The sequence below is a fragment of the Stegostoma tigrinum genome, chromosome 3, assembly GCF_030684315.1.
Source record: "Stegostoma tigrinum isolate sSteTig4 chromosome 3, sSteTig4.hap1, whole genome shotgun sequence".
NCBI lineage: Eukaryota > Metazoa > Chordata > Chondrichthyes > Orectolobiformes > Stegostomatidae > Stegostoma > Stegostoma tigrinum.
The window spans coordinates 134,802,888-134,874,601 of NC_081356.1; the positions used below are offsets into that span (position 1 = coordinate 134,802,888).

The following is a 71,714-nucleotide window of genomic DNA, read 5'->3' on the forward strand; positions in this document are numbered from 1 at the left end:
AAATTGTTCAAAACTACAGCATTCAGTGCTCAGCTTGATTTACAAAGGGAAGTCAGTTAGCTTTTTTGATCTGTAATTAAAGAGTTTGCATAAAATGCACCAACTATCCTGCATTTAAGATCTATTCCCTTCATTCTTCCTGCCAAAAGAGCCAGCAAAACAGTACAAGCCCAAATCAAGCCTTCAGTTTGAAGGTGTTCAGACCTGAAACCTTAATTGATTCTTCCTCTTTCAGATAGTCAGACCCAATGAGCTTTTCCAGCAACTAGTTTGAGAGATTTCACTTGCTCTAAAGGCAGCCTCAAAAACAGGCTGAGTTGGGCATCCACTGAATGCCAGTGCAGCCATGAGTAAGGTTCTAGTCAAGAGAAAAAGACACCAATCTGACAGGGTGGAAGCAGGCCATTTGGCCCATCAAGTCCACACCAACCTGCCAGAGAGCAGCACATGCTGATGCTGCCACCCTGTTCCTGTAGCCCTCCATTTCCCATGGAGGACCCAGTCTACAGGCAGTTTGTCAAGGCCAATCCAACTAACCTACACATCTTTGGGCTGTAGGAAGAAACCCAGGGAAGGAGACTGGGTCAACTCCAGAATTGCTGGAGGGTGGAGCTGAACTTGGGTCCCTGGTACTACAAACACAGCAGTGCTAACCAGCAAGCCACTGTGCTGCCCTGATTGACCTTGCATTCTCCAAACTGGCAAGTTTACTTCAGAAGTTGGGGTGAGATGGAGATTACCATCCCCTTTTGGAGGAGCAAAGGGCTGGTGCACTTCAACTGGGGAATTCCTAACACTCAGTGAAAGTGCTGGTCTAAGTATACCTAGATCTTGAAGGTTGGCATGATTGTTTGCCCTAAGTGGAGGCTGCATATGAGTGAATTTGTGACAGCCATCATGCCCCTCTGGTCATTTAGCACTGCCATCTTATATTTGCATCTTGGTGGGATGGAAGTTAGCTACCTAGCATCTTACTCAGCTGGCCACCACCTGGCAGCCTTGTAGGCTGGGCAAGGTCCCCTTTGTCCCCACATCTTAAAGTGTTTCCTCTAGGGGAACTGGCTGCCCACTACAGTCTAGGAGGTGGAGACACCAAGCAGCAGATTGGCCCTGGGAAGTTCAGGTGAGGGGTCAGATGCTCAGGAGGTAGTGTAGACATTGAGCTTCTGGGGTCGCAGACAAAAATTCAATCAGCTGTACCAACTACAACAGCTAGTGTTCAAGATATCATTCTAGCACCAACATTTCCTGAGGTACATGCATTATACAGGTGGATTTAGACAACAAATGCCAGGCTGAGTGATTGATCTGTGGGTGTTTGCCCAACTAATCCACTGGGACTTTATCCCAAAAAATTCTGGGACAATCACTACCCTTCAGAACATTAATCCAGTTGCGACTGATACAAGAAAGTGACTACAGAGCAGATGCCAAAGTGCCAGCTTCACTTGTTCCTTTGTGCAGAGTCTATTTACTCCAGATACTGATAGACAAGCCTGCCAGCTCTTCAAGCCTCCTCTGCCAGTGTTCAGTATAGAGCTTAGTGTTCAACCTCTCCCACAAAACACAGGCTCAAACTGAACAGATAATTACAACTGAATGACAAGTTGGAATGATGCATCAACTTGTTTATTAAAAGACCATGGTACAGACATTACATTCAAATAGTTACAACTTAGTTTCCAGTTGAGCTACTGCATTAGATATTTGAATGGACAGACTGGGGGTTAGAGAGATCAGGTTTAAACAGCCACCGTGGGTCTTTTAGTACTCCTTGCTGTGACCTATTGGACAAGGAGTTGTCCAATCAGGGAGGTGCTGGTCTTGAAGGACAGTATGCCTTAAAATGAGAACATTCTGTATTCAGGAACAAGGCAAACACTAAGTGCACTCACCAGCTCAGTGAGGTGTATGCTTCAGAGCAAACAGTCACAAGAACACTAGGAAACACTGCAGGAGCTGACTAAACCATGCAAGTGTCCTTGTTGTAACCCATAAAAATGTTTAAATATTTAGTGCAATATGCTACATTAGTGGCCAGTGGGGACAAGTGTCTTGAAAAAGGTTTAGTGGCACCATATTACTCCAGCTGGGTGTAGTGGATTTTTGGGAGCTGGAGTTCTAATCTCAGTTGAGGGTGATGATTGACAAGTCAAATATTAGACTGGTGCAAAAGACCTCAGTTAGAAACTGAGCTCATTACACCAAATCTATTTGAAAAAGAGACAACTTTAAAAAGACATGTGCAAAATTAGCATTTCTTGGTTTCAAAAGAGCTCAAAAAACAAAGTTTTCCCCAAGTACTGAAGTTCTAGGATGACATTTGAAAATACATCCAATGCATGTCAGATTGGACTAGCATTCAGTCACAAAGTCAGGACACAAACCAACTGGTGTCTGGCATTTAGAGTTGAGACTTCATCCCATGTTACAGTCATCCTTAACTAGAAAGGCAGACACCAAATCAAGGCACTGATGTATAAAGAGTGACCATCAGCAGGCACCTGCAAAAGAAACCAAGCAGGTCCTGGAGATGGAGGAATGCAACATCACCCTGTTAAAACAGCAAGATAGCTGAGAAAGTTAAACCCTACTCAAAAATCATAGTGGATTGGAGGATATGAGTCAAAAGGATTTACAGGCTTGAGGAAAAAGGGAAGACAGATCAGTAGAGCTGCCTTTCACATACAAGTCTGCTCCCTTGTCACAAGGGATGTACAAGCCAGAAAACCTTCAGGTAAGGGGGCACTAAGCAACAACTTGGAAACTTCTCATTCATTAACCGTTCTGTTCAAAAAGGCTGCTGGTAGTCAAAGCTGGAAGATCAAATTTGGGGTGCCTGTGGAGAGGAAAAATAAAATGTTAGCAACACAAGGTTTGACGTGTTAAAATAATCAATGACTGGTTGATCTCCTAGTCCCTGTTCATTGGCACAAAGCCCTCAAAGTGGGCAGGAACTTTAACTGCACTAGTTTCAAGGAAGTGATTCTTATTGATGAGTCATGCTAAGAAACAGGTTGGATCATGGTTAGTCAGTTTTAATGAAGTACAACATTGCTGATTCTGTAACAATGAAGTCAACACCAAGTCTGATGACTGAGGAGAGTCAGTGGATTTGTTTCTCAACCTTCCAGCCCAGCAGTATGTAAAGAGATCCAGCTTTTAATTGTGAACAGAAGCATTAGAATGAATCAGTCTTTAGATGAAAAATGGAATCACTTCCTACCCAGTTAGTTCAGCTAGCAGTGTCACCATGGAGGGCAGAATTGGGAGGGGGTGTTTCTGGCAGTGCTGAAACTGAGACATTAGGCAGCGTACAGCCAAATCAGACTAGCTATCCTGAGCAAGTATTCTGACTTAGTGAAATTCAAACATTAGTCAGTATCCAGAATGCATTTGAGAAACAGTTATTGGATTATTTCTGGTCTCATGGGCACTATGGATGGAGACCCCTGGTTTTTCTAGGCTGGGCAGGCCATTCAAGAGAGTGTGTAGCAAAATTGCACAGGCTCCAAGTGGTCAAGGACTAAACCAACATTTAAATACAGCACAGGAACAGGCCCTTCAGTCCACCAGGCCTGTGGTGGCATCATACTAGATAAATTCCCTCTGCCAATACACAAGCAGGCAAGGTATAGTCTTTATCTATAGATACCTAGAGTTAGACTGAAGGATAAAGAGGATGAAAGCAGCAAGACGAGACCGAGCTAGATGACCAGCAGTGGCATGGAATGGAGGAACAAGCTCAAAGGGCTAAAAAAGTGGCCTGCACCAACAACTCTTGATGTTTGAAAGTGATGAATGCATTTGGTTGAATTAGTCAATGGAAGAGTGACAGTGGCAATGTTGCAAGTCAATGAGATATACTTACAGACCATGTAGAGAATGTTATACAAATGGATTTCCAAACAGATCTCCAAATGGGAGAGATTGAGCAGGAACAGCCTAAAAAAGGTAGTTTATATAGTTATAGAAAAAACCAAATCCAACCAGCATGAGTGTTGATTGTTTAGAACAGTGAAGCTAGACTACCAGGCCCACAGTTTGTGTTTACATTGAAGTTAGGACCTGAAGTTATGGGTTAGCTGATTTTTTTTGGGGGTGTAGCATGTACTGGTGATTTTATAGTTAAAATAAAAAAGCGGCCAATTGCTCTTTAACACCAACACAGCTTAGATAGGCTGAATGGCCTCCTGTGCTGTACATTTCATGGTTGTAGTGAATCTGGTATGCCATGATGCTTTGGATAGTGTTGGGTTAGTTCACCTTAGCCCAGTCCTGGGAGTGATATACCAAGGCAGTTCCATTTAGTCTAATGAGTTAATGTTCTATGAAGGTGACCATAGACACTGATCAGGTAAGTGTTCTCAAAGAACAACAAGTTACTGCATTCATACAAGAACTGATAGTGAGTACTTCATACAATGTCCAAACAGCAGGAAAACATTGCTGTCTTTTGTCTGGGGGCTTCATCTCCATTCAGGAGAGGTGGACACAGGAGAAGCAGCAAGCTTGCAGTGGAAAGGCAGAGACATAGCTAACATGGACTCATCATGCATCTACGAGAGACTAGAATTGCAGGCCTTAAGAGCTGTGGGATGTGGATAAGGACTAGAAAAGCAGTAGAGAATAGGGAGAATTAAGATACTGCCAGACTGGGAGCCAGAAACTGGAGATGAAGTACAGCATGCAAGCAGGCTAGAAGCAGTGGGAGATCCTAGGGTTTAGCAGCAGGATGAAGTAGGCAGCATGATGAAGTAGGCAGCATTATGTGCCGACCTCAGGGCTGTTAGGAGTAGAGCTGGATAAACACAGCAGGCCAAGCAAGAGGGGCAGGAGAACTGACATTCTGGGCCCTAGACCCTTCAGAAACATCGACCTTCCTGCTCCTGCTGTGTTCTTCCAGCTCTATGCCTAGTTGTCTCAGGTTCTCCAGCACCTGCAGTTCCTACTGTGTAGAAGTATTCAGGTCAGTCATTAGAAAGTGGTTTACACTTTCATTAACCACATAGGCTAGAGTAGTCAGGGCTTGAATAGTCCATCTGAGATTGTGGCCATCCAACCATTCAAGGAATTGTTCAGTCTGACAGAGACTGCCTTTAGGCACATGTTACCATTTCTTATTCAAGCCAAGATGCTGAGTTTATACTCACCAGTGCTGGAGCAGCAAGCAGGTCACTACTTGTATCGAAGAGATTCTGTGTTGAACTCTGGCTGGGAGGTGCTGTTGGGGCTTCTAAAAGAAGTAGTTAGTCGCTTTAGAAGTTAGTCCAGATTTAGGTAGATTCACAAGGCACATGGAAACTCTTTCCTCACCAGGAGGGGGGAAATGTAGTTTCAAACTCAACTTCTAATCAATTCAATTCTACAGCCAGAAACTGCAATTGATTGTGAGCAACTTCAGGATTTGAAACCGTGCCACTGCCCCAGCCTACCTCCCAAACCTGGGAGAGCTCCAGCTACCACCCTAATCGGCACCATTTACCTCAGACTCCTTTCTTGCGGTCATCACCACAAGATAGAGTGCAGTCTTGTGTCCTGCTTCTAATCTATCATTCCATGAGATTGTAGTGGACTAGAATCTTCCCTTAACCCAAGAACTTCTGCTGGAAATCCTTACTACCCACCCCCCCCCCCCCCCCAACAGCTCATCCCTGCCCCTCATGGCATCTCCACTAGAAAGACTAGTTACTGGGACCGAAAAATCTCACCATTTCTGGGAGCTGCACACAGCAGTATAGAGGGAGAACTAGCCCACATCAGCTTGTAGATAAGGTGAGCAAAACTGGTAAATACATAGAACTACTGGAACACAGTTAAATGGACCAAGATATTCAAAGTTGTACACCCTAGATTTATCCACAATACACAAAAAAATTACCATTTGATGTTGAGGCAGGAGAGAGTTGATGGATGTCAAAGTCATCGTGGTCAGCCGTTTCTTGGGCAACACCTACTTTGCTGCTGAAATATTCAGCAAATGCTCCAGATGCCCCAGTAACAGCTGAAGGCTCACTTTTACGAGCAGGAATAGCTGGGGGCTTGGCCATCTGGAAGTCTTTAAACAGCTCTTTGACACTTTTCTTCTCCTTGTCTCCCAGGGGGTCCAAGGCAGTGAAGGCATTGCTCTGGGGCTTGGTGGCTTCCTGTGGGCTGGGTCTTGGAGGTGGGGGTGGTGGGGTCACCAAGGCCCCAGCAGAAGGGGTCAGGCCCACAATGGGAGGCACCATAGGAAGGTGGGAAGCTGCAAAAGGGTTAGAGCCAAAAGGGTTGGCCTGAGGAACAGGCTGACCCCAAACACTGGGTGGGGCTGGAGTATGTTGCCCCCAAGTGGCAGGTGAAGGTGCAGCTCCAAATGGAGCTGGCTGGCCCCAGACTGCACCAGGTTGGCCAAAGACATTGGGCTGTCCAAAGGGAGCTTGTGGGCCAAGAATGGGTCTTGAAGGTATGGAGCCTGGTTGAGAAAGTACTGGAGGTTGCTGTCCCCATGGTGTCACATGAGAAGGTCCAGATAAGCCTAGAAAGAAAAAGAGAGATACATGTTTTGTTTTGTTCATACTGAGATAGCTGCTCAAATTGGCACAGCAGGATAGCTGACATTTCAGGCCTAGACCCTTCAGCTGCCCAAAATTGGCAAGTAACTGGGCAATCTGGATCAAGAGGAAATGCTTAGCTCAACTACAGACAGTAATCATTTGTTGAACGTGGGTGTCACTGGCTGGGCCAGTATTTGCTGCATGTCCCTCAGTTGCTCTTACTGAGCTACCTTGAACTGCTGTATTCACTTGGTTGGGGTGGTTGACCCACAAAGTGCTGTACGGCTGCTTAATTCTCCCAAGGGGAATTCTAAATTGCCTACCCTGTATTCTTAATCAGCTTGGATGCCCAAAACCACTGGGGATGCCTTTCTGCATTTATTGTCTAACTTCATGTTTCTACATGATCACCTCATTCTTTTAAAGAAAGTGAGTATCAGAGATGACTTGGGACTTGCAGATGCTGGAGAATTCAACAAAGAGTGCATAGCTGGATGAACACTGATCAAAGATGGTGCTTGGCCTCAGTTCCAAAGAGTCACTGGGACTAAGTGTTTGCCCTGGCAGCATCTGGGGAACAGAAAGCAGAGTTGGGCTAGTAGAGATTTCTAGCTCCTGTCAAAAGACAGTCATCATGTCAGGACTCCATCTGGACAATTGGCATGGTATTCCTTCATAGGAGTCAAATGGAGACCAAAAATAAAATACTGCAATAAAGGGTGTCTGGGGAAGGTTTACCAGGATGGTGTGGGCTGGCAGGCTCAGTTGTGGAAAGTTAGATCAACTGCCAGCTTAAGTGATAGGATGTATACAAATAGTTGAGCATAGGTGGGAAGGGTTTTCCCCTCAAGGGGCATGGATTTGTGATCTGTACAAGGGGTGGGGAGAGAACTGGGAGGTGGTGGTATCTGGAACTGCTTGAAAGTGCAAGAGGCTGGGCTGTTTTAGTATGGAGGTAGCATATCAAGCACCACAGAATACAGGTCAATAGGGTGAGTGCTAGAAAGTGGGATTAGAATTGATGGGCTGAAGGGTCTACAGCACAACTGACATGCAAACAATAAGAAAACAGCAACTTATGAATGGGCAGTTGGAGTTGATGATCAGTATTTTACAAGTACACTGACTTTGAAACAAGCTCTAGTTGTGTTAACGTTATGGCTCAGTTTGAGAAAGGAGTTACCTGGGCTGACCCGTGATGAGGTGCTTGGTGCACTGAACAGATCTAGAGGGATCTGGGTTGGAGATGGAGCACTTGAAACAAGTGGGCTGGATCCAAAATTCTCACTTGCCAGCTAAGGAGAAAAAGCAAAAAGTTTATTCCAGACATTAAAACCACCTGATAAAGCAGACACAGCAATTACTGGCTTCTCAGCACAAGTGTTTGTGCCTGGTAGAGTTGGATGTGGCTTCAAATCTACATTCTCCATTAGCAGTTAAAGTGCCACCTCATGCAGGATTGCAGAGGATTCAAGAGTGGAAATTTGGGACAGAATATAGCATCAAGGGGTTAGTAGAGAACATGCCACTGTCTGGTGTTGTTAGTTTGGAAAAAGCTGAAGTGAGAAAGGATCCCCCAAACCTTAAACTGGGATCAGGATGTTCAGCATTAGAGGGTTAGCAAGTTTAAAAGCTTGTTAAAAGGAATTGTGCTGGTCACCTGATTGTTCCACCTGCCACGGGCTCCTTTTGTGCTTGGTGGAGGGGACAAAGTCACAAAGCTCTGCATCAGGAGAGAGTCCACTTGCTTGTTGTTTGCAGAAGCTAGGGGGTCTGGTTTTAACCCATTCTGTGCTGGAGGTGCAGCCCCCGGGATGTCAGCCAAGAGGTCAATGGTTGGCTTGCTACCCAATTCAACTTGGTCGTGCCCCACAGCTCCATTCAGTCCCCCAGGTGGAATATCAGCTTTCAGACTGGTGACAACCTGGCTAGAGAGCTGGTCAAAGTCACGGCCCAGGTGATCTCCACTCTGACTGGATAGGAAAGGAGGAACTCCATCTTCCTGATCAGAAGGCTTTACAGAATCAACTGATTGAGGTGGTGCTGATTGGTTAAGTTCAGAAAAAGGATCATTCCCAAAAGGATTGGGGTCGGGTGTGGGGAAGAATTGAAGTGAGGAAGCAGGAGTCACATCCTGGAGATTGTCTTTCATGCAGATGTTCAAAGGATCCATTTCAGGGGAAGCCAAGTCCAACAAAAAGCCATTTGATTCCTAATCATTGATAGAAAAGAGATTTATCATCCAACTAACATGAGTACAGAAAGCTAAAATCATTAAAGTCAAGGCAAGGTGGGGGAAGTTCCTTCTTAGTATAGTGTTCAAGGAAAACCCTTTCATTGTTTCTAATGGATACTAGCAGACAATGGTTTGCACTCACATCTCAATGGTGTCACTAGCATTTATTGCTTGCCATTAGGTCAGCTCACTACCTTGGCATTTCTGCCCTGTAGGTTGACCCACACTGGCCATAGAGGGAATTACAGGGTTTGTCAGCAAGGCTTGTAGATTTGGGGGACCTTGATGCAACATTTATAAACAGGTTGTGTCAGTTTAGATTGTGTGATGCAAACAGCAAGTACAGGCTGAACCCAGACAGGGAAATCATTCCTCCAGTTAATATTTAGCAATTCCCACAAGTAGGCTGGCTTTTACCCAACCCAAGTTTGGTGAGTGTCAATACAAAGCTTAAGTATCCCCACTTTAAACAGTCACTAACCTTGAGCAAGAGACCTCACAGAAGTACTGTTTGATGTAACCCAACAAATGCTTCAGGGTGAGAATGGTCTAAACCAAAGTGGCCAGTTGAGGGGGGTCAGAATGTAGAGCTGCTGGCCATTTACTTGCATAGGAAAGTTATGTTTAAAAGGATCTTCCCACTAGTTCTACTAGCATTTTCCATTTGAGAGGGTATTGGTGTGTAATGCTACCTCACCAGGGGGCATTGGAGAGGTCAGGGAGCCAAATCCACTCTTCCATCCTCCCCCACCCCCATGTCACTGAAAAGTTCAGTTAATGACTTTCAACTTTGCTTTGTGCATCTAACATTAACAGCTCAGTAAGAGGCATTTCAATTCTGGGACGAATCAGATTAAGCCACTGAAAACAGACTGTACTCTTACCACTGGGGAAGAGACATCAGGTGGTGTTGACATGTCTCCAAACAGCTGCATCTGGTCAATATCCTGTTTAAAAATAAGCAGAATTGTTGCAAAGATGTCAAAGTTAGAAAGTGTTTGAAAAGGGTAGATTTGAGCCAACTTCAGGAAGGACACTGTCACCCAACTTTAAATGCTAACATGGTAGTGGATGACTGTACTGGGTTAAGTTTGCAGGAGCATTTGACATTTTAACTTCAAGAGGCTACGGCTCAACTGAGCAAAACTCCAGTACAGAACTTCCTTCGAGGTGGGGGGGGGGGGGGGGGTTGGGGAAAGGGAGAGGTATCACCTGAAGAGAGGATGTGCCTTGGACAACACACCATCTTAAAGTGCTCAGCATTAGAACTTGTGCAGCAAGGTTGTTGCACTGGGACCTCAGGAGTTGAACATGCCAAAAGCAACAGGCTGTACCATATCCACCCAACTGCACTAATAGGGTAATGATCCCAGTTGGTGCCCACCTGGCTGATCGAACAGCCAAGATGGATTAATCCCAGCAGGCCCACAAAGACTAGTAGAGGCAGGTCTTCCAGCCCATGGGACAGAACACTGGGCTTGTCGTACAGGCTGATTCTATACCAGCTCAGCCTACCATAAAAAGATACCACCCTGACTTTGCCTCTTCAAAAAGCTGCACTGGCCTAAATGAGTCCAGTCCTGAGGCTACAGCAACTCAAATCTGAGATTGAGGATTGTCAGTCTTTTGGTTGGATCTTTTCCCTTACTCCAAGGAGCTCAGCTTTGAATATACTTAATTGTCTTCAGAAACACCAAGGTTAAGGCTATTCAGGTGGGTTTAAACTAATTCAGCAGGGGGATGGGCACCAAAATTGTAGTTCAGCTATAGAAAAGTCGAAGAGTAGGGTGGTCTGAAATAAAGTTTCAGGGAAGCAAGATGGCACTGGCAAGCAAGAAGTGGTTTGAAGTGTGTCTACTTCAATGCCAGGAGCATCTGGAATAAGGTGGGTGAACTTGCAACATGGGTTAATACCTGGGTCTTCGATGTTGTGGCCATTGAGACATGGCTAGAGCAGGGATAGGAATGGTTGTTGCAGGTTCCGGGATTTAGATGTTTCAATAAGAACAGAGAAGGTGGTAGAAGGGGCGGAGGTGTGGCATTGTTGGTCAAGGACAGTATTACAGTTGCAGAAAGGATGTTTGGGGACTCGTCAACTGAGGTAGTATGGGCTGAGGTTAGAAACAGGAAAGGAGAGGTCACCCTGTTGGGAGTTTTCTATAGGCCTCCGAATAGTTCGAGATGTAGAGGAAAGGATAGCAAAGATGATTCTCGATAGGAGTGAGAGAGACAGGGTAGTTGTCATGGGGGACTTCAACTTTCCAAATATTGACTGGGAACACTATAGTTCGAGTACTATAGATGGGTCAGTTTTTGTCCAGAGTGTGCAGGAGGGCTTCCTGACACAGTATGTAGATAGGCCAACAAGGGGCAAAGCCACATTAGATTTGGTACTGGGTAATGAGCCTGGCCAGGTGTTAGATTTGGAAGGAGGTGAGCACTTTGGTGATAGTGATCACAATTGTTATATTTACTTTAATGGTGGAAAGGGATAGGTGTATACCACTGGGCAAGAGTTATAGCTGGGGGAAGGCAATTACAATGAGATTAGGCAAGATTTAGGGAACATAGGATGGGGACATTAGAAATGTGGAGCTTAAAGGAAAAGCTCCTTTGTGTCCTAGATAAGTATGTAGCTGTCAGGCAGGGAGGAAGCTGTAGAGTGCAGCTTGGAGCCATGGTTTATGAAGGAGGTGGAATCTCTGATCAAGAGGAAGGTGGCAGCTTATGTTAAGATGAGATGTGAAGGCTCAGTTAGGGCACTTGAGGGTTATGAGGTAGCCAGGAAAGACCTAAAGAGAGCTCAGGAGGAGACATGAGAAGTTGTTGGCAGATGGGATCAGGGTAAACCCAAAGGCTTTCTAAAGGTATCGAAGGAATAAAAGAATGACGAAAGAAAGATTAGGCCCAATCAAGGATAGTAGTGGTAAGTTGTGTGGAGTCAGATGAGATAGGGGAAGCGCTAAAGTGAATATTTTTCAACAGTATTCACTCTAGAAAACGACAATGGTGTCGAGGAGAATACTGAGATACAGGCTACTAGACTAGGTGGGATTGAGGTTCACAAGGAAGAGTATTAGAAATCCTACAGAGGGTGAAGATAGACAAGTTCCCTGGGCCAGATGGGATTGATCCTCGGATCCTCTGGGAAGCCAGGGGGGAGATTGCTGAGCCTTTGGCATTGATCTTTAACTAGTCATTGTCCACAGGAATAGTGACAGATGACTGGAGGATAGCAAGTGTGGTTCCCCTGTTCAAGAAGGGGAGTAGAGACAACCCTGGTAATTATAGACCAGTGGGCCTTACCTCAGTTGTTGAGGAAGGTTATAAGGGATAGGATTTACCATCGAGAAAAGAATAAATTGATTAGGGATAGTCAGCACGGTTTTGAGAGAGGAAGGTCATGCCTCTCAAACCTTAGAGTTCTTTGAGAAGGTGACCAAAGAGGTAGATGAGAGTAAACTGGTTGATGTGGTGTATATGGATTTCAGCAAGGCGTTCAATAAGGTTCCCCACAATAGGCTAGTGTACAAAATGCGGAGGAATGGGACTTTGGGAGATATAGCAGTTTGGATTGGAAATTGGCTTGCTGAAAGAAGACAGAGGGTGGTAGTTGATAGGAAATGTTCATCCTGGGGACCAGTTACTAGTGGTGTACCGCAAGGGTCGGTGTTGGGTCCACTGCTGTTTGTCATTTTTATAAATGACCTGGATGAGGTCGTAGAAGGATGGGTTAGTAAATTTGCAGATGACACTAAGGTCGGTGGAGTTGTGGATAGTGACGAAGGATGCTGTAGGTTATAGAGACATGGATAAGCTGGAGAGCTGGGCTGAGAGGTGGCAAATCGAGTTTAATGTGGACAAGTGTGAGGTAATGCACTTTGGTAGGAGTAACCAGAAGGCAAAGTACAGGGCTAATGGTAAGATTCTTACCAATGTACATGTGCAGAGAGATCTCGGTGTCCATGTACATAGATCCTTGAAAGGCATACAGTGTCTTAGCTTTTATTAATGGAGGGATCAAGTTCCAGAAAGAAGAGGTTATGGTGAAGCTATACAAAAACTCTGGTGTGGCTGCACTTGGAGTATTGTGTACAGTTCTGGTCACTGCATTATAAGGATGTGGAAGCTTTGGAAAGAGTGCAGAGGAGATTTACTAGGATGTTGCCTGGTATGGAGGGAAGGTCTTATGAGGAAAGGCTGAGGGACTTGAGGCTGTTTTCATTAGAGAGAAGGTTGAGAGGTGACTTAATTGAAACATAAAATAATCAGAGGGTTAGATAGGGAGAGCCTTCTTCCTAGGATGGTGACGGCAAGCACGAGGGGGCATAGCTTTAAATTGTGGGGTGAAAGATATAGGACAGATGTCAGAGGTAGTTTCTTTACTCAGTAGTAAGGGAATGGAATGCTTTGCCTGCAACAGCAGTGGATTTGCCAACTTTAGGTACATTTAAGTCATTGTTAGATAAGCATATGGATGTACATGGAATAGTGTAGGTTAGATGGGCTTGAGATTGGTATGACAGGTCATCACAACATCAAGGGCCAAAGGGCCTGTACTGTGCTGTAATGTTCTATGAGAGGAAAAGTTGGCAGAGTATTGGGCATTTGGAGCTGTGAAATACAAAGCAATGAAGTGATGAGACATTACTTGGTTCCCTCCACAAGGGCTGCATCAAAAGGCCCTCTGGTAAAGATGCCCAGCTTAAGTTACTAGGTACTGAAGGGGCCCCCACCCTTTACCATCATGTAGTTTCCACCTGAACAAAGACCAGATCTGAATTACTTTGACTGCAAGTATGTTGGTTCTGGTCACTGACTTTGGCAACATCTATAGTTTTGCTGAAGCTTAACACTTACACTTTTAGGTTGAGAAACCTGGTCATCAAAGGTCAGTAGTGGGCTACCATTCTGGGTGAGACAAAGAACAGTTAGATCCAGGCTCCAAGTTATGTAGCCAGTTCAGAGAAAGGTAGCAATTCATGATTACATTCCCTACAGTGTGGAAACAGGCCCTTCGGCCCAACAAGTCCACACCAGCCCTTGAAGCATCCTACCCAGACCCATCCCCATATAACCCACACACCCCTGAACACTACAGGCAGTTTAGCATGTTCAATCCACCTAGCCTGCACATCTTTGGACTGTGGGAAAAAAATCCAGACACAGGAAGAACGTCTGCAGAGTTTACACAGTCACCCAAGGCTGGAATCTAACCTGGGTCCCCAGGTGCTGAGGCAGCAGTGCTAGCCACTGAGCTGCCCACAATCTGGAGAGATTACTGAACTCTCATTTAGAATCACATTACATCAACCTATCCCACAATACAGGATGAGCCTTCACTCAGGCTTCCAATTTAGGCTTGCAGCAGTGAGACCTGGCCTAAGAGAGACAAGCCTTGCTCAGTAGGCCAACACCACCCTTTCCCAGCTGCTCAGTCACTCTGGATCTGGTGACAGGTGTAAACAACTTACTTCCTTCAAATGGGAAGAGTGAAGATGATAGTTGTGTGGTCTTTAGACTTTGGCTTCACAAATCAGGAATTAAAATCCAACATGGGTCCCTAAACATTAGCTGAGTCTGGGTTAACACCATCACCTCCCTGTGATAGGGTGGAGCTGCTCTGTGGGAGTCACTAATCAGGTGATCTTACCTCAGTGGGTTGACCTTCATCCTGAAAGAGGAAAGAAAACAGATTAGTGGGAATGAAATTGGTGGAGCATTAATTCTGAATAATCAGGCCCCCTTCAGTGTTTGTGGGGGGGTAAGGTTGAAACTAAGACAGATGTCAAAATTGGTGCAGAAATGGTAGGAACAGTTGTGCTCATCCAGCTCTACACCTTACTGTAGATAGAAGTCAGACTTGTTTTAATACAAGGAGGACAAAAATTAACAGTTTGGTGAAAAACCGGCAGGGAGGTCAGAGTAAGAAGGGCATAACAGGGTTAAAGCAGCTGAATGGCTCAAGAGCTACTGAAGTGGATCAATTTATCTTACTGGGGGAAATAGGTAGCTGGAGTCAGTAAGATTTAGTATGAAAGGCACAGCTGTGGGGGTGACAATAGGAGCAAGCAGCCTGACATCTCACTTGATTAATACTCCCCATCAAGGGGAGAACCAGCAGGGTTTAAAGAAACCAAACTTCTGGTCTGCTGATAAAAACAGCTTCCTGGGGTACCACTCATGTCTAGGAAACTTTGCTGGTTAAGAGAGCAGAGGAGACCACCAGGTGATGAGTGCACTTTACTGACTCAGGGTGATGTAGTGCTTTTGGCTGTTCAAAGTTTAAAAGTTGCTCTGATCAAAGCAGCAACTGGTTCTGGAGTCTTGATGCCAGGGGAAGTGAGCAGAATGTGGTGCCATGGCTCCAACAGCCAGTTGCTGTGTTAATCTAGTCATTTGACTGGAGGGTGGGCTTCAAAAGAGGGAGGGTGCACAATAGCCCATTCCTCACCTTTGACTGATTCTCAGTTTCCTCCTTTTTCTTCAGATTGTAGACCAATTGAAAGAGATCCTTCAGATCCACAACAAGTGCCTCAGCCTAGAGGAAATTCCACAAATAACTGTAAAGTCTAGTACAGGAGGCCCATTGAGTATATTGCCAAAAAGTAGTCTCATCCCTTTCTGGCATTAGGTCCATTTCCTTGGATTTGACAGTGCTTATCCAAGCAGCAAGACAGCACTTCCAGCCTCAACTACCTTCCTTGGTTTTACATTCCACACACCACCCTCTAGCTTCACCTTAAAAGTGACCCCCTTTAAAAAGGCCAGCTGCAGTCAAGCACGTTTGAAAGCAGTGTCAGGTAGACAGGGTGAAGTAGGTATTTAGCATGCTGGCTTTGTTGGTCAAGGCATTGAGTACAAGTTGGGATGTTGCATTAGGTTGCACACATTGAGGCCACACTTGTTATTGTGTAGAGTTTTGGTCACCCTGTTGTGGTGGGGGATGGTTAAACTGAAGAGTGCACAAAAGCAGATTTGAAGGCATTGCCAGGACTAGTAGGCCTGAGCTAAGGAGAGCTAGTGCATGCAAGGCCAGATAGGACTTGGATCATGAGATTGAGGGGGTGTATGATGAGGGACATAACTAGGACAAATGCATATTGCCTTTCCCCAGGGAAGGAGGATTGAAAGCTAGAGGGTGATGCTGGGTGAACACAGCAGGCCAAGCAGCATCTCAGGAACACAAAGGCTGATGTTTTGGGCCTAGACCCTTCAGAGGTGTCATCTGATGAAGGGTCTAGGCCCGAAACATCAGCCTTTGTGCTCCTGAGATGCTGTTTGGCCTGCTGTGTTCATCCAGCCTCACACTTCATTATCTTGGATTCTCCAGCATCTGCAGTTCCCGTTATCTTTGGAAAAGCTAGAAGGCATGGTTTCAGGTTGGGGGGGGGGGGGGGGGAGAATAGTTCAGAGGACCTGAGGGGCAACTTCATGGAGGCTGTTGCCAGAGAGAAAGTGGTTGCTATTGTAGCTGCTTCAACATTCAAAGTGTTGATTGGTACATGGATGGGAAAGAGTAAGGATATTGGAAGAGCTGAGTGAGTACATGGACCAGTTTGGGCTGCAGGCCTTGGTTCTATGCTGTATACTCTTGCCCTCTGCAAGATAGGAGTCCAATCCTATACTAGCCAGGACAGCAGAGGTCAGCCCCCCCAAATTGAGGGAGGGGCACTAACCCAAGAGCTGGAAACACTAGTCTCTAGGGCCATGGGCTTGTGAAACACTTACCCTTCAGGAGGGGAGATTTGACTAAATGCTCTGAAGTAGAAATTGTTAGCTTATTACTGGAAAGGAGCTGAGCAAGGCTGACAATTGAACTAACTACATTCCATCCAAAAATAGCACATGGTAGTTTCAGGGGCCCAGCACTTCCTCTTGGATTCTATTACTCTACCTGTTGGGCAGTCTTGATAGCAAAGAACTGATGCTGTCCTTCTGCACCACAGACATATCCAAATGCACGGTTATCTGTGACATCTCTGGCAATGAAAGAGATCCTGTTGACTGTATGCTCATACTCAATCACCTGAAAGAGAAACCCACAGCAGGTAGAGGTTAAAAAAACTGCACTCAACTGGAGGGGTATTTCTGAAGTAGGAAGATTAACCAGATTAGCTACAATTCTGTTACAGTTCCAATTCCAACAATGGGATGAGGTAGTCAGTTGCCCTTTGAAGGAGTTTGTTTGTTTACACCCCTGACTGGGGTCAAGATTTATGTAAATTCACCCACAAGATTGTGTCCTTATCTTTCAGTTTCAGGGTCAGAGACAGCTTCAGGTGAGGAATGCTAGGGCTTTGCAACTGACTTGATACAAGCTTTCCCCCACCACAGATGGTGACAAAAGGCAGGTCTAGGCCCAGTATGGCCCACCCCATCTTTGATGTGGTGTTAACTTGTAGTTTTCAGGGAGCTTTCCAGTTTACTAGAAGAGCTGGAGTCATCTCAATGGGAGGAGTATTACTTACCCCAGTCTTCTCATCAATTAGCTTGATTCCTGATAGAGAGATAGTGACCCAAATCCTCTGCTTGTGTTGGCCTTGTGCACGGGCAGCTATTGCTATACCCTAAAGAGGGTTGAAATAAACAGTTAGACATGGTCAGAAAATTGGCACTGGAGTATCAGTTTAACAGCCCTAGGCTGTCAGGGGGCTATTTTACATGTGCCAATCTAACTGGATATATCTCAAAAGTCAAGTGCAGAGAGGCTTTAATGGGTCTTGTGTACAAACAGGTTGAATTAAACTGTTGTTTCAGCTATTGAGTTTAGACTGATGTTTGAATCTGAAGGTGATGCCTAACAGACACTGTTTAAGGAGCATAAACAGGGCAAATTGGAGCAGAATTTCAAATCAATTTGACAAAGGTATTGCTACCTGGAATTCAACCAGGTTAGATTTACACGAGTTTGAATGAGGGAATTGAATGCCAGATCCAAATTTGCAGATGCTAAGCTGGTGCAGGAGGATGCAGGTTACTTTAGTACCGCATGGATATGGAGTTGCCTATCTACTGGTCCGAAAAGCTAGAAGGCAGACTGAATAGTGGCAATGTAGGAAAAGGTGAGGTGCAACAAGACTGGGGTGTCATGGAACAGTTGACATGCAAGTGGTGAGGAAAATGAATGGCATCCTGACCTCCATAGCAAAAAAAGCATTGGGGTAAGGAGGTCTTGCTGCAGTTAGACATGGCCTTGAGGCCCTAGTGAGTATTGTGCTGTTTTGGTCTCAGTTGGAGGAAGGATGTTGTTGACAATGTAGCCAAGGTTCACCAGACTGATTCCTAGGAAAGCAGGACTGACATCAGCAAAGACTGGATCCACTGGAATTTAGAATGTGGGATCTCAATCTGTGACTGGATTAGATATGGGATGAATGTTGATGTTGAGAATCCAAGGGGTCAGAGTCCAAGAATGAAGGGGCAGGCCATTCAGGAGAGATGAGCAGTGATTTATTCACTCAACTGAGAAACTGGAATTTCTCCCACAGGAAGCTGTTGGGACCAGGTCATTACAAATACTGAAGAGGGAGCTAGACTTGGACCTTGTGGCTAAAGGTCCAAGAGGCTGGCTGGAATGGGATACTGCAATCCCTGATCATATTGAATGGTAGTACAGGCTCAGATGGCCTATTCCAGTACCTATTTTAGGTCTGAGTGTGGCCGAGGTGGCCACTAGGACTAAGATACATTCCTCAATGACTAGCTCCCAAAATGCTGGGAAAGAAATCTGATCAGTGTTTTGGCCTCTGGAGACCATTCAGCCCACATCCCCAGAACAAATCTTTGCTCATCTACTTGATGAAACAGGTTCATTCAGTGCCCAGAAATACTTTACACCAAAGCCAAGAGGTGTTATCATCAGGAGGGACCAAACTAGAGGAAAGTGCTAGAAATCAGTCCTGGGCCTGGACTTAATTTCCTACAAGATCAGTTCAACCTGCCCAGTTCTGGGAACCTTTAGATGTGGATTTAGTCATTGATACAGCAGTCTAGGAATGGCACAAAGTAGGCATTACCTTCAGTTTCATCATTGAATCCTGGCACATCTGGTCCCCTCTGGCATCTGGTACATCATCAACACCAATTATCTTGGCTTTATAGCGAACTCCATCAGCTTTAAACCTTGCTAATAGATATTCTTCAGTCTTCTCTGACCCTGGGATAAGACAGCAGGCCTTTAAGTTCTGCATGTATTGTTACCAGGGTAGAATAGCAGTTTAGATAAAAGCCTCTCTGTCATTAAAGCCCAAAATCATAATCAACATGTAGTGTGGTTATTCACTATCTCCTGATCCCAAAGCTGGTCCACTGTCTAGTAGTGGACATCTTGATGTCATTGTCTGGACAGGCAGAGGGGAGTGCAGGCCCTAGAACACAAGGGCTGGGGAGACTGTCTGGGCCAAAGCAGCCCATTTAAAAGGAAGGGCTTGATGGACCAAAGATACACTGCATCAGCTTGAAGCTTGTGCGCTCTTTCCAGGTATTGAGGTTGGATCTGATAAGTGCAGAGCTGGCAGAACACAGCAGGCTAGGTGAGCTGGTGTTTTGGGTTGGGGCCCTTCAGAAATGGGGGTGGGGGGGGGAAGAAGGGGGCTCTGAAGTGAGGGGTGGGACTAGGGAAGGTAGGTGGTGATTAGTGTAGGTAGGCAGGGATGGAGGGGGATAGTGGGGGGGGGGGGGATGAGGGGAGTCGGTCGATGAGGCTGGGGTAGGGAGATTTTAAAACTGGTAAAATCCATATTTAGGCTATGGGCTTGAGGTGCTGCTCGTCTGGTTGGTGTCATTAGGACACTGGAGGTGGCCTAGGATGGACATGTCATTCAGGGAGTGGGAGGAGGGAGTTGAAGTGGTTCATGACTGGAAGGTGTTGCCATGAATATAGAGTTAGTTAGTGTTCCACAAAAGCAGTTTGAGCCTCTGCTTGGTCTCACTGATGTATATTTGGCCAACATTCAAGTGAATCAAACCAAAGGTGGTAACTAGAACAGTTTTTTGGTACACTAGTGAACATGCTGAATCTGACCAAAAGCAAGCTGTACACCCCGACTACCTTATCCAAGGATATTGCTACTTCTAGTGGGTGGCCTTTATGCCGAGATCCCTCCATGGGAATGCTTCAAGAGCTCTGTCAGTTATGGTTCATTGATCCTGCATTAGATCCCAACCTTTTGGGTGTTTAACCTGGACATTTCTCTGCCCAAGTCTCTAGCCCCTATCCTGCTGTATCCTCTAATCTTTCATCTGCACACTTCAGGCCACCTAGATTCTCCAAACCATATTTGGAAACAGGTTCCAGCACCAGTCATAAGTCAGAAAGAGACCCTTCAACCATTGTATGACAGTGGTCATAACAGCAGCTAACTGCAGACCCCATGTGATCTGCCTTTGCTATCAGCTGTGTCAGAGGCTTACACAAGTCCATTCAAACATCATCCACTGCCCTGTCAACTGTCACTTCCTCAAAGTGAAAGACTGAGGCAAAAACATTCAAAGCCTACAGCATTTTCTAGGGAGTAAATCCTATCCTTCAAAATATTCCCTACCACTGAGATAGGGCTCAGTGGTCTCATTGCCCAGATTAGCCCTGTATCTTCTAGTCTGGAGGTCTGATGATTTTTGTAGAAAGCCCCAATTTCCTCACTGGCCTCCCACAGCATGCTCCTAGAATGCCGTCAGATCTGAGGGATCTTAAGCATTTATATTAGCATGCCCTAGAACAAACTCCCAGCCACCACTTCAAGGGAAGGAGAGCTTTTTGTTGACAAAGACTTCACCCACTAGCTCCATGCCCAAATGCCCTCCAGACCTACCCTTTCTAATTTCCTTAATCCTGCTTGCACAAGGCAGGCATTCTACCCCTTTCAGCCTTCTAATTCTGAGTTCTTCCCTGCTATCTTTGCATTCTTGATGACTATCTTCAGTTTTCTCAAGGTTAAGGTAGGTCTCCTTTACCAAGCTCAAATTTCGAGCTTCAAACTTAGTTTTGAAATTTTGACAGGAAATGCTAGTCCTGAACTCTGATCAGCTCTTGGAAGGCTCCCATATGCCAGAAGTGGCTTTGTCCCCAAACAGCTCAATCTTGTTTTTAAACTCAACATGACAGTCATCCTTAAGTAGAGGAATGTCAGTTCCAAAAATGCTCCAACTGAAGTGGGAAACTTGGCTGGGCTTATTCCCAGTGCCAGCTCTAGTCTTGTTCTTTCAGTTGGAGAACGTAGTTATTGTTGGTACCTTGACTTCCCACCCATATCCAAGTATTGGAGAGAGAAGTGAGTGCCTTATCAGTATTAATCCCAACTTCATCCCAGGGGAGGTATCCAGATACCTGGTGCATTGATCTGGGAGTCTTATCCCAGAAAGAGGGTAGATGTAGCTATTGTATCACTCCCAGCTCAAGTTCACCTGCCTTACCAGTCATGGTTTGAGGTCATACCATGAGTATGAGTCCTGGACTTACTTAGCTTTACTGACCATAGGAGCCAGGGTAGGTCATTTTACATAAGTTGTTCTGGTTCCCACTGCCACACTGCTTTAAAAGCTGAGTGGCATTAGCAAGTCTCCTTCCCAGGAGAGATAATGGGGAACTGCAGATTGAGATAAAAGTGTGGAGCTGGATGAACACAGCAGGGCAAGTGGCAGAGGAGCACAAAAGCTGATATTTTGGGCCTGACATGTCCATCAAGGAGGTGGGATGAGGTTTGTAGGTAGGAAATGGAGGTGTGGCTTGAGGTGGGGGGGGTGGGGGGGGGGAGAAGAACAGTTAGGGAGGCAGGGACAAGCTGGGCTGGTTTTGGGATGCGGGGGGGGGGGGGAAGGGAAATTGCAGTCCTTGAATGCAAACATCTGGGGATGTGTGGGAGCAGAATGCCTCATCCTGGGAGCAAAGTGCAAAAAAAGGAATTGGGAAGAAGTGATGGGGGGTAGGAGGAATGGATTTTTTGCAGGAAGGTGGGCTTGAAATGGATTAGTTTCTAGCTGGGTGCCAGCGATGGAGACAGAGGTCCAGGAAGGTGAGGGATGGTGTTGGAGATGGCCCAGGTGAACTGGAGGTTAGGGTGGAAGGTGTTGAAGTGGATGAACTGTCTGAGCTCCTCTTGGGAGGAAGAGGCAGTGCCTATTCCACCTACTAACCTCATCCTGCCTCCTTGATTTATCCATCCTCCCCACTTTTCTTCTCTATCCATTTTCAGTCCACTTCCCTATTTATTTCAGAACCCTCTCCTCATCCCCCTCTGAAGGGGTCTAGGCTCAAAACATCAGCTTTTGTGCTCCTAAGATGCTGCTTGACCTGCTGTGTTCATTCATCCAGCTCCACTCATTGCCTTCCCCAGGATGATGTCCTTTTAGTTTGTGACAGCTTGTTTTGTACAGATCCCACTTGCCCTGGTACTGGAGGCTGTTCCAATGCTGAGCCCCTCCTTTCTAAGTAGCTCTCTGGCTATGTATTTACCAGCACTACATTCCTAGTATGTGCTGCAGGAAGCTAAGGTTACCATTAAAACAATGCAAGACTTGAAGACAACAGTTACTGCCTCAGATAACAAGGTGGTGAGTGGGTTGAACATAATAGGCCAAGCAGCAGGAAAGCTGATGTTTTGGGTCTGGACCCTCCTTCAGAAATCCAAGTTTAAACCAGTGTGGCAGGATAGTGGGAACCAGACCAGTAAGACAATTAAAAATTACCACCCCAAGGCAGAGTGATACAACTGAGTTTAAAAACCAAGCTGTTCCCAACCACCATCTTCTCCCATTCACCTAAGAAGCCACAAGATTGGTGCTGGGTCCACTGCTGTGTCATTGGACAGTGATTTGGATGTGAATATAGGGCTGGGCCAAGGAGTGCCAGATAGTTGTAGACCAGTTTGTATTGGAGACAAACCTCCTTATGGTAGGACCTTGTAAGCCTCATGGTCAGGCCCAAGGGAGTGCTGCTGAACAGAGGGTCTAGAGTGCAGGTCCATAGTTCCTCACATGAACCTTTGTTAGGTGTGGTAGTTAAGGTGGTATTTGGTATGTTGCTTTGATTAGTCAACATGGACTATTTAGTTGCTGTACAAGGTTTGGCAAGGCCAGATTTGGAACAGGGTTTACAGCTGAATGAACAGCATGCCAAGCTGACATTTTGGGTCTGGACCCTTATGGGCACTAGTTTAGATAACTAATGGACTCAAGTTTTGTCCTTGCTTAACAGCACCTGGACTGAAGAGAAATTAAAGACAGTGGGTAAGAGATGCAAGGAACACCACAATCAAGTGCCCATTTTTCAGAAAATTATAGTTACAGGGCTGAGCTATGACTAGCCACTTTATGAAGCAATTCAGTGTGTAGGGAAACCAAGGTTTGGTTCTGTGTAAGCTGTTTTGGAGCAAGTGATTGGAGTTTGTCAGCATACCCCTCTTTTTATCCTTCTTTGATCCCTTTGTCGGTGAAGCCTCCAGTTGGCTGGGACTGTTCTCAGCAGCTTCAGATACAGTTGCCATCTTCACTCAAGTTCTTTTGCCTTCAGTGTGGCCTAAGTATTGGTCGAGTCAATCAAGAAATCAATCCAGCCTATAGGAGAGATCATTCAAGGTTACAGAAACTAGACTGGGGGGCACGAGCCATCCAACCAGGGCTGAACAAGCCAACTGTTTTAAACTCTATGGAGCACTTACAATAAACTGCCTACATTGTTTAGCATACAAGTGAAAAGTGGCAAGAAGAGTGTAGTTTAACACACTGGGGAGGGGGGCTGCTTCTGGAGAGGGACTGAGGCAATTAGAAGTAATCCAAATCCAACATGAAGTGATGACTACAGGACATGTGCTAAAGTGCTGTTGGTTGGTTTGATATAGTAACCATGCCAGGGTTCTGCTTGGAAGGCATGTTCATTTCAATGAAGTTTGGAAAGTTTAGTTCTTGCTAGAGACTTCAAGTGTCAAGTCTTAAATTTGAAACTCAAGTTGGGTGTGGACATCTACAGATTATTTAACTAGAGGATGCTCAGGTGAGGGGAGCATGTCAGACACAGCAAGGACTCAGGTTTCTAGTCCAGAGACTTTTAAATAGGACTGTAGAGAGCAACTTCTGGTTAAGGATTTAAACCAAAGGTTAAAGTCACATGCAACCTGTCCACTGACCAAATTGGAAAGATTGGCCTATAGGATAAGTTACCTTCCTGTAGATTTGTAAGAGTTAATATCTTGTTAACTAGTGGAACATAGTTTTAGGTTGTCTGGAAATGTGTCAAGTTGCACCATTAACTGGTAAATGCAACAAGATGCAAATGGGACTGTTTTTTGGGGGGGGGGGCACCCACATTCAATCACCCTTGTTTATTGCTTCAAAATGGTCAAACACAGGGGCGGTTCATACATTAGAGATAAAGTGTGGAGCCAGAGGAACACACCAGGCCAAGCAGTGTGTGCGCGTGCATGTTTTGGGGGGGGGGGGGGGGTGGTTGATGGTAGAAGCAAGTGTTGATTAGTGAGTTCATTAGCTTACTGATGTTATGAAGGGGGACAGTATAATTCAGCATTTACTGCAGACCTGGAGTCACATGTAAGCCAGACCAGGTAAAGATGGTAGATTTTGCTCACTAAAAAGGAGATTAAATGATCCAGTTTGGTTTTTCCAAGAAGTGTATTACACAAGGAAATACAAATGCTACAGTATAGTGGTAGGACACATCTGCCCTAGACATGTCAGAGTAAAGGATTCTGGCTAGGAGCTATGGCCTGGCTCTAAGCTATTAGACAGCAGGTGGAAAAACAAGCAAAACATAAGTAATTTGTAAGTCGATTAGCATTAAGTGGTTTGTTAGCTTAGACTGCTAGTTAGGTGGATGACTGCACTTGGCAAAGAGCTTCCTGTTTCATGTCAGAGTGCCTAGCAATACTTACAGGAGGGCAGTGCGTTCAGACTGGTTTACAGGCAAGCAGAGGTGAATCACTGATCAGAGTCCAGCTTGTGAAACCTTGTTACTCCTTAGTCATTGGAAGAAATACTGCTCATTCCTTTTGCAGAAGCTTTGGAACAATGGTACTGATTTTTCAGGCATACTCTGTTCTACCTGCTCCAGGTGGTTGTACTGCTGCTTTTAGTGCCAGGGACCCAGGTTCAACTCTAACCCCCGGCAACTGGGCCAACTCTACACCTGCATGTGTTGGGTTTCTAACCCTAGGGGATGTGGGTTGACCATGGAAAGTTATCTAGCATTTAGAGATATGTAGGTCAGGTAGGTTACACAGGAGCACTGTGTTACAGGATAGTTTGGGCAGGGGGGGCAGCACATGGATGGTATATAGCTAAAAAAGGTGGAGGTATGGGACTCTGGGCCAAGTGGTCTCTGCCCTTTAGGGATTCCACTAAGAATAGATTAGAACAACTAGTCACCAGACACTTATGGCAGTTGTAATTGGGGAAAACTTGTTCAATCACTAATTAGTCTTACTGTTTCAGGAGATTGAGGATCTCTACCAGAATTTGAAAAACCACTTTTGGCTTGGAAAGCCAAGAGGTCCAAGTGTTAAAACTGCAGCTTACTGGTTCTCAGGACCAGGTCAGCCCACTCTTGCCTAACCCCCATGGTAGACCTTGAGGATTTAGTGATTTATCATGGACTGATAATGTAGTTCTGCCCCATTGGGGTGGATGAGCTGCCTCATGCTGAGAACTTCCTGAATGGAGAATCCTTTGAATGATAAGGCAAGGATTGAGTATAGGGAAATAAAGTGGGCCAGAACCTTAAAAGTTTGTTACTTGGTGTGAACATTAGTGAATTGGAGACCACAAGCCTTCTGGCATTGGTGTCTTAACTATTTAAGACAGAAAGCCACCTTGTAAATTTAATCTTTACTGTGGCTCAATTGTCCTGCAGTCTCCATAGAGGCAGGATCTGTGAACAAACAGTTGAAATGCAGCCACAAGGGTAGTGACACATTCTAGTGTCCTTAATGTGCACAAGGGATTGTGGCCACCTGGAGGCAGAGGGGAGAGAGAGTCAGATTGAAGGCATCGCAAGCTTTGCCTCGTGGATCACTGGACTGGAATGGACTAAGGACCGCAATGGTGAGATCCCAGAACTCAAACTAATGCTAGTCAACACCTAATACACCAAGAATCAGTTTGCAGAAGGGAGACAGTAGGAACTGCAGATGCTGGAGCCTGCGATAACTAGGGTGTAGAGCTGGATGAACACAGCAGACCAAGGCGGCTACTGTTTTGGGCCTAGACCCTTCAGTAAAAAGAGGGGGTTCTAGGCCCAAAACAGCCTTCCTGCTCCTGATGCTGCTTGGCCTGCTGTGGTTATCCAGCTCTACATGTTGTCATTTCTTTGTGCAGAAGGAGACCCTCTGTCATGGAACGTTTGTGGGAAGTTTGACCTGATTCCCACCTATAGATCAGTTTAAGTCTACATCTTGTTTTTCTGGCTTCACTAGAGTCTAAGCCCTAATGACCTCATTGTGTTAATGAGGTCAGAATCACAGGCTAACAGGTCTGTGCATTATGGATGGGTGGTCTACTTTCCCAATACAAGGCAAGATCCTATGGATGCTGTGCTAATAATCAGCATTAGGCAGTGAGTCAGGTCTACAGCATAGAAGGGGCTGAACAGCCCACTTATTTCAATGAAATGCATTGAATACTCAGTTTCTACTTCTACCAGCCTAGCTTCCAGATTCCTAGCCTCAAAGGTTTTCCTTACATCCCTTTCCAGAGCATGTGTTCCATTGGTCCCATGGGGTGGGGAAGGGTGGTGAGTTTCTCCTGTTTATGCCTTTCAATTTAAACAAACATTTGTTCAGTCTCTGCTTTTTAAAAAAAAGCAGCTTGGTTTGTTCCCAGGCTAGGGAATCACCACTTTAGCACCAGGGTGAGAAACTGAGCCCTCTGCTCAGGCTTAGGCCCAACCATCTTCAGATGTTTGAATAACTTCATCCAAACAAGGTTGGAAGTGCTGCATTATAAAGTGCCAATGGCAGGTCAGTATTCCTAGCCTCTGTCAGCAACTCACTATCCACTAGGGAATGAGATGGAACACTCCTGGGTGCAGTCATTTCCAACACCACAAGCTTAGCACCAAGCAGCCCACTTCATTGATGCCACATCTACAAAGATCCACAAGGTTCCCTGTAAACGTTATCTTAGGCAGCACCTTCCAAAAGCTCCTAGACAGGTGGTCATGAGGGACCAGGGCAACAGATGTAGAATGTGTTCCAGTGCAAGCCACTCACTTGAATTTGAAATACTGGTGCTTCACTTATTGGGTCAAATCCTGGATTGCCTTGAGGGCATTGTGGGTTACCCTATAGCACTTTGAGTAGCTGCCACCACTAGGGAACATCCAAGGATGGGCAATAAGTGCTGACCAGCCAGTGACCCCCACGTTCTGTCTGGAAGAATGACCTCTCAAAGCCAGGTATTTGATCAGTATTGCAAGAGGCACTAAAAAAAAAATTCAGTTTCAGGGATAGATTAAGCCTTAGACAAAAAAAATTAGGCCTAGTTAGTGAGCTTTGGATTTCCAGCATTTTATCCTTGGAATTTTGGACCATCAGTTCCTCCTGCAATATGGAAAGGAATAAATTGATCAAGCCACACACAGTCAACAAGCCTGCTTGGGGCACTGAGGGGGAAATTAGAGTCTGAATTTACCCACTTACCCCAATTCTGCTCAAAGTGCAGTTGTTCCTGGCAGAGTTCCTGTTTCTTCTGCAGAAAGGAGAGACTGATGCAGAGAGAACAGATGGGGCTGTGTTCAAAGGTTAAACCATGAACTTCAACAGATTAGCTTCCAGAGTGAAAAAACATTAACTTTATCAGCAAGTAGCTCTGATTAACAGAGCGAGAGAAAAGTGCACACAGACAGCACCCAAGATAATGGCTAGTTGTTCAGACAAGGAATCCTGAGGCAGGGGTGGGGGGGGGTAGGTAGATGGTGGGAGAAGGAATAAGCAGGAAGTCAGCAGGTTAATCTAACACTGGATTCTAGAGCTCTCCCACAAAAGATTAGCAAAATATTTTATAGTTTAATTGGACAAGTCCATGTTGTTAAAGCAAATAATGTTTCACTAGTTGAGAGGTTAGTGGTACTTGTTAGTAGTCACTAACAAGCCCATGCAGGGGCAATATTAATTGGTCAGTCAGTATTACACTGCCAGCTGGTATAGCCCAGAGTGTAAAGGCATCACCTTTTAGATAAGGTCAGCTTTCTTCACATGCCTTAAATATTGAGAAAAAGGTGGAGAACACTCTATAAGAGGAATGCTTGAGAATTCCTATAAGAATTGTACTAATTCCAATCTAGAAACCCAAAGATACTAGAAGTAGAATCAGGGAGGTTATTTTTTTAAAAATGTCTTCAACTGCTGATGGCAGAGGTCAGCTACATAGAGTTTGAAATGACATGTATGGCAGTTCTTTCCCTAAGGGCAGGGGGAAAGATGTAATCCTGTCATGATTGTCATTTTATTCCTTATCCCTAGACTTTAACTGGGGGTTCTAGATTAGTCCCTGATGATATGGGGGGGTAATTCTTACTATGTATTTTGAGCAACATCTGGGTATACTTTAAAGCATGGCCTGCTGCCAGTTTAGCTGACTAATAGTCAGTCATTTAGGAGTTTGACTGATGCAAGTGAGGCCCCATTGGGTAACACCTTGCTCTGAATAAGTTTTGATCAGACAAATATTGCAGGGTGGAGACAGGGGGATGTCATCTCCTGAGGCTGGAGCAAGCATGTTCCAGAGTTAAACCTCATTTAAAGACATTTGTCCTGTAATTCAAGTAGAAAAACTTTGCTTCTAAAAAGCTTGAATTGCAAGAGAGTGAAGAATACAGGAGTTGAGGAGTGAGGCCAACTCTGATCAGCCAAGTAACTGCTCTCAGATGAGTATTTACATCCAGAAGTTAGGGTTTCTGTACTATAGTTATACTTAATCCCAACTACACCCATTTTAGTGGTCTGAGTAGCCAGAACAGTGGGGGATAAGAACATTGAAGTGTTGACTAGAATGGCTCATTTGGCCAAGTATAAGATAGTGTGGATTGTCTGGCATTCACATCTAAGATTGTCACTGGTTAAGAGGTTGGCAAGAGTCACCAAGTCCAATGCACTCAGGAAGATGAATGGGAGCTGAAGGTGGTCATGATCCAATTTACTAGTTTGGAGATTAATACTTAGGACAACTAATTGCAGGCTTGTGAAATTCATCTTGTGAGCAAGGTCTTAAATTATGCTCAACTAGAAGCTGGGTCAGAAGAGGGAGTTCTTGTTCAGGGCTGCAGCAATTTTAATGTGAGCCATTTTAATGTCAGCTGTGTACCTCCTAATAGCCTTTCACTCAACATTAGTTTAAACTCAGGAACTAAGTGATTTGCAAGCACTTCTAGCAGAGGGAAAGTCCACTTATCCTAGTAGTAACTTGGTTACACATTACCAGGGATGGAGAGCTGAATCACTGATGCAAGATTGACTGCACAGGTCTAGGAGACCAGTAACAGCTGGTCTGACCAGCATGTGGATGCTCCCACCCCAGAGATACTGGTGACTAGGACTGTACTGGGGTTTGGTACAGGCTAACAAGTGGTATAAAGGTCACTGGTATTAACCAGGGTGGACTGGCCACATTGAAAGGGAGTCTCCATGCAGACACGTTTGAAGGTGGCATTGGTGGGGAGTCATGGGGTGACTGTGCCCAATTGAACCACTTTCTAGTTGGGCTGTGACCAATAGTATCATTGGCCATGACAAACTGCCAATCCACCTAACCTGCACATCTTGAGGAAAAAGTACAGCACAGGCCCTTTGGCCCACAATGTTGGGCTGACCTATTATCCTACTAGGATCAATCCACCCTGCACACCCTACATTTTGCAATCCTCCATATGCCTATTCAAGAGTTGCTTAAAGGTTGGAAGTATTCACTGCTACTAATGCAGTCAGTGCCTTCCACACCCACTCTAGAGAAGCTACCTTGACAGCTCCCCTATACCTTCCTCCAATCACTTTAAAATTGTGCCCCATGCATTAGTCATTTCCACCCTGGGGGAAAATGATCCACTACCTATGCCTACCATCTTGTAAACCTCTAGCAAGTCACCTCAGCCTCCTTCACTAGTGAAAGCCCTAGCTCACTCAACTTATCCCAAGATGGGCCCTCCAGGCCAGGCAGCATTCTAGTAAGTCTCCTCTGCACCCTCTAGCTTCTACATTCCCATAATGAGACTCAAACTGAACACAATATTCCAACTGAGGTCTAAGCAGAGTTAGAGCACTGCAGCATAACCTCAGCTCTCTGGAACTCATTCCCCTGCCAATGAAAGCCAACACACCATACACCTATCAACTTGGGTAGCAAGTTGAGGGATCCACAGGCATACACCCCAAAATGGCTATTTGTTCACACTGCCAAGAATCCTGTTATTAACCCTATATTCTGCATTCAAATTTAGCCTTCCAAAGTGAAATCACTTCACTTTTCTGGTTTGAATTCCAACTGCCACTTCTTTGCCCAATGCATCTTGTCAATGTCCTGTTGCAGCCTATAAACAGCCCTCCATGCCAGCTACAAAGACACTGTCCTTAGATGGTGGAAGAAAAACAAACACTTGGAGGAATCCCATGCAGATATGGTGAGTGCCAGCTTCGTTAGTCTAGTACCTGGGTTCAAAGCAAGGCCTTTTGTGCCGAGGCAATGCTAACTAGAGCCACCATTCACGGAGTGGCTGGAATGTTGTTCAGCTAGAAGGGTGTAGTCCTGCTGTAGATATTAGAGCCTTGGTTGAGCAACATGGAGTTTTAACAGCTCTGACTAAAGACACTGCTGTGCAGCAGAGACTGAGTGTCCCTCCTAGTTTGAAATTTCTAAGTATTGAGAGCTTAGAACAGAAATCAGGGTTCTCTGGTTTGCTTCCAGTTCTTCAGGCTGGAGGGGGCAGGAACAGAGATAGTGGACCTGAATGTGTGGCTGAGGAACTGGTGTCAGAAGCAAGAGTATAAGTTCTTGGATCACTGGGGTATGTTTTGGGGGTAAGAAAAAAATTGTACAGGAGGGACGGTTTGCATCTTAATCAGGGGACCAGCTTTCTGGCAGGCAGGTTTGCCACTGCAACACAGGTAAGTTTAAACTAAGTAATGGGGGAGGGGACAAACTGGAAATTTAAGAATGAAGTTAAAGGGAAAGTGAGAATGGGGGTTAAGGAGGACAACAGAGCAGAAAACTCAAGGGATTGTACAGTCTGGCCAAGTGAAATAGGGATTGATAGGAAGGGTGAGGGGAAAAACATTAAAAATATTATATATGAATGCACAAAGCATAAGAAATAAGGTGGATGAGCTTGAGGCTCAGTTGGAAGTTGGCAAGTATGATGTTGTGGGGGATAACCGAGACATGGCTTCAAGTGGATAGGGCCTGGAAGTGAATATTCAAGGCTATACATGCTACTGAAAGGACAGCCTGGTGGGCAGAGGGGGGGGGGGTGGGGTAGCCCTGTTGGTGAGGAATGATATTCAGTCCCTTGTGGGGGGGAAAAAACACGTCAGTATGGATAGAGCTGAGAAATTCTAATGGTAGCAAGACCCTAATGGGAGTTATCTACAGGCCCCCAAACAGTAGTCAGGAGGTAGGGTGCAAGTTGAATCAGGAGTTGAAATTGGCCTGTCAAAGGTATCACTACAGTTGTTATGGGAAATTTCAACATGCGGGTAGCCTGGGAGAATCAGGATGGTACTGGACCCCAAGAAAGGGAGTTTGTAGAGTGCCTCCGAGATGGATTCTTAGAACAGCTTGTACTGGAGCCTACCAGGGAGGAGGTAATTCTGGATCTGGTGTTGTGCAATGAACCGGATTTGATCAGGGATCTCAAAGTAAACGAGCCATTAGGAGGTAGTGACCATAATATGATATGTTTTAATCTGCAGTTTGAGAGGGAGAAGGGAGAATTGGAAGTGTCAGTATTGCAGTTGAATAAAGGGAACTGTGGAGCTGTGAGGGAGGAGCTGGCCAAAGTTCAGTGGCACAATACCCTCCCAGGGATGGCAGTGGAACAACAATAGCAGGTATTTCTGGATATAATGCAGAAGGTGCAGGATCGGTTCATTCCAAAGAGGAAGAAAGATCCTAAGGGGAGGCAGGAGCAGCCGTGGCTGACGAGGGAAGTTAAGGACAGTATAAAGATAAAAGAGAAGTTTAACATAGCAAAGATGAGTGAGAAGCTGGAGGACTGGGAAGTTTTTAAAACAGCAACAGTGGATAACTAGAAAGGCAATACAGAAAAAGAGAGCTATGAAGGAAAACTGGCCAAAAATATAAAGGAGGATAGTAAAAGCATTTTTAGGTATGTGAAAAGAGTGGTTATGACTAAAATTGGGCCCTTGAAGTCAGAAATGGGTGAATTTATTATGGGGAACAAGGAAATGTCAGAAGAGTTGAATAGGTACTTTGGATGTGTCTTCACTAGGGAAGACACAAGCAATCTCCCAGATGCAGTAGTGGCTGAAGGACCTAGGGTAGACAAACTGAAGGGAATTTATATTAGGCAGGAAGTGGTGTTGGATAGACTGTTAGGTCTGAAGGCCAATAAGTCCCCAGGACCTGATGGTCTGCATCCCAGGGTACTTAAGGAGTGGCTCTAGAAATGGTAGATGTGTTGGTAATTATTTTCCAAGGTTCTATAGATTCAGGATCAGTTCCTGCAGATTGGAGGGTGGCAAGTGTTGTCCTACTTCAAGAAAGGAGGGAGGAGAGAAAAACAGGAAGTTACAGACTGGTTAGCCTGATGTGTGGTGGGAAAGACGCTGGAGTCAATTATAAGAGATGAAATTACAACTCATTTGGGTAACAGAATAGGTCAGAGTCAGCATGGATTTACAAAGGGGAAATCATGCTTGACTAATCTTCTGGAATTTTGAGGATGTATCTATGAAGATGGATAAGGGAGAGCCAGTGGATATAGTGTACCTGGGCTTTCAGAAAGCCTTTGATAAAGTCCTGCATAGGAGATTGGTGAGCAAAGTTAGGGCACATGGTATTGGGGGGCAAAATACTGAGTTGGATTGAAAATTGGCTGGCTGACAGGAAGCAAAGAGTAGTGATAAACTGGTCCCTTTTGGAATGGCAAGCAGTGACCAATGGGGGTACCATAAGGTTTGGTGCTGGGCCTGTAGCTGTTTATGATATAGACAAAGGCATTAGAAGTAATATTAGCAAATTTACTGCTGGCACAGTTGGTGGCAGGGTGAAATTGAGGAGGATGTTATGAGAATACAGGGTGACTTGGGCAGGCTAGGTAAGTGGATGGATACATAGCAGATGCAGTTTAATGTGGATAAATGTTTGGTTATCCACTTTGGTGGCAAGAACAAGGCGGTAGATTACTATCTAATGGAGTCAAGCTAGATAAAGGGGAAGCACAATGAGATCTAGGTGTTCTTGTACATCAATGAAAGCAAGCATGCAGGTACAGCAGGCAATGAAGAAAGCTAATAGCATGTTGGCCTTCATAAGAGGAATTGAATATAGGAGCAAAGAGGTCCTTCTGCACTTGTACAGGGCCCTGGTGAGACTGCACCTGGGAGTATTGTGTACAGTTTTGGTCTCCTAATTTGAGGAATGACATTCTTACTATTGAGGGACTGCAGGGTAGGTTCACAAGGTCAATTCCCAGACTAGTAGGACTATCATATGTTGAAAGATTAGAGCAACTGGGCTTGTATTCACTACTTCAGGAGGATAGAGGGGATCTGATTGAGATGTACAAGATTAAGGGATTGGACACTGGAGGCAGGAAGCATGTTTCTGCTGATGGGTGAGTCCAGGACCAGAGGACAGTTTAAAACTAAGGGGTAGGCCATTTAGAATGGAGAGTGGAGGAAAAACTTCACCCATTTTTATTGTCTATAAATTTATAGCACTCATCTGGGGAAAACAGTAGTAGTTTAATGTTTGGAGGCAAAACAAAGCATCATGTTGGAGGACTTCCTCTTCAGACACTGAAGAATTCTGTTTTGGCACCTTTTTATTCAAAGGGCTGCAATTATATTCCTAATCAAACTCACCACTAATTAGAAATTTATGGCTGGATAAAGCTGACTAGGGAACAAAGCCAGATGGACATGAAAATGCAAGAATCTTTGTAGAATGAAGAGAGAGCCAGGTCAGATGCTTCAATGGTAGTTGGTTTACAGAAGGCTGAACAGCCCTGTTCTGAAGATACAGGTGTTTAGTTTGGAGCAGTGCTGATGGCATGAACCTTCATCCATAAGGATCTACAGCAAATCCTTTGGGACTAAGCACTTGTGCTTTTCAAAGCTGCTTATGGGGTGAGAATGCTCACAAGTCATCACTAAGCTGCCCTTTATGTGATGGCAATATTTGACAAGGCAAGAGCCCTGGAAGGGTTGGAATCAGGGAACTGCTGGTTGGAGTTCTAGCTGGCAGAGGGAGATGGTTGGTGGTCAATCACAGTTGAAGGCATTTCCACAGGGGAGAGTACTAGTAAATTTCTCTATAGCAGTACCCATCTGCAAGAGAGAAGTGGTGGGGGTGGAGTGGATGGTGCCAATTCAGTGGCTGCTGTGCCTTGGATGGTTGGGGCTGCACCCATTCAGCAATTATTATCAGACTCTTGGCTTGGTGCCTTGTAGGTGTGCAAGTGGGAGTCAGATAGACAGTGTTACATGCTGTACTGCCTGGGCTATGGCAGCCAGGCAGTCTTTGTAGCCAGTCCAGGTCAGTTTCAAGTCAATGATTAACCCCCCTGCCACCCCAAGATGTTGATAACAGGTGGCTATGCCATTGAACACCAAGGGTGGTGGTTAGATGGTCTCTAGACTGGCTGGCATTTGTGGGCATGTGTTATCTCACTTTTGAAGTTGGAGGCCTGAACATTAGCCACTTAGGAATGTACTGCTTTACTTGGGAGTTGTGACACTGTTTCGGTGGATGTCTGAAGATGAAGGGAAAGTCATGGCAGCAGTTGGAGATGGTGGGAAGTAGCACATGGGCACTGTCCATGGTGTGCTGTCAGTGTGCCTACTGGAGGAGAGAGGCCTGGTGTCCTATGTCTTATAGTCTTGAGTGGAAGTAAGGCCATTCAGCCCATCAAGTCCACTCTGCCATCTGAATCATGGCTGATGGGCATTTCAACTCCACTTCCCTGCAGCTCTCGATTCCTTCTGAGAAGAATTGGTTGATCTCCGCCTTGGAGGCATCCAGTGTCCCGGCCTCCACTGCACTCCGTGGCAATGAATTCCACAAGCCCACCACTCTGGTGTCAGGTCCTAGTGTGCCGTTACCAGGTTGCATAGCTAGTGTCTACTTTGAGACATTCCTGTAGTGGTGTTTTAGAACCATGGTCCTGACCAAAAATGTAGAACATCTGGGTTGAGAATGTTTTAGGAAGGAATTCAACAGCTTCACTGGGTCTGAACCCAGTGCTCCTTCTGGAGAGAGGGAGGGCCAAGTCAAGCATTCATAGTGGGTGACAAAGCCTAGGAAAGGATACAACCCACATCCCTGATTCATGGAAAGTGGGCTTTCCTGGCTAGACCAAGAGCTGGGGGCCATGTTTTAAGTCTGAGTCAGATATAGGCAAGTCTGGAAGTGAACTCAGTTTATCAGTAGGACTTAGTGAAATTAAAATTAGAAGCTTCTGCCCTGGTGGGATGAGCCCATGTCCACAGAACATTGGCTTGGGATTCTGCATCACTTATCCCTCAGTCAGTTGGAACCATGCTGCTAGAAAGATCAAGTTATAACCATTGAAAGAGGTTTGTTTGCATATTTATGGAGTTGATTACTGGGAGTCAAAACATTTCTGAAAAGAATGCAAAGATAACAGCTCAACGTCAATGCCAGGGGACATGGCTGTAGATTAAAATACAGCAAAGTATTTGATAACAGATTTAAGTCAAGCTGATAGCACTGAGGCTAGCATTGGGCATCATGTCAGTGCTACCATAACCACCTGAAGTTTCAGCTGTTGAGATAAACACCTGGTTAGTGTGTTTTTTGTCCACATTTTAAAGAGGGTCAAATTCACTGATCAGTCTGACCCCACTGATTTGCAAGTGGCTGGTTGAGAGAAGTAGTGTGAGCAAAACAGAACAATACAGCACAGTACAGGCCCTTGATGTTGTGCCAACCTCACACCGATCTCAAGCCCATCTAACCTACACAATTCCATGTATGTCCATATGCTTATCCAATGATGACTTAAATGTACCTAAAGTTGGCGAATCTACTACTGTTGCAGGCAAAGCGTTCCATTCCTTTACTACTGAGTAAAGGAACTACCTCTGACATCTGTTCTATATCTTTCACCCCTCAATTTAAAGCTATGCTCCCCATCACCATCCTAGGAAAAAGGCTCTCCCTATCCAACCCTCTGATTTTATGTTTCTATTAAGTCACCTCTCTAATGAAAGCAGCCTCAAGTCCCTCAGCCTTTCCTTGTAAGACCTTCCCTCCATACCAGGCAACATACTAGTAAATCTCATCTGCACCCTTTCCAAAGCTTCCACATTCTTATAATGCGGTGAACAGAACTGTATGCAATACTCCAACTGTGGCCACACCAGAGTTTTGTACAGCTTCACCATAACCTCTTGGTTCCCTCTATTAATGAGAGAAAACACTATGCCTTAACAGCCCTGTCAACCTGGGCGGCAACTTTCAAGGATCTGTGTACATGAACACCAAGATCTCCGCTCATCTACATTAAGAATCTTACCATTAGCCTTGTACTTTACCTTCTGGTTACTCCTACCAAAGTGCATCACCTCACACTTGTCTGTATTAACTCCATTTGCACCTCAGCCCAGCTCATCCATGTCTCTGCAACCTATAGCATCCTTTGTCACTATCCACAACTCCACTGACCTTATTGTCTGAAAATTTACTAGCCCATCCTTCTATGCCCTCATCCAGGTCATTTATAAAAAAGTGACAGACAGCAGTGGACCCAACACCGACCCTTGGGGTACACCACTAGTAACTGCTCTCCAGGATGAACATTTCCCATCAACTACCACCCTCCTTTCAGGAAGAAGATTTCCAATCCAAACTGCTATATTTCCCACAATCCCATTCCTCTGCCTTTTGTACAATAGCCTACTGTGGGAACCTTATCGAATGCCTTGCTGAAATCCATATACACCACATCAACTGGTTTACTCATCTACTTGTTTGGTCACCTTCTCAAAGAACTCAATAAGGTTTGAGGGGCATGACCTTCCCTTCACAAAGCTGCGCTGACTATCCCTAATCAATTTATTCTTTTCTAGATGATTATAAATCCTATCCCTTATAACCTTTTCCAACACTTTACCAACAACTGAGGTAGGGCTCATTGGTCTACAATCACCAGGGTTGTCTCTACCCCTTCTTGAACAGGGGAACCACATTTGCTATCCTCTAGTCATCTGGCACTATTCCTGTAGACAATGATGAGTTAAAGATCAATTCCAAAGGCTTAGCAATCTCCTCTCTGGCTTCCCAGAGGATCTGAGGATAAATCCCATCTGGCCCAGGGGACTTTATCTTCACCTTTGGAAGGACTTCTAATACCTCTTCCATGTGAGCCTCAATCCCACTTAGTCTAGTAGACTGTATCTGTTGTTGAGAATACTAGTGTTTTCTAGAGTGAATACTGTTGAAAAAATATTCATTTAGCACTTCCCCTATATCTCATCTGACTCCACACAACCTACCACTGCTATCCTCGATTGGGCCTAATCTTACTTTTGTCATTCTTTTATTCCTTAAATACCTAGGGTTTACCCTGATCCTGTCTGCCAACAACTTCATGTCTCCTCCTGGCTCTGAGCTTTCTTTAGGTCTTTCCTGGCTACCTCAAGTGCCCTAACTGAGCCTTCACATCTCATCTTAACATAAGCCACCACCTTCCTCTTGACCAGAGATTCCACCTCCTTTGTAAACCACAGCTCCCACACTCTACAGCTTCCTCCCTGCCAGGTACATACCCATCTAGGACACAGGAGCTTTTCCTCAAATAAGCTCCACATTTCTAGTGTGCCTATCACCTGCAGTTTATCCCCCCCTCCTATGCTCCCTAAATCTTGCCTAATCATCATAATTGCAGATCTGCATTAGAGAGAGTCACTGGAGGGCATCCATGGAGCTGGGTCCCAGAGGCCTTGTGCTAGTGGTTTGCAAGCAATATTACTGCTAGCACTCACCCTTTGGATGGTGATTGGAGCAAAGATTGGTATTTTACTATACAGGGGAATGTTTTCTGTGGTAAGGACTGGTAATGTAGACCATCCCTAGGTTCAACATTTCTGTTGGAGAGAAGAACTGAAGACAAGTCTTTCAGGTCATTAGACCTGGAACTGTTGTGGTCAAGATCAGGGGTGCAGAAATAAAACTGGGTTTTCTGGCATTATGGGGGTAAAGCCTGATCTGGTGACAGGCCTTTCAGTCAGGGTAAGTGCCATGAACTTTTGCCCTTCTGGGGAAGGGATTACTGTAACCTTCTAGTCTAGCTACCCACCTCCCTCTGCCCAGCAGAGGACTGTTCACATTAGATTGTATTTGGAACCCCTCATCTGTAATTACCATGCAACTTCCAAGTGAGTCTGAACATAGAAAGGTGTACAGCTGGATGAACAGCAGGCAAGCTTATGTTTCAGGCCTAGACCATCAAGAAAATTCTAAAGGGGCAAGGCCTGAAACATCAGCCTTCCTGGTCCTCTGATGCTGCCTGGCCTGCTGCGTTCATCCAGCTCCATACCTTGTTATCTCTGAACAAAGGATGCTTTGACTAGCATTCTGAATTACACTTGTACAAGTACAAAACAGGACACAAGGCATGTACTATTAGTGTTTCCTCAGACAATACCAAAGAGACTTGTACAGTTCTGAATTAACCCATGAGACTTACTATGTAAATCATAGATCATGACATTACAACACAGTATGGGCCCCTCAGTGTTGTGCTGACCTGCCATACCAATCTGAAACACATCTAACCTACACTATTCCATGTATATCCATACACTTGTCTAATGAGGACAAGTGTACTTAAAGTTGGAAATCATGTTTATAATTTTGGGATTTGACATTTGCAGAAGCTTGAGCAAGATCACCACATCTTTGCTGCATAAAGCAGTCTTGATTTCCTGCTCTTGGCCTAGGATATTGACAGTGGGAACTCAGGAGGTGATGTTAGTGCCAGGGAGTGACTAGATTCTCATGGTCATCTGCAGTCAGGGTCACCAGCCCAAGCCTTGATATTGTTTATGTTTTGCTGGATTTGGAACAACTGCTCCATTATCTGAATTTGTGCTGAATGCATGTCCCAATTCAGATGAGAGATAAGCAGCCAATGATGGGAACTAGTGACTGAGGAATTCCTGGAAGCAAGGGCAGCGGGGGGAAAAACAGACCATCTTTATGCAAGCAGTGGCTCCAATTTGGAGGCACCATTTCCTTCCTCAACAAGTGGACAGCTGGAAATTTAAGTTTAAGAACTCAGCATGAGCATCTACAGTGAACTTCAAGCACAAGTTAACAGTCTGATGGATGATACAGGACTAGAAAGGGATTTTGAATGTGGGTCTTTTAGTCATTCCCCAGAAAGGGAATGTTAGTTACATCATTTGTTCCTTTAAGTTAAGGGATGCCAACTGCAACCTAGCACTGATGGCCAAAGCCTCAGGTCTGGGGAGCATTTGAAAAATAACTTGAGCAGCTGTGCAACATGCTGCCAATATAGGAATTAGAGTTGGCAAGGGGCCAGGCAGACATCTAGAGACCAGCACTAGATGAGACTGAGTCCAAATCAGGTGCTTGTTTGCAATTGGCTACAAAGCAAAAATGCTCCCGACACAGCAAGAGTGAGTAACTCTACTGAAACAGGAGTGGAGTGAGCTGAACTGGAGGGGGGGGGGGGGGGGGGGGGAGTGCAAGATATAGATCAACTGTTGGTTCAATTAGAGTTCAAAAAAGGAAGAGAGAGGGGGTAGGACAGTATTTGTTCCAATGACTTCATTTAACCACAATTACAATGGCTCATCCTAAAATAGGTTAGGAATGGTAAGTTTTTTTTTTAAGGTCAGTGACTAACTCCCAGTCATTCCTGATTTGTTTTGGCTTAAGACTGACTGGACCATATATAGGAACAGCACTGGGTAGGTGCTCAGTGGTTCTTAGCTTAGCACAGTGGGCTGTCTTACAACAGAAGAATTATTGAGACTGGCTGTGAACATGGTGCAAGTATCCACAAAATAGACAGCTGGTTGTGAAGTGAAGCATATCCCTCAATTGGGCATCAAGCTGCCCCTAGTAACTAGACTCTGAAGAAACCCCTTTTCCTTGTGCCATTACAACAACCATCTGAAAGTTTAGGCTGATGCTAATCCAGGTGGGGATTAAAGGGAGTTGGTCAACACCAGCCCTTCAGGAGCAAAAGCCAAACTAGCCCATGCTGCTGGTCTCAGGTCTGCTAGTGCTCTATAGGAGCTGCACATCTAAACAAACCTCAAAATCAGGAGCCTGTGGACATTTGACTTCAGTAAACCCTTAAGGTTATTTCAGGATGTGAACACCATTCTATGCACCTTGTGAAAAACCAATCTTTCCCTACTCACTTTAAACCTATGCCTTTAGTTTTAGGCCCCTGGAGAAAGAGGCTTGTCTATTCACCCTATCCATGCCCTTTTAAGGTTCTAAAAAGGTCACCCTTAGCATCTGATGCTCCAGCCTATTCAGACTCCAAAATTGCTCAAACCCTGGCAACATGCTCATAAGCCTTCTGTACCTTTGCAAGTGTGTCAGACAATCTTATAGCAGGAGACCAGAATGGAACAGTATTCTGAAAGTTGTGGAATCTGTCCTGTATAGCCACAGCATGACTGCCCAACTCATACTCAATAAGGAGGCAAGTGTACTAAACACCTTCACTATCCTGTCTACTCATGACCACCTTCCCAAAAAAAGGAACTTGAACCTGCACCAGTTCTGATCTAGGGTCAGACTCCACAGGTGCTGCTGGAGTCACCTCAGGATTTCTAGCACCTGCAGCTTTGTTTTATTTTAACATAGCCATGGGGCAGGGTAATTGAACTGCACTTTAGTGACAAACTCACTTGTTAGCATGTTATGGACACACAGGAGTAACTGGTGGCTGAAATCTACAAGTTACACCCCTCATCTCCCACAACTGTTTAACAGCACTGAAGGGCCCCCTTTCTGTCAAACTAGCCCATGCTGACCATAATCCCCATGGGAACCACCTCCAACCTGCTTGGCCCAGATCCCATACAAAGAGATATGGGTGCTGACAGCTGAAAATACAGCACCCCCCCCCCCCCCCCACCCACCCTTCACATCATGGTATTCCCTTTGTCTTATTTGTGCATGGGGGGGGGGGTGCACCATTCACTGAATTTGTAAACCTGAGATCACCTCAATCCTACAGTGGATCAGTCCCAGCCTTTTATAATGAGTTCTCCAGTCTTGCCACATCCTGTCAGGTTGTCTTATCCAGAGTTTAATATCCTTCTGGTGAAGGAAAGCAGACAGTATTCTTGTGTCTACAGTCTTATACCACACTATTGCATCCCAACTCCAGAGGGAGAGAGATAGTGAAGGCAAGTGTGTAGAACACCCTTTTTAAAGCCACCCTGTCTTCTTTCAGATGTATTGTGCACTCTAATCCCAAGTCTGTTCTAACACTACACAGGGCCCTACTATTAGGGGTACAAGTTCTGCTCCTATTTGTTTCAGGACATTTTGCACTTATCCAATTAAACACCATCTGTTACTCAATCCATTAAATCAATGGAATTTGATAACCTTCATTGCCTACTGCACCAATTGGGTGGTTATCTGCTAACTTAGCAGCAAGTATTGAGAATGTAGAAGGCAAGTAACAAACATCAACTCTCCCACCACATCTGTAAAACTAACTTCCATTCAACTGGAAAGCTCACCCTGAATCCCATGAGCTGTAACTTTAGACTACAAGTGTTAGATGTAGAGCAAAGGGTTTGTTATCCTCAGTTGGGAAAATAACAGAAGCTGCCAGGACAGAAACGTTAACATGGAGACCTGTTACCTTTCAGATTACTTGTTAAAATTAATGGAGGTAGTCAGGCAGTAGTGTGAAGGTGCAGGATACAAAAAGTTTGCACTTCGGAACAGCATCATTTGATGCCCCTAGGACAGGCTGTGAGGTTGTATGTTTCAGTGGGGGCGGGGGTAAGGTACGATCTGTTCTGGATGGTGCAGGCTCCTGAAAAAGGAGAGCGAGTCAATTCTGACTGTTCCAGCATTGGAGTTTGAATGATCCGACACTGAGGTAGGACTGCACTTGGGGGAGGTTAGTGAGCCCAGTATTTGGGGTGAGCAACAAGCTCCCTGCTCAGCAGGGTCACAACCTTAAAAACGCTTACAACTGAGAGCTGATGTATGCTCTTCAGGAGGCCAACAAGTGTTGAATTGGGGGGGGGGGGGTGAACCACCCGCCCCCCATGGGGTAAATAAGCACAGGGCGAGTATAAAAGCAGGAGAGATTGCAGACGGCCTGTTACTGCCAGCTCAGAGTGCAGGCTCGGCCGGCGATAGCAACCAGCCCAAAACCTCCACTCACACACACACTTAGCGACAGAAAACAGTGTCTGGAAGCACAGTTCAGGCCAACTCCACATCGCCACGTTACACAAGCATCTTACACTGGGCTCAGAGAGAGAGGCGAACAGCTGAGGCAGAAGTCAAACTCCTCAGGTCAATGCAATCGGGGATCACAGGGGGATGGTAGAGCAGAAACCTTACCCGCCTGGAGTCACCTGGAATGATTCCCATTTCCCTGAGAGAGAGAGGACACAGCGCACTCCGAGGGGTTTGCCGTGCAGTGGTGAAGCGGCAGATTGAGCCGCAGGCTTGGGGGGGGTGGAAGTTACTGCGTGTTCCCCCGGGAGGTTTCCGATCAGATCCCGGCAGCTCCTGTGGAATGTGCTGGAGCCTGAGCTTCCTTCCCCGGCACCGCCACCCCGCATTAACCCCGTCCCTGCCCCAGCACTCCTCACATCTACACATTAACCCCCAGCGCTGTCACAGCCAACAGCTCAGCTCGATCGCCCCACTGAGTCCCGCAGGAAGCAATCCAGAGAGAGATGTTCCTGACTGCATTTGTGTCAGTAACTTTGGGCATTTGCTGCGACGACAAAAGAACGAAGAAGCTACAGCACAGGAACAGGCCCTTCGGCCCTCAAGTGCGCCCCGATCCAGATCCTCTATCTAAACCTGTTGCCTATTTTTCAATATATCTGTAACCCTCTGCTCCCTGAGCTTTATCTGTTTGTGCCCACCTCTACTGGCAATACATTCCTGGCATCCACCACCCTCTACATAAAGAATTTTTCCCTCTGAACTCAACACTTAGTAATTCAGTCCCCCACTCTGGGAAGAGCTTCTGGCTATAGCTGATTGTAGAGCTCAGATGCCGCCCCCCCCCACCTGTCTTTCTAACGTAAGAAATCCTAGTCTACTCAACCTCTCTTCATAGCTAGCACCCTCCATACCAGGCAACATCCTGGTGAACCTCCTCTGCACTCTCTCCAAAGCATCCACATCCTATAAGGTGGTGACCAGAACTGTATGCAGACAATATCCCATTTGGCTTGGTCTAAACTGAGATCTGGGACAGGTGACCTAGTTCAGCTGGCAGGGGCAGGGGGGGGTGGTTGCAGAGAGCAGTGGGCTGGGCCAGGAGCTGTCCTCTGGTGAGGGAGGGCACAAGTTCAATGTGAGTCTCCATGTAGACACTGACAAGCAGTCATTCACTCAACATGCTGCCCAATTCAACCCAGGGTCTTGACCCAGAACAGCTTTCCTGCTCCTGATGCTGCTGTGTTCATCCAGCTCCACACTTTCAACCCAGATGAGTGTCTGGATGAGGAAAATATTGTTGCAGTTCAGGCCATTCAGCCCATTGTCAGGCTGAGGCTGCCTTCCAAACCCACTGAGGGAGGATTGCTCAGTAGTCTCACTTCTACACACTTCAATCTCTGAAGACTTGAGTGATCAGCATCTCCCATTCATTGTATCCAGCCTCCCCCAACCTTAAATTGTTAAAGGTTCAGTTGCCATCTCACCTTAAACCATTTAAGATAGTTGTGTTTTTATTCATGTCCACTGATGCCTGTAACTACACCATTCCAGGTGTTTTAAACCCTATATCCCCTGCTGCTGTTAGGGGGACAGGTGGAAGCCCAGGATGTGCTTGTTATGGGGATAAGTTGGATGATCAGCCAGCAATTGAGCACCAGAGCAGGCAAAGTTCCAAAAAAGTGGTAAACACCTACTGTCTGGTTAAAGTTGCAGACAGAACCCTTCCTCAGAGTTTCCATATTGGTGTGAGGTGTCAGTGATTCTGTCCAGGGGGAATCATTTAGACTCGGCATTGATAGTGACACTAGTCTGACACTGAATGCCAGCCTAGGGTGATGGGGACAGTTACAATTGTCAGTTTGTAACTGGAAATTCAGCAGCTATTCAGCTAGTGACCTGGTTGAGTATCTCACTGTCTATTTAAAGTAGTGAGATCTGCTATGGGTCAGGAGCCTGCAGACTAGAGTGCTTGGGTCAACAGCCCTCCTGGAATTAGCAATGAGAAATTATTGTTGCCTTATGCAGTAATGTCCACATTCTATAAATAAAGTCTGAATAGTGGGTTTGGGCTTTGGCTGCATCATATGATCCCTTAGGGCCCAAGGCAGCCCTGAGTGACTCTGGGAAATCCAAGTTAGGAGTGGGCTGGGTGGGGAAAAGAGGAGATCCATGCACTGAAGGGGCAAGTGGTCAAGGAGGTCCAGCTATGAGATTAGCTTTTCTAGCAAGCCATGTCCAGTTTATGTTCATCCAGCTTCAGTTAAACAAGATGCAGGACTTACTTTTAATGCGTCCTGATAGCTGTAGGAACTCCTAGGTTAGTGAACTATGTAACAGGGCTGTTTTGAACAGCCCAGACACCAGCTACAGAAGTGGAGTCATTACAAAGAAGGGCTTGTATCCTGCTCCTGCAGAGTAGGTACAGGAAGCTGGAGCACAGCCACATAGTACAAGCCTTGTAGCACACACTATGGTGTATGCTGTGCCTTTGACACCGCACCAACTGTTTGTTCAGATTTGGTAGTTGAGCACTCTTGCTTTCATCTGTAAGTTTTAATTAAGTGCAGCCTAACAAGGTTAGATTTCATACCTGAAAAAACATTTGTTCCTGCCCCCAGCATTCCTTATAGTTTGAGAATGCCTGAAAGTTAGTTACCAAGAAGGCTTGAGCACTGTATTACTGGGAGTTAAATTCAGGCAAGGATATGGGAGCAGGCTGTTTAGGGCAGAAGTTTATTCACTGTAGAATTCTGCTTCAGGAGACAAGGAAGAAACACCAACTGCTTTAGTTAAATTAGTTCTTAAGGCTAAAGGGCTCAAAGGACATGGGTTAAGCTAGGACCTGAGTACTGAGTTGCATGATCATATTGACAGAAGAGCAGTTTACAGGGCAAAGTGGGACTGTACCTGTCACAAAACAGACATTAATATTCACAAGAACAATAGCCCCTTCCAGGATTGGAGTTTAAATTCCTGACTTACCTTGGAGGATCATTCTGTAGATGATATACATCAAGATGGGCCAATTCCCAAGAAATCCAGCTGGATCTTTAGCTGACCCACATTGAAGAGTCAAGACTCTTCAGTTAAGTGAATTGTTAACAGAATGCTAAAGGAAGTCTTTGTGCTGGAAGGCAGACCTAGTGAATACCTGGTTACTGGGGATAACCCCTGGCTATCATCTCCAGCCAGAAGAGAAATTTTGCTGTGAGGATCAGTCCTGAGCACTAGCTCAGTGGGTGAATGGTGTACATCTGGAACAGGTCAAAAGCTAGCCACTGCCTTACAGAGAGGCAGTTGAGGATGGACAACAAGTCCTTAGCTCCTGTAGGAGATGAGCATTGGTGCCTTACCTAGATGTGGAGGAAGGTGGTTGTCTCTGAGGAGGTCTTCTGCTGGTTTGAACCAGGAACCTGGCCAGGACAAGGAACTACATCACACCAGATTGTCCTTTTTTGGGCACAGAATTAGAGTTCAGTCTCCTGCTGACTAGTAGCCTGTAAGCCAGACACTGAACACTAAAGGATCAGATTAAACAGCAGTGCACCTCAGATGAAGTTTGCCCACAATTGCAGGGCAGCATGACCCATAACATGGAGGCCCACTTTAAAAACAGCTGTAACAGCCAATTGTATAAATCCACCACATTTCATTTAATATAGTAACCCTCAGAAGGTGCTTTGGAATCCAGCAACAGCAGAAGTGTAGTGAGCTGGTTAGGGAGTGAAGGACCCTAAATGCTTGCCAAGGCACTGCAATAGTGGGCTGAATGACCTACAGAAGCAGCTAAGTTGTGACATTGCAAAAACTGCACCTCAGAAGAAGCCCAATGTGCAGAAGATAGGTGCACCTGAGGTTGTGGTATTTCTAACATCCTAGAAAAATTTTTGCAAGCTGGCAGAACTGGAGGAGTCTGCAATTTTCTTGCTTGAGGAATACACAGGATAGAAACCATCTGCAAGCCACATTGGGGGGGATGTTTAGCATATTTTACATGGGGGTTGAATATAAAGCTATTATGGGCTAATAGCTCAGGGGTGGGGGGGAGGAAGTGAGTGAGAAGACATTTCCATTTGTGGGAAACAGTTTAAGACTACTTTGACTCTGATGCCTTTAGAGTTGAGTTCAACTTTAGAAAGACATTTTCCATGCCTGAACATGCTGAGTTATGGGTGTAAGCAAGCCTGATTACATTAGACTGCACTCCTTCAGGGTTAGAAAGCTGCCAAGGCCAACTGGAGGGCTTCTGCACAAAACTGCAGATTCAGGAGCTTCAGCAAACAAGGGGGTAATAAACAAGTCACATGATACTATCCATCATGATTATTCATATCTGAGACAAGATTAGGAAACTGATGCTAAAATTCACTTCAAGTTTAAGTATGGTCATAAAGGCTGTCAAGTTAGTTGAGCAATTTGTGATGAGGTGACACTGAGGGTCAATCTACCTGATAGGCACCCATTTCTGCTAATAGCATGGCAGGACCCTTGGGGCAATAGGGTTAGACAGTGGTCTAGTAGCTCAGATTTCCCCATCAAGGCAGGGAAATGATAGAGGTGGTGGACCATTCAGGCTCACTGCTGCCCTTCCACCACATGAGAAGGTAGTTTTCTTCCTGGACTGGAGGTTAAGTGGGAGATGGACTCAAGCTCAGGGTGGGGGGGAGGGGGGGGGAAGCTACAGCATATGCAAAGATGAGCCAGGAGTCCTCAGCACTGCAGTGATTGATTCTAGTGAATGCTAAGGGGATATTCTGACTTTGTGCCTTTGGCTGTAGATACCAGGACTCCAGGTGCTCTCAGTTGAGAAGGTCTAAGGATATTAAAATTCTCACATTCTCATTGAGTGGCAGAGGCAGTGATTCAGCATATACTTAAGACTATTGCTGCTTGTCTGCCTTTTCCAGAGCTCGGCCAGCCTACTGCCACCCCTTCACTATTTGCAAATTAGAGATCCTTCAAACAGCTTTTTAAACAATAAGAGGTCTGAGGTGGTGTCCCTGTTGCAGTTGTAGAGACCATTCAGCCTCAGTCTGTGCTAGTCATGGTGTTCCACTCCTTATCTGACAAGCAATCAACCTTCCATCCCTTTCTCGCTTCAGCATTCCCTTAGGCAACAGCAAGCTCAATTCCTCAACTTTGATGGGAAGTTTTGTCAGTCTCTTCCCTACAAAGATTGTGCCCACTCATTTGAAGTTAAGGATCTTCAAAAGCAAATCAATTGCTGTTACTTGCAATCAATCCAGGCTCAAACAAGGAGAGCTAGAGAAAGCTGCACCCTAGCCACAGGGCTAGGAGATCGGTCACTTAGTGTATTTAGGTGATCCACGTTAGCCTGCACCATGGGAGGGCAAGCTGGTCAGCATTGACCAGTATCCAGGCAGCAGCTGGAATCAGAAGGGGAAATCTGAAATTTTTCCCAAGTGAGATCTTGTACAAGACTAAAGATGCAGCCAGTTCAAGTGAAGATTGATTTAGTGAACAGGTTAAATACAAAGATCATTATGTGAACTAAGTGATCTATTGGTGTTTAAACTACACCTTAAAACAGCAAGGAGTTAATTTAGTGTCACTAAGCCAACCAGACCTATTGCCACTCAAGGTGGCCTGGTATCTATTTAAAGACAATAGAATTGTCTTTGCAGAGAGGGGCCAAGATGCAAGCCATACATCATAGGTTTTGTTACAATGAGTGATTTCAGTTAGGCCAGAATTCATTGCTCCACCTCTAATCACTTGAGGGGGATGGATCAGCATGATGTTTTCTTGGCATGATTGAGACTTGAAGACAGATGGACTGTCTTAGACAAGTGTGGTTTTCTTAACTGTTTAAAGGAGTCACCAATAGGAAACTTATTCAGACTGAGTGATCAGGGAAGTTTACTTTTGCTGGATTAGAGCCTTCTGTGAAGGAGGATTAGTATAGGGCACTGGCTTATGACAGAACATTGGACCAACAGGAAGAAATTTTGCAGACACCAAGTTCAAACTAAAAACCACTTCAATCTGTCAGCTAGCCCAGAGAGGTGAAAAGCCACCCAGCTTTTAATCTTGTTCAAGTGTCAAACTAAGCAGCCAAGATTGAGAAGGGAACACAGTTACTCAAGTCTTACATGAAAAGATGCAGTGAACAGCTGCTTTTGCTAGCTCTAGACAAAACATTTACACTGTATTCTAAACAGGAGATTAGTTACCTGAGTGGTTAATCTTTTGAGGGAAGACTTCAAAGTTCACATTCCTCAGGGAAAGTGAAGGACAAAAATAGGAGTCCTCCACATGTAAGAAAGGACAGATTAGTTTATCAGACTTGGAGTTTGAGAGCTACACATTACTGATGTCAAGGTGCAGAGGAACATCCTTGACAAAGTGATGTCAAGAATAGTACATCAAGATTAGTCACATTTAGGTTGCTTTGCCATTCTCAAACAAGTGCAATTAAACACTACCAGAAACAGCAACTGCAGGACAATGACAGGATGAATGAGATTTAAGCCCTTCAAATTATAGCAATGCTGCTCAACCTTGTTCTACATTCCCCCAGAAGGAATGATCTTTACAGAATAATGCACCCAGTGAGAAAAGTACAGCCAGATTCAGCATCCTCTGGTAGAAGTTGCTCACCTCAGTTCTAGTTATTGATAGCTTTCTGACACTACACCCTCCTCAGGTCCTAGTCTGAGGAGGAGGCTCACCTTGCAATTCTGTCTAGGAGAGAATTGCCTGTATGGTCAGACACCCCTTATCCTCCTAAAGGACTGTTGGAGAGGACCCACAAATCCTCAGCTATAACTTTAGGAGAGACAGTCTTTACCTCAAAAGGAGAGGGGAAACAGGGCTCAGTGGCTTCAAGCCCATGAGTGAGTTAAGTCACAAAAAAAAAACACAGAACCCACAATGTTTAGACAAGGTGGTGGGGTGCACAGAATTAGGCATTTGAAGAGCCATTTAAACCCCACCCCCCATCTTATTTAGAGATACAGCAATTAGTTTGAAAGATTCAGAGATAGAAAAGGGAGGATAATTAGAGAATTTTAAACTGATTGAAGTTAGTTTTTCTTCTGCAGAAGATGATATTGTAGAAATAGACCAATTTAAAAACCCCCAATCAAAGACAAGTTTAGTGCCCAGGAGCTAAAGATACAAACAAAGTCACAAAGTAGACCTCACTTGTAGTGAAAACTTGACAATAGTCACCAAGAAAACCCTCTCACCATAACAGCTCACAGCAAATCAGTAATTACATTTCATTCCTATAGCTAATGTGTTAACCACAGCATAGAAAGAAAACAACTTTTCTTCAATATACAAGGCAAAAAGCAATAATCCAAATAGTCAGCACAACTGTTAGCCCACAGAGAAGCACTACTCACCAAACCCTTTTCCAACTGACCATACCTCACACTGCCCACAGCTGCCTCTAAATCCTCTTTTGGTCCAATTGAGTCTGGTGACCAATCAACTCCATTTCCTATGAGGTCACATGACTGCAGTGTCAGCAAGTGCCACTTCCTTTCCTCAGTTGAGCCATATCCTGTAGCGAGGCACAGAGTGTTATCTCCCTGTCAGCACCATGCTTCCACAATCCTTTCCTATCTTATCACCAAAACAACATGTCTGTCCTATTTGTTTTGCATGTGTGTGATTTCCCTTTTGAATGAGGTCTTTTCAAATCACAATGTTCTCTCAAGAAATCTCTGACAGTACCAAGAGCACATTGTGCAAAGTCAAATGGCATTCAGTGACCATGTTGCCTGGTCGGAACACGGAATTTCAATTAGCCGGTGGCAACTAAGGGGACGTTTAATTAATGACCAGCAGGGGTAACTGCTCTTGATCACAAATAATCCTCTTGTTCAAATTCACAGTGCTGTTTTAAAAAGATCCAAAGTCCACAGCATCAACAGAGAACTGGAGAAGAAACATAGAACATGGGAACAGGCCATTCAGCCCTCAGATCCTGCTCCGTCATTTGATGTGATCATCCAATTAACAGGAGAAGACAGGATAATAAAAATAAACAATTTCCACTGGTTGGTGATTCTTAGAACTTGGAGGAATAGTCCGTGAAATAGGGCCGGACCACATCGGGGACGATGTTGGGAAGCACTTCTACGCACAGAGGGTGGTAGAGGTTTGGAACTCTCTTCCTCCAATGGCAGTGGAAGCTGGAGCAGGTGCTAATTTTAAGACCATAGGACATAGGAGCAGAAATTAGGCCATTCGGCCCATCGATTCCACTCAGCCATTCAATCATGGCTGATATGTTCCTCAACCCCATTCTCCTGCTTTCTCCCTGTAACCTTAGGTCCCCTTGATAATCAAGAACCTTCTATCTCAGTCTTAAATGTACTCAATGACCCGTCCCCACAGCCTTCTGTGGCAGTGAATTCCATAGATTCACCACTCTCTGGCTGAAGAAGTTTCTCCTTATCTCCATTCTAAAAGGCCTTCCCTTTACTCTAGGGCTGTGCCCTCGGGTCCTAGTCTCTCCGACCAATGGAAGCATCTTCCCAACATCCACTTTGTCCAGGCCATTCAGTATTCTGAAAGTTTCAATTAGATCCCCCCTCATCCTTCTAAACTCCAATGAGTATAGTCCCATAGCCCTCAACACTTCTCATATGTTAAGCTTTCCATTCCTGGGACCATTCTCAAAAATCTCCTCTGAACCCACTCCAGGGCCAATACATTCTTCCTGAGATATGGGGCCCAAAACTGCACCTAATACTCCAAATGTGGCCTGACCAGAGTCTTATAAAGCCTCAGTAGTACATCCCTGCTTTTATATTCAAGTCCTCTCCAAATAAATGGTGACATTGCATTTGTCTTTCTGACTGCTGACTCAACCTGCAAGTTTAACTTGAGAGAATCCTGCACGAGAACTCCCAAGTCTCTTTGCACTTCAGGTTTCTGAATTTTCTCTCCATTTAGAAAATAGTCCATGCTTTTGTTCATTTTACCAAAGAGCATGACCTCACACTTTCCCATGTTGTAGTCCATCTGTCACTTCCTTGCTCACTCTCCTAATCTGCCCAAATCCTTCTGAAGCCTTGCCACCTCCTCAATACTACCTGTCTCTCCACCCGTCTTTGTATCATCTGCAAACCTGGTCAGAATGCCCACAGTTCCTTCATCTAGATCATTAATGTATAAAGTGAAAAGTTGTGGTCCCAACACTGACCCTTGCGGAAAACCACTTGTCACTGGCTGCCATCCTGAGAAAGACCCTTTTATCCTCACTTCCTGCGTTCTGCCAGAACTGCCAATCTTCTATCCATGCTAGCACCTTGCATCTGACAGCATGGGCCCTTATCTTACTCAGCAGCTTCCTGTGTGGCACTTGGTCAAAGGCCTTCTTGATGTCCAGGTAGATAACACCCATTGGCCCTCCTTGGTCTACCCTGCTCTGTACTACCTCCAAGAATTCTAGCAGATTTGGCAGACATGACCTCTCCTTGACGAACCATGCTGACTTTTGCCTGTTTTACCGTACACTTCCAAGTATTCAGTAATCTCATCCTTCACAACAGACTCCAAAATCTTACCCACAAACGAGGTTCGGCTAATCGACCTATAATTTTCTGTTTTGCCTCAGTCCCTTTTTGAACAGGGGTGTCATGTTAGTGATTTTCCAGTCGTCTCAGACCCTCCCTGACTCTAGCGATTCCTCAAAGATCACCACTAACACTTCCACCATCTCTTCAGCTCGCTCCTCAGTTGTCTCTTTTAGAACTCTGGGGTGTAGTCCATCTGGTCCAGGTGATTTATCCACCTTCAGGCCATTCAGCTTTGCTGGCACCTTTTCCTTGCTGATGGCTACCCAGCTCAGATCTGTCCCTGACTCTCTTGAATTTTTGGTATATTACTCGTGTCTTCCACCATGAAGACTGATGCAAGGTAATTATTCAGTTCCTCAGCCATTTCATTGTTCCTCACTAGTGTGTCTCCAACGTCATTTTCCCGTGTTTCAGTGTCCACTTTTGCCTCTCTTTCGCCCTTTAAAAATCTAAAGAAACTCTTAGTTTTCATTGATATTACTGGTTAGCTTACCCTCATGTTTAATCTTCTCCCTCCTTGTTTCTTTTGTTGCTCTCTGTTGGTCTTTGTCAGCTTCCCAGTCCTCTGGCTTCCCACTGCCCTTCGCCACATTATATGCTTTCTCTTTTGCTTTTGTGCTATCCCTGACTTCCCTAGTCAGCCCATGGTTGCCTCATCATCCCTGTACCATTCTTCTTCTTCCTAGGGATGAATTTTTCCTGTGTCTCCTGAATTACTCCCAGAAACTCCTGCCATTGCTGTTCCACTGTCTTTCCTGCTCGGCCCCTCTTCCAGTCAATTCTGGCCAGCTCCTCCCTCAAACCTCTGTAATTGCTTTTATTCAGCTGTAATACCATTACCTTTGATTCTATCGTCTCCCACTCAAATTGCAGAGTAAATTCTATCATATTATGGTCACTGCCTCCTCAGGGCTCCTTCCCCTTCAGCTCCCTTATCTAGTTAAATGTGAGATAGATCCATTTTTGTTAAGTAAAGGTGTTTAGGGATATAGGCCAAAGGCAAGAAAATGGAGTTGAGCCACAGAACAGCCATGATCTCACTGGATGATGGAACAGCTCGAGAGGCTGAATGGCCTAATTCTGTTTCAATATTCCTATATATCCCTGACTCCATGTCTGTTCCTGCTTTCTCCCTATGCCCTCTGATCCCATTAGCCTTAAGAACTATATCCTTGGAAACATTCAATGTTTGGGCTTGAACTGTTTTCTGTGGCAGAGAATCCCACAGGAACCCTGCTCCCTGGGTGAAGACATCTTTCCTCATCTCAGTCCTAAAGGGTCTACACTGTTTCCTTAGCCTGTGACCCCTGGTTCTGGACTCCCTGGTTATCGGGAACACCCTTCCTGTGTTTGCCTGCCTCATCCTGTTAGAATTTCATTGGTTTCTATGAAAACACACTGTCATTTTCTGAAGAATTCTTCAATTACCCTTAGGTCCTCTCCCTGACACCCCTGTTGCCCTCTCTCTCCGAGACCTCAATGGGAATTACACCCCACCTAGAAATAAAGTGAAGGAAGCAAACTGAGTCTTACTGCCTTAGTTGGCATTTGACCAGTTGATCCCTTGTTCTTCTAAGTGCCAGTGAATAAAGTTTTTAGTGAGCAAAAACAAAGAGGAAGCGATTGGCCATCTCTTGGTGATAATGTAAGAGGTATACACTTTTGGCCCAAGTTTAGTGGAACTTGATTTCTAGCACAGCCCTCCCTCAGGATCAGAGGGTATGAACAGACAAATATGGCTCAGAAGTGGATCATTCAGCTTCTTCGACCATTCACACAAGATCCTGGCTGATTTGGTCCAGAGATCCACGTTAATGCTTAACCTCTACAGCCTCTTGCTTAACACCGTACTTCCATGGCCAAGTCAAGAAGGGAGTTCCAAACATCACTACCTTCTGAGGGAAACTCCCTCTGTTTCCTATTGGTGGTCCCTGAATTGTAAACAGTGATGCCCAATTCTAGACACTGTGACAAGAGGAAACAACCCCTCCACATCCAACCCTCTGCTTAGACCCTTCAGGATCTTATCCATTTCAATCAAGTCACAACATTCCACTCCCCCGCCCGCCCCTTCTATCCTCCAGCGGCTACAAGCTCAGTCTATCCTCAGAAGACAACCTGCTCATTCTAGGGATTTGTCTGAAAAACATTCGCTGAAATTCTTCCAAGGCGTTTACATTTAATTTTTATTACTTCAGAGTCATAAGACCATAAGGCCATGAGATATAGGAGCAGATTTAGGCCATTCATCCCATAGTGTCCATGATTTTAACATGTTTGATATGTTTTTCGACTCCACTCTCCTGCCTTCTCCCCTAACCCTTGATCCCCTAACCGACCTAGAACATATCTACGTCCATCTTAAGGACAGCCACTGAGGTGGCCCACAGCCTTCGGTGACAATGCGATCCACAAATTTACCATCCTCTTCACCCCAGTTCTAAAGGATCTTTTCGCTCTGAGGCTGTGCCCTCTGTTGCTAATCTCTCCTGCTAGTGGAAACATCTTTTCCAATGTCCATGCTATCCAGGTCTGTCAGTGTTCTGTAAGTCTCAATCAGATCTCCCCCCAGTCCTTCTAAACTCCATTGAATACAGACTCAGAGTTCTTAACCGCTCCTCATATGACAGTCCTTCATCCCCAGGATCATTCTTGTAAACCTCCTATGGAATCTATCAATGGCCAGCTCATCGTTCCTTAGTTATGGGCCTAAAACTGCTGTCAATATTCCAAATACAGTCTGACCAGAGCCTTATACAGCCTCAGCAGTACATCCCTGCGATTTGTATTCTAACCCTCTCAAAATGAATGCTAACATTACATTTGCCTTCCTGTCAACTGAACCTATATGTTAACCTTAAATCCTAAACTAGGACTCTCAATCACTTTGTGCTTCAGATTTCCGAAACCTTCCCCCATTTTAGAAAATAGTCTCTGCCTCTACTCTTCCTTCCAAAGTGCATGACTCACATTGCATTCCATCTGCCACCCCTTTGCCCATGCTCCTAGCCTGTGTAAGTCCTTCTGCAGCCTCCATGGTCCCTCAACACCACCCACCCCTCCACCCAACTTTGTGTTGCCTCTGTCATAGAGTTTCAAATCCTGAAAAGAGGCCATTCAGCCCAGGGTATTTTTGCTGGCAATCAAGCAGCATGGTGGCTCAGTGGTGAGCTCTGCTGCCTCACAGCACCAGGAACCCAGGTGGCTGTGTGGAACATAGAACATAGAACATAGAACAGTACAGGCCCTTCAGCCCACAATGTTGTGCCGACCATTGATCCTCATGTATGCACCCTCAAATTTCAGTGACCGTATGCATGTCCAGCAGTCTCTTAAATGTCCCCAATGACCTTGCTTCCACAACTGCTGCTGGCAACGCATTCCATGCTCTCACAACTCTCTGTGTAAAGAACCCGCCTCTGACATCCCCTCTATACTTTCCTCCAACCAGCTTAAAACTATGACCCCTCGTGTTAGCCTTTTCTGCCCTGGGAAATAGTCTCTGGCTATCAACTCTATCTATGCCTCTCATTATCTTGTATACCTCAATTAGGTCCCCTCTCCTCCTCCTTTTCTCCAATGAAAAAAGTCCGAGCTCAGTCAACCTCTCTTCATAAGATAAGCCCTCCAGTCCAGGCAGCATCCTGGTAAACCTCCTCTGAACCCTCTCCAAAGCATCCACATCTTTCCTATAATAGGGCGCCCAGAACTGGACGTAGTATTCCAAGTGCGGTCAAACCAAAGTTTTATAGAGCTGCAACAAGATCTCACGACTCTTAAACTCAATCCCCCTGTTAATGAAAGCCAAAACGCCATATGCTTTCTTAACAACCCTGTCCACTTGGGTGGCCATTTTAAGGGATCTATGTATCTGCACACCAAGATCCCTCAGTTCCTCCACATTGCCAAGAATCCTATCCTTAATCCTGTACTCAGCTTCCAAATTCGACCTTCCAAAACGCATCACCTCGCATTTATCCAGGTTGAACTCCATCTGCCACCTCTCAGCCCATCTCTGCATCCTGTCAATGTCCCGCTGCAGCCTACAACAGCCCTCTATACTGTCAACGACACCTCCAACCTTCGTGTCGTCTGCAAACTTGCTGACCCATCCTTCAATCCCCTCATCCAAGTCATTAATAAAAATGACAAACAGTAGAGGCCCAAGGACAGAGCCCTGTGGAACCCCACTCACTACTGACTTTCAGGCAGAATATTTTCCTTCTACTACCACTCGCTGTCTTCTGTTGGCCAGCCAATTCTGTATCCAGGCAGCTAAGTTCCCCTGTATCCCATTCCTCCTGACCTTCTGAATGAGCCTACCATGGGGAACCTTATCAAATGCCTTACTGAAGTCCATATACACCACATCCACAGCACGACCCTCATCAACCTTTCTGGTCACATCCTCAAAAAACTCGATAAGGTTTGTGAGGCATGACCTGCCCCTCACAAAGCCGTGTTGACTGCATTTGATCAAGCCATGCTCTTCCAGATGGTCATAAATCCTATCCCTCAGAATCCTTTCTAACACCTTGCAGACGACAGACGTGAGACTTACTGGTCTGTAATTGCCGGGGATTTCCCTGTTTCCTTTCTTGAAGAGAAGAATTACATTTGCCTCTCTCCAGTCCTCAGGTACGACTCCAGTGGAGAACGAGGATGCAAAGATCCTCGCAAGTGGCGAAGCAATTGCATTTCTCGTTTCCCAAAGCAGCCGAGGACAAATCTGGTCCGGGCCTGGCGACTTGTCAATCTTAATGTTTGACAAAATTTTCAGCACATCAGCTTCCTCTACCTCTATACATTTCAGCATGCACATCTGCTCTTCAAAGGTTTCATTCACTACAAAGTTCGTTTCTTTCGTAAAGACAGAAGCAAAAATCTCATTTAGGCCTTCCCCTACCTCCTCAGACTCCACACACAAGTTCCCTATGCTATCCCTGATCGGCCCTACTCTTTCTTTGACCATTCTCTTATTCCTCACATAAGTGTAAAATGCCTTTGTGTTTTCCCGGATTCCTTCTGCCAAGCCTTTCTCGTGCCCCCTCCTGGCTCTCCTCAGACCATTTTTGAGCTCCTTCCTTGCCTGCGTGTAATCCTCTAGAGCTGAACTTGACCCTAGCTTCCTCCACCTTATGTAAGCTACCTTCTTCCTTTTCACTAGAAGCTCCACCGCTCTCATCATCCAAGGTTCCTTTATCTTACCCCTTCTTGCCTGCCTCAGAGGGACATATTTATTCATCACTTGCAACAACTGTTCCTTAAACAGTCTCCACATGTCTATAGTTCCCTTACCATGGAACAACTGCTCCCAGTCCATGCTTCCTAACTCATGTCTAATCGCATCATAGTTTCCTCTTCCCCAATTAAATATCCTCCCATTCTGCCTAATCCTCTCCTTCTCCATAGCTATGTAGAATGTGAGGCAGTTATGGTCACTATCACCAAAATGCTCTCCCACCACAAGACCTGATACCTGCAAGTGTGGAGTTGGCATGTTCTCCCTGTGTCTGTGTGAGCTTTTGTTGAGTGCTCCGTTTTCCTCTCACAGCCCAAGGATGTGCAGGTTAAGTGGACTGGCCATGCTAAATTGCCCGCTGTGTTCAGGGCTATCTAGGTCAGGTGTGTTAGGGATTTCAGGGGTAAGGAGATCAGTCTGGGTGGGATGTTCTTCAGAGTGCTGGTGTGGACTTATTGGATCAAATAGCCTGCTTCTACGCTGTGGGATTCTATAAGAAAAGCACCTATCTGCTCTACCCCCATTTTCCAGCACTTGACTTGTAGTCTAATGTTTTATTACAAAGCCTTCTATACCTACATCTTCTTAAATACCTAACTGGAGATTAACTCTGTCCCTCAGAGCTTATTCCAACCAATAAAAGCCAAAAGAACTGCGGATGCTGTAAATCAGGAACAAAAACAGAAGTTGCTGGAAAAGCTCAGCGGGTCTGGCAGCATCTGTGAAGGAAAAATCAGAGTTAATGTTTCAGAAGCGATGAACTGAGTTCTGAGGAAGGGTCACCAAACCCAAAATGTTAACCCTGAATTTTTCTTCACAGATGCTGCCAGACCTGCTGAGCATTCACAGCAACTTCAATTTTTCTTCTTTCCAATAGTTTCCTGATGTTGTAATTACTGGCTAGTAGTTTCCTGGTTGAATCCTTGTTCCCTTCTTGGATAATGGTACTCCAATGGCTGTCCCCAGTCCTCTGACACCTCTCCTGTGGCCTGACAGGAAATAAACATTAATGCCAGAGTCCCTGAAATCTTCTCCATTGCCTGCCAGAACAGTCTGGGCTACATTTCATCCAGGATAATAAAGTGTGGGGCTGGATGAACACATCAGGCCAAGCAGCATCTCAGGAGCACAAAAGCTGACGTTTCGGGCCTAGACCCTTCATCAGAGAGGGGGATGGGGAGAGGGTTCTGGAATAAATAGGGAGAGAGGGGGAGGCGGACCGAAGATGGAGAGTAAAGAAGATAGGTGGAGAGAGTATAGGTGGGGAGGTAGGGAGGGGATAGGTCAGCCCAGGGAAGACGGACAGGTCAAGGAGGCGGGATGAGGTGGTAGGTAGGAAATGGAAGTGCAGCTTGAGGTGGGACGAAGGGATGGGTGAGAGGAAGAAGAGGTTAGGGAAGCAGAGACAGGCTGGGCTGGTTTTGGGATGCAGTGGGGGAGGGGAGGAACTGGGCTAGTTTTGGGATGCGGTGGGGGAAGGGGAGATTTTGAAGCTGGTGAAGTCCACATTGATACCATTGGGCTGCAGGGTTCCCAAGCGGAATATGAGTTGCTGTTCCTGCAGCCTTCAGGTGGCATCATTGTGGCACTGCAGGAGGCCCATGATGGACATGTTGTCTAAGGAATGGGAGGGGGAGTTAAAATGGTTCACGACTGGGAGGTGCAGTTGTTTATTGCGAACCAAGCGGAGGTGTTCTGCAAAGCAGTCCCCAAGCCTCCGCTTGGTTTCCCCAATGTAGAGGAAGCCACAACGGGTACAATGGATACAGTATACCACATTGGCAGATGTGCAGGTGAACCTCTGCTTAATATGGAAAGTCATCTTGGGGCCTGGGATGGGGGTGAGGGAGGAGGTGTGGGGGCAAGTGTAGCACTTCCTGTGGTTGCAGGGGAAGGTGCCGGGTGTGGTGGGGTTGGAGGGGAGTGTGGAGCGGACAAGGAAGTCACGGAGACAGTGGTCTCTCCGGAAAGCAGGCAAGGGCGGGGATGGAAAAATGCCTTGGGTGGTGGGGTCGGATTGTAGATGGCGGAAGTGTTGGACGATGATACGTTGTATCCGGAGGTTGGTGGGGTGGTATGTGAGAATGAGAAGGATCCTCTGGGGGCAGTTGTGGCGGGGGTGGGGTGTGAGGGATGTGTAGCAGGAAATGCGGGAGACACGGTCAAGGGCGTTCTCGACCACTGTGGGGGGAAAGTTACGGTCCTTGAAGAACGTGGACATCTGGGATGTGCGGGAGTGGAATGCCTCATCCTGGGAGCAGGTGCGGCGGAGGCGGAGGAATTGGGAATAGGGGGTGGAATGTTTGCAGGAGGGTGGGTGGGAGGAGGTGTATTCTAGGTAGCTGTGGGAGTCGGTGGGCTTGAAATGGACATCGGTTTCTAGCTGGTTACCTGTGATGGAGACTGAGAGGTCCAGGAAGGTGAGGGATGTGTTGGAGATGGTCCAAGTGAACTTGAGGTTGGGGTGGAAGGTGTTGGTAAAGTGGATGAACTATTAGAGCTACCCCTCCCACCCACCCTCCTGCAAAAATTCCATCCCCTATTCCTAATTCCTCCGCCTCCGCCACATCTGGTGCCAGGATGAAGCATTCCACTCCCACACATCCCAGATGTCCACGTTCTTCAAGGACCGCAACTTTCCCCCCACAGTGGTCGAGAACGCCCTTGACCGCGTCTCCCGCATTTCCCACAACACATCCCTCACACCCCACCCCCGCAACAACTGCCCCCAGAGGATCCCCCTCGTTCTCACATACCACCCCACCAACCTCCAGATACAACGTATCATCCTCTGACACTTCCGCCATCTACAATCCGACCCCACCACCCAAGACATTTTTCCATCCCCACCCTTGTCTGCCTTCCGGAGAGACCACTCTCTCCGCGACTCCCTTGCTCGCTCCACACAGCCCTCCAACCTCACCACATCCGGCACCTTCCCCTGCAACTGCAGGAAATGCTACACTTGCCCCCACACCTCCTCCCTCACCCCTATCCCAGGCCCCAAGGTGACCTTCCATATTAAGCAGATGTTCACCTGCACATCTGCCAATGTGGTATATTGTATCCATTGCACCCGGTGTGGCTTCCTCTACATTGGGGAAACCAAGCGGAGGCTTGGGACCGCTTTGTAGAACACCTCCGCTCGGTTCGCAATAAACAACTGCACCTCCCAGTCGCGAACCATTTTAACTCCCCCTCCCATTCTTTAGATGACATGTCCATCCTGGGCCTCCTGCAGTGCCACAATGATGCCACCCGAAGGTTGCTGGAACAGCAACTCATATTCCGCTTGGGAACCCTGCAGCCCAATGGTATCAATGTGGACTTCACCAGCTTCAAAATCTCCCTTTCCCCCACTGCATCCCAAAACCAGCCCAGTTCGTCCCCTCCCCCCACTGCATCCCAAAACCAGCCCAGCCTGTCTCTGCTTCCCTAACCTGTTCTTCCTCTCACCCATCTCTTCCTCCCACTCAAGCCGCACCTCCATTTCCTACCTACCATCTCATCCCGCCTCCTTGACCTGTCCGTATTCCCTGGACTGACCTATCCCCTCCCTACCTCCCCACCTATACTCTCCTCTCCACCTATCTTCTTTTCTCTCCATCTTCGGTCCGCCTCCCCCTCTCTCCCTATTTATTCCAGAACTCTCTCCCCATCCCCCTCTCTGATGAAGGGTGTAGGCCCGAAACGTCAGCTTTTTTGCTCCTGAGATGCTGCTTGGCCTGCTGTGTTCATCCAGCCTCACACTTTGTTATCTTGGATTCTCCAGCATCTGCAGTTCCCATTATCACTGATACATTTCATCCAGCCCTGGGGATTAATCTACTTGAAAATCTGATAAAACCATTAATACCTCCTCCCTCTCAATGCTCATTAGTTTTAGTACATCGCAGCCAACTTCCTTGGTTCTAGAGTTACATCATTCTTGTCTACATTACATACAGATGTAAATTACTCAAAATAAACCTAACCTATGTTTCCCAGCCAATCACACAGATTGATCCCTTATGATTCCCTGGCTATTCCTTTGGCTCCAATATAATTATAAAACGGCTTCGGATTTTCCTTCATTTCCTCTCTTAATTTCTTTTTAAAGTAACCGTCTGCATTATATATGTGTCTTTTTGGCTTCAGGAGTTCTGCGCCCTCAGTACCTATCATGAACTTCCCATTTTTCCTTATCCAATTCTGTACACCCTTGACATCCAGGGCTGTCTGGATTTGCAGATCCCATCACCTTTACTGGAATGTGTTGGCCCTGCACTCTCACTATTCCGTGTTAAATATTTCCCACTGCTCTGATGTGGATTTCCCTGCTTTTAGTCCACTTTGGCCAGATCCTGACTTATCTTCTTAAAACCAGCCTTCCCCAATCTAGAGCCTTTAATTCCGGCCTACAGAATTGTCACGAGTGGTCCAGTACGGAAGTACAGTGAAATATTTTTACAATGGCTGCCCCTAATCTTAGGTACAAGGACCTCGGTACAAATTTGGGATACAAAAGATGAATAAAAGGAAATGTAGTAGCGTTATTTACAGTGCCAAAACAAAAGTTAGAAATAAAATTGCTATAACATAGCTGAAGGATTGATATTACAGTCTGGTAAAGAATTTCAAATACATTGCAACAGCATGGCAGAATTCTGGTCCTTATCCATAATTACAGTAAATGTCAGGGAGCTGCGGTCACTGACATTAAAACACTCCTCTACTCCCACATTTACTGCGCTCCCAGCTTTATTAGCTAAAATTAGATCCAACACTGCCCCCTCTCTTGTCGGACTTCCATATGTTTGTTTAACAAGCTCTCCTGGACATCTTTCAGAAATCCTGCCCATTGTAAGCCTTTCCCACTTCATTTCTCTCAGCTCATATTGAGGCAGTTGAAATTTGCTGTTAGCATCCAAAAATTTTTACACTTCTCTGCGATCTCCCAAACATCTGTCCTTAAATCTCTCTCTGGTTGTTTGGAGATCTATGATACACTCCCGCCCTCCCCAGCAGTGTCACCACCCACTTTATGTTTGGAAGCTCTATCCCTGTCGCCTCGCTTGAGGGATATTCTAAAATGTCATTGTGTCATAGTCACAGAGTCATGGAGATATACAGCAGAGAAACAGACCCAAGCATCCAACCCACTATGCTGACTTGATATCCTAATTTAATCTAGTTCCACTTCCCTCTAAATCCCAGAGAACAAGGTGTGAAGCTGGATGAACACAGCAGGCCAAGCAGCATCAGAGGAGCAGGAAGGATGATGTTTCAAGCCTAGACCCTTCTTCAGGCCTGAAACATCAGCCTTCCTGCTCCTAAGATGCTGCTTGGCCTGCTGTGTTCATCTAGCTCCACACCTTGTTATCTCAGATTCGCCAGCATCTGCAGTTCCTATTATCCCTCTAAACCCTTCCTATTCATGTCCCCATCCAGGTGCCTTTTAAATGTTGTAATTGTACCAGCCTCCACCACTCCTTCTGGCAGCTCATTCCACACACACACCACCGTCTGTGTGGATTTGTTGCCTCTCAGGTCCCTTTTAAATCTTTTCCCTCTCACCTTAAACCTGTGCCCTCTGGTTTAAGACTCCCCCACCCTGGAGAAAAGACCTTGACTACTCAGCCTATCCATACCCCTTGTGATGTTACAAACCTCTTAAGGCCACCCCTCAGCCTCCCATGCTCCAGGGAAAATAACCCCAGCCTATTCAGCCTCTCCCTGTAGCTCCAACGCTCCAACCCCGGCAACATGTTTGTAATTTTTTTCTGATTCCTTTCAAGTTCAACATAAGAACATAAGAACTAGGAGCAGGTTCAGAGTGGTCTTGTTGGGCCAAAGGGCCTGTTTCCACACTGTAGGGATTCTATGTGGGCCAGACCAGGTCAGGAACGTAGAGCAGAAGAACTAAGAGGAGGAGTAGGCCATCTGGCCCCTCGAGCCTGCCCCGTCATTTAATAAGATCATGGCTGATCTCTTTGAGACTCCCGCTTCACTGGGCAGGGAATTCCACAGATTCACAAGCTTTTGGGTGTAGAAGTTCCTCCTGACGTCAGTTCTACATCTGCTGCCCTTTATTTTGAGGTAATGCCCTCCAGTCCCGGTTTCACCTGCTAGCGCAAACAACCTCCCTGCCTCCACCTTATCTATTCCCATCATAATCTTATATGTTTCTATAGGATCTCCCCTCATTCTTCTGAATTCCAATGAGTATAATCCCAGTCTACTCAGTCTCTCCTCAGAATCCAACCCTCTCAGCACTGGAATCAACAGAGTGAATCTCCTCTGCACCCCCTCCAGTGCTAGTACATCCCTTCTCAAGTAAGGAGACCAAAACTGCACACAGTACTCCAGGTGTGGCCTCACCAGGACCCTATAGAGCTGCAGCATAGCCTCCCTGTTTTTAAACTCCATCCCTCGAGCAATGGCAGACAGAATTCCATTTGCCTTTTAAATTACCTGCTGCACCTGCAATCCCACCTTCAGTGATTCATGCACAAGGACACCCAAGTCCCTCTGCACAGCAGTGGACAAGGGAGTCAGACAACCCCACCACCCAAGACATTTTTCCATCCCCACCCTTGTCTACCTTCCGGAGAGACCACTCTCTCCGCGACTCCCTTGCTCGCTCCACACTGCCCTCCAACCCCACCACACCCGGCACCTTCCCCTGCAACCGCAGGAAGTGCTACACTTGCCCCCACACTTCCTCCCTCATCCCCATCCCAGGCCCCAAGATGACCTTCCATATCAAGCAGATGTTCACCTGCACATCTGCCAATGTGGTATATTGTATCCACTGTACCCAGTGTGGCTTCCTCTACATTGGGGAAACCAAGCGGAGACTTGGGGACCACTTTGCAGAACACCTCCGCTCAGTTCGTAGTAAACAACTTTACCTCCCCGTCGTGAACCATTTCGACTCCCCCTCCCATTCCTCAGACGACATGTCCATCATGGGCCTCCTGCAGTGCCACAATGACGCCACCCGAAGGTTGCAGGAACAGCAACTCATATTCCGCTTGGGAACCCTGCAGCCAATGGTATCAACGTGGACTTCACAAGCTTCAAAATCTCCCCTTCCCCCACTGCATCCCAAAACCAGTCCAGTTCCTCCCCTCCCCCCACTGCATCACAAAACCAGGCCAGGTCATCCCCGCCTCCCTAACCTGTTCTTCCTCTCACCTATCCCCTCCTCCCACCTCAAGCCCCACCCCCATCTCCTACCTACTGACGTCACCCCACCCCCTTGACCTGTCCATCCTCCCTGGACTGACCTATCCCCTCCCTACCTCCCCACCTACACTCTATTGGCTCCAACCCCGCCTCTTTGACCTGTCTGTCTCCTCTCCACCTATCTTCTCCTCTATCCGTCTTCGATCCGCCTCCCCTCTCTCCCTATTTATTTCAGAACCCCCTTCCCCTCCCCCTTTTCTGAAGAAGGATCTCGACCCGAAACGTCAGCTTTCCTGCTCCTAAGATGCTGCTTGGCCTGCTGTGTTCATCCAGCTCCACGCTGTGTTTTCGGTGATTTGCAACACGCTGTTTGGGTTTACAATGTGAACTCAGACATCTCAGTGGTGTTGAAGTGAGTAACAGTGAGCTTCATAAGTTTTTGATGCTGACCACTCTGTGCAAATTCCAAGAGATTTGTGTGAGCCACATGATATCACATTGTTGCCTGCCATGTAGCAGTGAGCCCTTACACTGTAGCCCAGACAGTGTGTGCTACATATTTCTGAAACCCATCGTGCCCGCACGAGCTCTATCTCCTAGTGTCAATCTCCTGCCATCTCCCCATATCCCTTGGCATCATTTCTACCCCAATAACTATCCAATATTCTCTCGAATGCCTAAAGTGAACCTGATTCCCCCACATTTCCAAGCAGAGCATTTCAGGCCCTAAATACTCACTCAATTAAAAAGCTTTGTCTCACATCACCCTGACTTCATTTACACATTATTTTTAATTCCATACCCTCTTGCTAGGGCCCAAACGTCAGCCTTCCTGCTTCTCTGCTGCTGCTTGGCCTGCTGTGTTCATCCAGCTCGGCCCCTTGTTATCTCTCTTGTTCTTGATCATTTTACAAGCAAGAACTGCTTCGATCTAACAATTCTGCTTGGGATTTTGAAAACCTCGATCAGATCCCCCCTCAACCTCGTTGTCTCCGAGGAGAACAGTCCTACTGTCTTCAATCTATCTTCAACACTGAGGTTCCTCATTCCTGGAATCAATTCTTGTAAATCGCCCCAACTCCGTCTCCAAAGAATTCACACCTTCCCTATGACACGATGCCCACAACTGTATACAGTCCTCCAGGTGGGATCTAACAAATGTGTTATACAAGTTTGTCATCGCCTCATTGCCATTGTACTGTCTGCTCCCATTAATAAAGCCGAGGACAGTGTGCTTAATGACTGCTCTCCCCACCTTCTTAGAGTGCTTGTAATGAGATCAGCCAGATGGGCCTCATAGAATATGAGTTCCCTGATTGGAACCATTAATCTGGCCCAATCTGGGAGCCCTGGCTGTCAGATATCAACAGGACTGTCAGAGGTTGTGTCCGCTCTGAGAGCTGGCCTTGAGAGAGCTGGAGCTGACTCTCCAGGTGGAAATAAACGGACACTTGGTGACAGGATACTGGACTTCAGTGGTGATGAAAGAAAAGCGCACTCCGGAAAAAATTCACCAGCAACAGTCGGCTTTGAGTAGGGGGTAAATATTTCTGGCATCGTGCTGTTATTTGGGAAGCTTGACTCATTCAATCCTGCCATCGAAAACTGAGCCCAGTATGTAGAAAGAATTAGTTATTTTCTTTTCTGAGCAAATTACGTCGAGGCAGAGGAAAAGCAATGAGTAATTCTCCTGTCAGCTTGTGGAGCTGTAGCTTTTTCTGCTATTAGGAGCCTATCTTTTCTGGAGGGATCAGATATTAAAACCTGTTGGAGTTGATAGATTTAGTCAAGGAATGTTATGTTCCCAAGCCTTCTCTGAGATGTTATCAGTTTAACTTGGCAATTTGGGAACCAGGGAATCCATATCAAAAATTATGAGCAGGTTAAGATGACTGACAGAGGCATGTGTAATTGGCTTAAGCTTTAATGAGATGCGGAGAGACTGTTTTCAATGTAGGATTAATGATGTAACCATACAACAGCGCCTACTGGCTAAAGCCCAACTAGACTTCAAACAGGCACCACAACTGGATTTATCAGAGGAAAGTACAGCAAATGAAGCATATGAGATACTCTCCCTCATCTGACTGAGCTTGGGGAACACTATTTGAGTGAAAGCAAATGCATTGTCTCACACAGGACATATCCTGAACAGAGAGACTCTAGTTCAGGCCACTGCAAAACCCTAAAACAAAGCCAAGCCTTGGCCAAATGGTTAAAACTTTCTTCAGGATCCAGGGCAGCAAGACATTGTAGTTGGTCCAGCATGTGGATTCGAGACTACAAATGAGTCTTGCTGGATCTTAACTGGGTTGTGGACTCTGTAGCAAATAGGTAATTTGGCTGAGGTACTGTCCTGCTGTGTTCATCCAGCTCTACACCTTGCTATCTCGGTAATTTGGCTGTCTGGAACACACATTTTTCCTTGTAAGGCCAACACCCACCTGGGAGAAATATCTAAGAGCTATGTGTAGGTTCTCCACTTCTCTGGTCCCCAACCTCTCTGGCCACCATGCCCACATCTTCTCACTGTCCAATAGGGGAACATCACGTGCAGGCAAGCAATTGGCCAATTCTGAATGTGAACTTTTACCCACAGCTAGCAGAAGGGAGTTTATCTCCCAGGTGGGTGTTTGCCTTACAAGGGAAAAATGTCTGTTCCAGGTACCCAAATGACCTACTTGCTACAGAGTCAACTAGACCAGGTTGCACCCATTGGAAGGCAAAGAAATGGTGATGAAGGGTGCCCTGGCTCCCATGCCCATGGAGTTTAGGTCTTTCCTCGGGCTGGTAAATTATTACAGAAAGTTCATACTTAACCTGGCCTCTGTCCTGGCACCTTTGCATCAACTTTTAAAAAGGGGTTAGACTTGGAAATGTTTGCATAGTCTAGTCATAGCTTTCAGAAAAGTGAGGAAACAGCGATCATCCTCAAAGGTGTTTGCACGCTATAATCTGGTATTGACATGCAATGTCTCCCCATAAGGTATTGGGTTACTATTAGCTCACGGGTGGCCCAATGGAGGGGATTGCCCAATAGCGTGTGTATCCAGGACTTTGGCTAATGCAGAGCATAATTATGCCCAAATAGGGAAGGAAGGTTTGGTGGTCATATTTTGAGTCAGGAAGTTCCACCAATACCTTTTCAGATGTAAATTTGTAATAAGGACGGACCACAAAGCTCTGCGAGATCTACTTAAAGAGGACAAGGCAGTGCTGCCCATAGCTTCAGGGTGAGTTCAGTGGTTGGCTCTAACACTCAGTCCGTATAATTACAAGTTGGAACACTGACAGGGAGGCCAAGTCGCAAATGCAGATACACTGAGCTGTCTCCTGCTGGCGGATATACACCACTGCAACAGTCTGTAATGACATTACATTTTCTGGGCACATTTCCGGTCACATTTCCAGATTATGTCTGACTTTGGGCACAGAAAGATCCCACCCCAGCAAAACTGAAACAGCTGGTGGTGATGGGGGAAACCGAAGGGCCACCACAGCCAGAACTGAAACCTTTTTGGACCCAGAGAGAGACCCCGGATCACAGTAGGGGGACGGCGTATTATTATGGGGAGCAAGAGCGATTGTCCCGAGCAAAGGTCACTGCCAGACACAGGCTGAACTCCAGCAGGGTCATCCAGGGGTTTCCAAAACGAAGATGTTGGTGGGAAATTATGCCTGGTGGCCAAGATTGGATACAGGCTTAACCATGTTGGTTGGGTAGTGCGCAGGGCACTAACAAAGATAAAAATGATCGCCAGCAGCTCCCCCATATTAATGGGAATGGCTGGGGAAAACCTGGTGTCATTTACATGTTGATGATGCAAAACCCTTCGGTGACTTGTGAACGTGCACTGAAAGCGGCCGGATAAGCATAGAGATAACACAGTGTGGAGCTGGGCATCAGAATATGAGTTCCCTGACGGGGGATGTTAATCTGATCCCTGTGTAACTAAAGGGCGACTTTGAGATGAGATCTGGCCTCTGTAGAGTTATTTCACTGTTCTGCCACCTTCAATGCACTGCGCACTTATACCCCAGCTCACTCTGCTCCTGCGCTTCCTTCAGGATTGTAGGTGCCTGTTGTACAGAGGCTTACAATGTGTTCCTGACCTGAGAGCTGTGTGTAGCTGATAATCGTGGACTGTAAATTAATCTTTGGCAATGTTTACATTGCTAGCGTGAACTTTGGCCCCAATGCATTTTACTGCACTCCCTTCAGCTAGCTGTGGGTGAAAGCTCACATTTGCAATTGGCTAATTGCTTGAATGAATGTGATGTTCCCCTATTGGACAGTGAGAGGATGTGAGCTTGGTGACAGGGTAACGGTGACCAGGGAAGGTGGGATGTAGCTAGGGAGAGGTAAAGTGACCTGTTAGTTAAACAGTGACCATGGGGTTGTATGTTCTTTCATTCACTCTCCTTTATCTACAGCTCATGTTCCTTTTTCAAAAGCCTTCAATAAATTGAACACCTTTTGACAAAACCATGTGGGTTCTCTGATTATCTTGAACTAATCAGAGTCCTGGGATAAAATGAAGAGAAATCCAAGTTTTTTTGGCTGAACAAATATCCTTATCCTCAATGATGGAAGTTCCCAGCACATCGATGCAAAAGATAAGGCTGGAGCTTTCACAGCAATCTTCAGCCAGAAGTGCCGAGTGGATGATCCATCTCAGCCTCCTCCAGTGGCCCCCAGCATCACAGATACCAGCCTTCAGCCAGTTTGATTCACTCCACGTGATATCAAGAAACAGTTGGAGACACTGGACACTGCAAAGACTATGGGCCCTGACAACATTCCAGCAATAGGACTGAAGGCTTGTGCTCCAGAACTTGCCGCTCCCCGAGCCAAGCTGTTCCAGTGCAGTTACAACACTGGGATCTACCTGACAATGTGGAAAATTGCCCAGGTATATCCTGCACATAAAAAGCAGGACAAATCCAACTCGGCCGATTCCTGCCCCATCAGTCTCCTCTCGGCCATCAGTAAAGTGATGGAAGGTGCCAGTAACAGGGCTATCAAGCAGCACCTGCTCAGGAGTGACCTGCTCAGTGACGCCCAGTTTGGGTTCCGCCAGGGCCACTCAGCTCCTGACCCCATTCCAGCCTTGGTTCACACATGGACAGAAGAGCTGAATTCCAGAGGGGAGGTGAGAGTGGCAGCCCTTGATCAAGGCTGTATTCAACCGAGTGTGGCATCAAGGAGCCCAAGCAAAACTGGAATCAACGGGTTTCCGGGCAAACTTCCCAGTAGTTGGAGTCATACCGGGCACATAGGAAAATGGCCGTGGCTGTTGGAGGTCAATCATCTCAGCTCCAGGGCATCTCTGCAGGAGCTCCTCAGGGTAGTGTCCTCAGCCCAACCATCTTCAGCTGCTTCATCAATGACCTTCCCTCCATCATAATGTCGGAAGTGGGGATGTTCGCCGATGATTGCACAATGTTCAGCACCATTCATGTCTGAAGCAGTTCGTGTTCACATGCAGCAAGATCTGGACAATACCCAGGCTTGGGCTGACAAGTGGCAAGTGACATTCGAGCCACACAAATCAAAGCATCATCTTTTGTTATTCAATGGCACTACTGGCTCTGAATCCTACACTGTCAACATCATTGGGGCTACCATTAACCACAAACCAGACTCACCACATAAACACAGAGGTTACAAGAGCAGGCCAGAGGCTGGGAATACTGCGGTGAGTAAGTCCCCTCCTGACTCTCCAAAACTTGTCCCACCATCTACAAGACACAAGTCAGGAGTGTGATGGAATACTCCCCACTTGCCTGGATGGGGGCAGCCCCAACAACACTCAAGAAGCTCAACACCATCCAGGACAAAGCAGCCGCTTGATTGGCACCACATCCAAAAACATCCCACTCCCTCCACCACCGACACTCAGTGGCAGTGGTATATGCTTGCTGCAAGATGCACTGCGGAAATGCAAGTCAAGGGCAGCAGATACATGGGAACACCACCCCCTGCAAGTTCCCCTCCGAGCCACTCACCATCCTGACTTGGAAATATATCCCCGTTCCTTCACTGTCGCTGGGTCAAAATCCTGGAATTCCCTCCTTAAAGGCATGGTGGGTCTAGTTACAGCCCACAGGACTTCAAGATGGAAGCTGCCCACCACCTTCTCCAGAACGATTAGGAAAATATTTGCTGGCCCTGTCAGGGATACCCACATACCAAGAAAAAAATGTTCACTGCTGTCTTGGGTTGGCAGAGTGGCTCAGTGGTTAGCACTGCTACCTCACCGCTCCAGGGTCCTGGGTTCAATTCCACGTTCTGTCTGTGGGAGTTTATGCATTCTCCCCATGTCTGTGTGGGTTTCCTCCCGGTGCTCCGGTTTCTTCGCACAGTCCAAAGGTGTGCAGACGAGGTGGATTGGCTATGCTAAATTGCCCCGTAGTGTTCAGGGGTGTGGGGGTTAGCCATGGGAAATGCACGGTTATAGAAATGGGTTGGGGCTGGGCAGTCTGCTCCTTGCAAATTCTATGTGGACTCAATGGGCTGAATGGCCTGCTTCCAATCTGTAGGGATTCTCTGATCTTGTAGAAAATAGCAGCCTCAGTGTAGATATTAGGGTATAGCACCCCCCCCCTGTAAAAAATTATCAAGAATGGCAGTCCCTGTGTATATTATCGAGAATAACAGCCCGTGTAAATTGTCGAGAATAACAGCCCCTGTATGTATTATCGAGAATAACAGCCAGTGTAAATTATGCAGATTAGCAACCTTTATATTTATTGCAGAAAATAGCACCGCTGTTGGAGAGCAAGTCCATAACTCCCTGAAAATAGCAACCCAAGTGGATCAGGTGCTAAAGTAGGACAGAGCATGCTCTCCTTCATCAGTCAGTGCACTGACTATAAACGTTCGCAGGTCATGTTGCAGCTGTATAGAACTTTGGTGAGGCCACATTTGGAGTACTCTGTAGAGTTCTGGCCACCACACTATGGGAAGGAGGGGGAGACTTTGGAGAGGGTACAGTAGAGCTTGACCAGGATGCTGCCAGGATTGGATCCATTAGCTATAAGGAGGAGTTGGAAAAATTTGGATTGTCTCCTCGACTGTGTCAGAGGCTGAGGGAGAGACCTGCTACAAGGGAGGGGGTAACAGCAGATACAACAGCAATGCTTAAGGCATTCAGACACACGCAAGAACAGGCGGCGATCTGAGAGATATGGGCGATGGGCAGTAAGATGGGATGAGTTTAGGATGGCCTGCACAGACATGGCCGAAGGGCTTCCACTTGCAATGTGCTGTTCTGCTGTCTATGTGCTGTATATATTGAAGAGAGTAACATGCTGTGTACCTGTGTATATTATGAAGAATAGCAGCACTG

General features: G+C 46.0%; 1 protein-coding gene across 7 annotated transcripts; it reads right to left on the reverse strand.

Annotated features, from left to right (window-relative positions):
• Nucleotides 1-1,620: 1,620 nt before the first annotated feature.
• Nucleotides 1,621-49,863, reverse strand: dab2 (DAB adaptor protein 2). Of its 7 annotated transcripts, none has more exons than XM_048528264.2 (15): nt 49,764-49,863; nt 23,168-23,325; nt 18,792-18,931; nt 17,244-17,342; nt 16,670-16,801; nt 15,227-15,313; nt 14,426-14,446; nt 13,633-13,683; nt 9,657-9,719; nt 8,197-8,748; nt 7,720-7,831; nt 5,882-6,517; nt 5,154-5,236; nt 3,872-3,945; nt 1,621-2,839 (listed from the first exon to the last, which is right to left on the reverse strand). In XM_048528264.2, the coding sequence occupies exons 2-14, from the start codon at nt 23,253-23,255 to the stop codon at nt 3,889-3,891; spliced, it is 2,121 nt and encodes a 706-aa protein (XP_048384221.2). In that variant the 5' UTR covers nt 23,256-23,325; nt 49,764-49,863; the 3' UTR covers nt 1,621-2,839; nt 3,872-3,888. The 7 variants fall into 7 exon arrangements, with proteins under 7 accessions (XP_048384221.2, XP_048384220.2, XP_048384217.2 ...); XM_048528263.2 differs by lacking the exon at nt 49,764-49,863 and adding an exon at nt 42,570-42,786; XM_048528260.2 differs by lacking the exon at nt 49,764-49,863 and adding an exon at nt 42,556-42,786.
• Nucleotides 49,864-71,714: the final 21,851 nt, after the last annotated feature.

What these genes read in the sequence shown, in the direction of transcription:
- dab2 (XM_048528264.2), bottom strand. Translation starts at nt 23,255, where the DNA reads ATGGCAACTGTATCTGAAGCTGCTGAGAACAGTCCCAGCCAACTGGAG. An exon ending in ATGAAGGTCAACCCACTGAG is followed by an intron (nt 13,684 to 14,425) that starts GTAAGATCACCT and finishes TGTCTCACCCAG; the next exon opens with AATGGTAGCCCACTACTGAC. An exon ending in CTGATGTCTCTTCCCCAGTG is followed by an intron (nt 8,749 to 9,656) that starts GTAAGAGTACAG and finishes ATCAATGATTAG; the next exon opens with GAATCAAATGGCTTTTTGTT.